Source organism: Miscanthus floridulus, chromosome 14 (assembly GCF_019320115.1).
Source record: "Miscanthus floridulus cultivar M001 chromosome 14, ASM1932011v1, whole genome shotgun sequence".
NCBI classification, from domain to species: Eukaryota; Viridiplantae; Streptophyta; class Magnoliopsida; order Poales; family Poaceae; genus Miscanthus; species Miscanthus floridulus.
Genome location: NC_089593.1, coordinates 82,088,396 through 82,159,423, shown reverse-complemented (window position 1 = coordinate 82,159,423; position 71,028 = coordinate 82,088,396). Strand labels below are relative to the sequence as shown.

Sequence of the window (71,028 nt, the reverse complement as noted above, 5' to 3'; positions counted from 1 at the left end):
GAAGGTGCTTTAAGTGTGGAAGCAAAGATCATCTTGTTGTTCAATGTCCATCCAATAGAGACAATGATGATGACAACAAGAAGAACAAGAAGAAGGACAAGAAGGAAAAGAAAGAAAAGAAGGACAAGATGGCCTTCAAGAAGAAGAAGGGTGGTTCATATGTAGTCACTTGGGATAGCGATGCTTCATCAAGTGATGATGATGATGATAGTGATGATGTCAAGACCGCTAAGAAGAAGGTTCTTGCAAGCATTGCTATCAATGAGAAGCCTTCTCTCTTTGAATCTTCATCATGCTTCATGGCTAAGGCCACTAAGGTACAATCTTGTGATGATGAAAGTGATGAAGAACATTATGATGAAAATGAACATGAAAATGAAAATGATAGTGATAGTGATGATGATGAGCCTACCAAAGATGAACTGTTTGACATGCTAGAAGATGTTAAAGGACATTTTAACATTAAGAGAAGAGAATGCAAGAGCTTGAATAAGGAGGTAAAAGCCCTTAAGCAAGCCCTTGATGAGCTCAAAGCAACTCATGAGAGGCTAGAGGAAGCCCATGAGAAGCTTGGCAAAGCTCACAAAAAGCTTGAAAAGGCTCATTCCTCTTTGCTTGATGAGCAAAATAAAAAGAATCACGTGGAAACTTACAATGTAGGTTTAACTTGTGATATAATTGATGAATCACTATCTATGCCTATCATTGTTCCTCCCACTAACCCTTCTTGTAGCACTTCCATTTCTACCTCATCTAGTAGTGATGGTCTCACTTGTGATGCCTCACTAGTGGTTGAGAATAAGAACCTCAAGAAGGAGGTCAACAAGCTCACTCACACCTTAGCTAAGGCTTATGGTGGTGAGGACCACTTGCTTATGTGCTTGGGTAGCCAAAGTGCTTCTCTCTACAAAGAGGGATTGGGCTACACCCCCAAGAAAGGCAAGGCGGCCTTTGCTCCTCACAAGACTAGTTTTGTGAAGAACAATGGTCGGTTTTGTACTAGTTGCAAGCAAGTTGGTCATGTAGAGCAAAAATGCATGAACAAGAAATCACAAGCTAATGTATCCTTCATAAAGTTTGATTCATGCTATATGCTTACTAATGGTACGAATGGTGTGAAGGCTAAGTTCATTGGTAAACCATGGATGGGCTCAAAGAAGAAAGCCATTTGGGTACCAAAGATCTTAGTGACTAACCTTCAAGGACCCAAGCAAGTTTGGGTACCTAAAAGGAATTGATCTTCTTTTGTAGGTAAATTACAAAGCCAGAGGAAGGCATTGGGTTCTTGATAGTGGGTGCACTCAACACATGACCAGTGATGCAAGGATGTTCAACTCAATCAACACCAATGGCAATGATGGTTATGATAGTATCACATTTGGTGATAATGGCAAAGACAAGGTCAAAGGGCTTGGTAAGATTGCAATATCCAATGACATAAGATATCCAATGTGTTGTTAGTAGAGAGCTTGAACTTCAATTTGCTATCCGTAGCTCAATTGTGTGATCTTGGATTCAAATGCATATTTGGGGTAGATGATGTAGAGATCATAAGTGTAGATGGCTCTAACTTGATCTTCAAAGGCTTTAGATATGAGAATCTATACTTGGTTGATTTCAATGCTAGTGAAGCTAGATTATCAACATGCTTGTTCACTAAGTCTAGCATGGGTTGGTTATGGCATAGAAGGCTTGGTCATATTAGAATGAAACAATTGAATAGATTGGTTAAGCATGACTTAGTTAGAGGCTTGAAAGATGTTGTGTTTGAGAAGGATAAACTTTGTAGCTCTTGTCAAGCCAGCAAACAAGTTGGAAACACCCATCCTAAGAAAAGCATGATGAGCACCCTTGCGGTGAATGTGCTTGTTCTCATCTCGGGGCTATGCCTAGGGACTGGCTGCCTGCTCGGCTAGTCTTTTACTATTCTTCTACTTTGAACCCTGGCACCACATGACTACGTCATCTACTGTCAGGCTCGGGGACTAAGTGGGCACACTTCACCTTGTGGTGAATGTGTTTGCTTTATTCTGAAAGACTCCGCACCTCTTGAAGCTGCAGAAGACTATCTCCCTTTCTCATGGTCGGACTCTAAGTGGGCACACTTGGTCCACTGTGAAGAAATTTTCATTTCTAAACATGAGCTCCTTACACCCTTATGGCAAGCCGTACTTGGTTTATGCCGCTCGGTGACAGTTCACACTACTCGGCGACGCTCATGCTGCTCGACGATGGTTTGTGCTGCTTGGCGACGGTTCACGCTGCTTGGCAACTGCTCACAACTGCTCAGCAACTCATCATGATGGTCAGACCATGACTTTGACTGCTCAGCTTTGTTCGCACCTGCTCGAACAAGCTCAAGATGGCGTTGCACAAAGGATACAAGGCGCTTAGGGTCTAGCTATGGGGGGGGTATGACCCCGGATACCCATGATAGACCACATGGGCTGTGCCCTCAGTAGCGGCCTAGCCCACAAGATGAAGCCTTATGAGGAACGACTCTGCTCGATGCCTCCCGCAAGACACCAAGAAGATATCCTAAAGATGCTACGAGATCTGTTAGGATACGTATGATCCCAAGATTCCTGTAATCTGTTATTACTTTCTGGTTATCTCTCAGATCTAATCTACTTGTAACCCTACCCCCTGGACTATATAAGGCGGGCAGGGACCCCCTCCAAACTCACGCAATATCATACGATAGCCAATACAATCCAAAAGACCACATGAGTAGGGTATTACATCATACTGATGGCCTAAACATGTCTAACTCATGTGTCTCTGTTGCCTTCTTGTTCTTGATTACACGCCTCTCTACTGATCAATCTACCTTCGTGGGATACCCCTCGGAGGACTGCCGATGATATTCTATTGATAGTTTCGGTGATTAATGATGACACACGATTACTATGACTAACATGTGTTTTGTAGAGGCAATTTGAGTTAGGTCATGGTAATGGAAATTGATTGGGCAATCATGGTTGTCATGCCCCTGTTGATGGAAATCGTTTTGGTTTTCAAAGGATGGATGACAAGGTAAATGATGGACTAGTTCTAAGTGTCGTTTGGTGTTGGAGAGACACTTAGAGTAGTTTAGGACTTTATTTTTCCTTGGCCATACTATTAAGGGGGGTATGGACTAATAGCTTGACCTAGGTGAGTCTAGTGGGTTAGGTGTGGTGCACACTTGTCAAACTTAGCACTAGGTAGCTCAAGAACAGCTCTAAGATCAATTGCAGTCAACTTCATTCACATAGGATTTTGAGTTGGAAGTGAATAGAGGGTCAAATGACTGACCAGACGCTGGTCTGGTTGTGACCAGATGCTGGAGGGTGAGTCCGGTCAGTTCATTTGATCAACTACAACCATCTGGTACTGACCGGACGCTGAGTGGAGGAGCACCGGACGCTGGGGTGCCTGCGTCTGGTCCACTCCAGAGAGGTTTTTTTCTTGACCGGACCTGTCCGGTTGGTGCTGACCGGACGCTAGTTAGAGTCCGGTCAGAGCTTAATGGCTCTCTCTGACATAGTGGCGGGTACAACTGACCGAAGCGTCCGGTCAGGTCGCAGAGTGATGACTCAGCCTCCAAACGTTATGTTTTAAATGAGGGGGTATAAATACTTGCTCCACTTATCCATGTGAGGGTCTTGCCCATTTGTTTAGCTAAGAAACATCTTTAGAGTGCAAGGGAGTGCAAGAGCCTAGTGGGGTGATTGAGATTTGATAATACAAGATTAAAGACCTCATTAGTGCATAGGGAGTAGCAAGTGTGCATCCACCTTACTCATTAGGATTGTCTTGGTCTAGTGAGAGTTTGTGCTTGTTACTATTGATGATCGTGATCACCTTGATGGCTCGGTGGTGATTGGGAGCTACACCCTTGTGTGGGTGCTCCAACGAGGACTAGTGGGGAGTGGTGACTCTTCGATACCTCAGGAAAATATCGCCATGTTCCTTTCCCTCTCTTTACTTTGAGCATTTACATTTGTGCAATTCATTTCATGTCTTTACATTCCTAGAATTGCCATGCTAGAGTAGGATTGGAACCTAGGGTGCAAAACTTTTGTACGGGAGAACAATAGGAACACATTTTAGAAACAAGGGGTGAAATGGGCTAAGTGTAGGGCTTAATTATTGCAAAAATTTAGAATTAGCCCAATTCACCCCTCCTCTTGGGCATCTTGATCCTTTCAATTGGTATCAAAGCCTCGTGCTCCCTAAATTAGGCTTAACCACCTAGAGCAAGATATCCCACGGGGATGGACCCCATCCTATGATTGAGGGAGATAATTTTCCTTATTGGAAAATTTGCATGGAGGCATACCTAGAGGCTTTAGATGTTGGAGTTCTTAGAGCCGCCTCACAAGGCTTCACAAAACCTAAGGATCCCGCCAACCTTCAAGGCGATGAGGTTAACTACAAGAAGTGGAATGCAAAGGCTAGAAACACCCTCTTTAGAGGCCTTTGCAAGGATGTTTTTAACCATGTGCGGAACCACAAAGACACCCATGCACTATGGTCGGACATTTGTGTGCTCCATGAGGGAACCAAGAGTGAGCGTGAGGAACGCTACCACCTTGTGATGAAAAAGCTTAATTCATTTGAGATGCTTCCTAGAGAAAGTACCAATGAGATGTATTCACGCTTGAATGTTCTTGTAGAGGAAGTCAATGGGCTTGGACTCACACAAATACAACTCCGATGTTGTGAGAAAGATCTTGAGTGTCCTCCCCATTGAAAAATATAGGCATATTGTGTTGGTGCTTCATCAAGGTGATCTTTCCACTGCTACACCAACTCAAATATTAGGGAAGATCAATGCACATGAGATGTACATGCACATCACTCCACAAGATGGGTCTTCTTCCACCAAGATGAAATATTTGGCATTCAAGGCTAGCCAAGAGAAGAGGGGCAAAGCAAGAGTTGATCATGATAGCTCAAGTGATGATGAGATTGATGATGCAAGTCTTGCTCTTATGGTGAGAAAAACTACCAAGATATTCAAGAAGTTAAACAAGAATGGTGTCAAGTTTGATGGCAAGAAGAAGAAATTCTTCACTAGTACCAGAAGGAAGCCCATCTCCGAAATGGATTGCTATAATTGTGGAGAACTTGGTCATCTAGCTCATCAATGCCTCAAACCTAAGAAAGACAAGTACAAGAAGTACAAGGGCAAGAAAGATGACTCAAGTGATGAAAATGACGATGAGAAGAAGAAGAACAAGTCATACAAGAAGAAAGATGCCAAGAAGAAGGAATTTCACAAGAAGAAGAAGAATGGCAAGGCATACATTGTCGGTGATTGGCTCACGTATATTGAATCATCAAGTGGCTCATCCGATTACGAAAGTGAGAATGAGAACGAGAAGGTGGCCGCTCTTGTGATTGACTCTTCACTATCTTCACCGACACCACCGCCATCATCCTCTACACACCTATGCCTTATGGCCAAGGGTGAACGAAAGGTACAAAATGATGATGATAGTAGTGGTGATGATAATGCTAGCAATGATGAAAGTGGTAGTGATAGTGATGAAGAATTTGAATCACCTTCTTATGATGATCTTGTCAAGTTGTTAAACCAATACACTAAAATCATTAGAAAGACAAGAGCTAAAAATGAAAAGCTAGAACTTGAGAAGGACTCACTCTTAGCAAAGTATGACATAGCCAAAAAAGCTAGTGTTGAGCTTAGAGAAGAAAATAAAATTGTGTCATCTAAACTCAAGGAGCTCAAATCCTCTAAAAAGGAGCTTAGAGAAAAACATGATAAACTTGAGGGGATACATAATGAGCTCACCACTAGTTACAATTTGCTAAAAGAAGAGTACACCAATCTCAAGATTAATCATGGCAATCTTGTTCTTTCTCATGAGTTATTATTCAATGAGCCATATGATGCTACTAACAATGTTGTTAAGATTGATATAGCTACATCATGTGATGACTTGATTGTTGAGAGCATTGAGCAAGGTTCTAGTAGCAAAGGCAAGAAAGTGGTTGAGTCCGACAACTATGATGATTATGTCAAGCTCAAGAATGAGAATGAAAAGCTCAAGAAAGATCTTGAAAAGCTATCAACCACCAATACAATTGTGATAGAGAATCTTGACAATGATTATGATATAGCTCTTGAAAATGAGATGCTTAAAGAAGAGAACAAGAAACTCAAGATGGAGAAAAATCATGATGAACTTAGAGAAGAAAACAAGAAGCTCAAGTTGGAGAAAGAACATCTCAAGACCGGTTTGAGCAAGTTCACAAGAGGCCAATATCTCTAAAGTGAGCTACTCATGAACACCGTGATGAAGATGGATAGAAGTGGCATTGGGTACTTGGCAAATCAAGAGAAGAAAGCTCAAGCTCAACATCAACAACAATACAAGTCAAAGCCTAAGCCAAAGAGATGTTTTGAGTGTGGACAAGAAGGTTACTTTGCCCATGAGTGTCAAACTCCACCACCACAACCCTTACCCAAGCATGCTCACTACATGCTTAGAAAGGATTCTAGTGGAAAAATGAAAGTCATGTTCTTAGGTCCACCCAACAAGAATATGCCTAAGCAAATTTGGGTTGCAAAGTCACTTGTTGAGAAAGTCAAGGGCCCTCATCAAGTTTGGGTCCCTAAACAACAAGCTTGATCTCTTGTGTGTAGATGAACTACAAGACTAGTGGAAGTCATTTGGCTATTGATAGTGGTTGCACTCAACATATGACCGGTGATCCTTGTATGTTCACCTCACTAGATGTAGAAGTACATGGTCAAGAAAGGACTACATTTGGTGATAATTCAAAGGGAAAAGTTCAAGGATTGGGCAAAGTTGCAATATCAAATGAACATTCAATATCAAATATGCTATATGTTGCTTCATTGAGTTTCAACTTGCTATCCGTTGGTCAATTGTGTGATCTTGGCTTTTAATGCTTGTTTACCGAGAAAGAAGTGGTTGTGTCAAACAAAGATGATGATCAAGTTATATTCAAGGGTTTTAGATACAATAACCTATATCTAGTGGATTTCACCTACGAAGATGCCAACTTAAAGACATGCTTATTCACCAAAACATTACTTGGGTGGCTATGGCATGGAAGACTTGCACATGTTGGGATGAGCTCACTCAAGAAGCTAATAAAGAATAAATTGGTGAGAGGTATGAAGGATGTGAAATTTGAGAAGGACAAGCTTTGTAGTGCATGTCAAGCCAGCAAGCAAGTTGCAAACACTCATCCAACAAAAGCTTACATGTCAACAACAAGAGTACTAGAGCTTCTTCACATGGATCTTTTTGGACCAACAACTTCCAAGAGTTTGGGAGGCAATCTCTATTGTCTTGTGGTAGTTGATGACTACTCTAAATATACTTGAGTGTTCTTCCTTCATGACAAGACCGAAGTGGCCGCATGTTTCAAAAAGTTTGCCAAGAGAGCACAAAATGAATTTGAAGTGAAGCTAAAGAAGATAAGAGTGACAATGGAAAAGAATTTGATAACGCAAACATTGAAGCATATTGTGATGAAGTAGGGATCAAGCATGAGGTCTCCGTAACATACACTACTCAACAAAATGGTGTAGTAGAGAGAAAGACCGGACACTTATCACCCTTGCAAGAACAATGCTTGATGAGTACAATACACCTGAAGCTCTATGGGCGGAAGCTATCAACACCGCATGTTATGCATCCAATTGACTATTTCTTCAAAACTTTCTTGGCAAGACCCCTTATGAGTTGTTCAATGGAAAGAAGCCGGATGTATCATTCTTCCAGGTGTTTAGTTGCAAATGCTACATCTACACGAAGCGGCAACACCTAGGGAAGTTCTAAAGACGTTGTGATATTGGTTTTCTTGTTGGTTACTCATCAAAGTCCAAAGCATATCGAGCATTTAATCATGCCACCGGCTTGGTTGAAGAAACATATGATGTGGAATTTGATGAATCTAATGGCTCCCAAGGAGCACATGAGAATCTTGATGATGTAGGTGATGAACCATTGAGGGAGGCCATGAAGACACTAAGCCCAAAGATGATGTACAAGTGATTGATCCACCTTCTTCATCAAATGTACCACAAGATGATGATAAAGATGGAAGAGTAGAAAATGAAGATACTCATGTCTCCCATGATAAAATGGTGGCACAAGCTCAAGATGTTGATTCTCCACAACCTCCCTCTCAAGTGGTTGATAGAAGAAATTCACCCCTACTACAAGCACATCCACAAGATCTCATCATAGGGAGTCCTTCAAAGGGAGTAATGACTTGCTCTTAAAAACTTGCTTCAATTATTGAACATCACTCGTTTGTTTCTTGCATTGAACCTACAAATGTAGAAGAAGCTCTTTAAGATCTAGATTGGATAAATGTCATGCATGAAGAGTTGAACAACTTCACCCGCAATGAAGTTTGGACACTTGAAGAGTGACCACAAGGTGCAAGAGTCATTAGAACAAAGTGGGTGTTCCGCAATGAGCAAGATGATCAAGACATTGTTGTGAGGAACAAGGCAAGACTAGTTGCAAAGGGGTTCTCCCAAGTTGAAGGGTTGGATTTTGGAGAGACCTTTGCACCGGTTGCAAGACTTGAAGCCATTCGTATCCTTCTTGCATATGCATCCCATCATGAAATGAAATTATATCAAATGGATGTTAAAAGTGCATTTTTAAATGGTTTCATAAATAAACTAGTCTATGTTGATCAACCTCCTGGGTTTGAAGACCCTAGATATCCTAATCATTTCTATATGTTGTCCAAGGCACTATATGGGCTTAAGCAAGCCCTAAGAGCTTGGTATGAGCGCCTTTGGGATTTCCTCATTGAGAAGGGCTTCACCATTGGGAAGGTTGATACCACACTATTCACCAAAAAGCTTGATGGAGAGATCTTCATTTGTCAAGTATATGTTGATGATATCATATTTGGCTCATCAAAGGAAGACTATTACAAAGAGTTTGGTGAATTGATGTCAAAGGAGTTCGAGATGTCTATGATTGGAGAGCTTACATTCTTTCTTGGTTTTCAAGTCAAGCAAATAAGAGAGAGGATTTTCATCTTTTAAGAAAAATATACCAAGGACCTTCTCAAGAGGATCAAAATGGATGAATATAAGCCAATCAAGACACCAATGCCATCTAATGGACATCTCGACCTAGATGAGGGAGGTAAATCGGTTAATCAAACTCTACCGTTCTATGATTGGTAGTTTATTATATTTGACTGCATCTAGGCCCAACATCATGTTTAGGGTGTGTATGTGTGTTAGATTTCAAGCTAATCCTAAGGAGGCTCACATGGTTGCCGTTAAAAGAATTCTTAGGTACCTTAAGCACACACCAAGCATTGGTCTTTGGTATCCCAAAGGAGCTAAATTCCAACTAGTTGGCTATTCCGATTCGGATTATGCCGGTTACAAAATTAATAGAAAAAGCACATCCAGAGGGTGCCATTTGCTTGGTAGATCACTAGTGTCTTGGTCCTCCAAGAAGCAAAATAGTGTGGCATTGTCCACCGCCGAGGCGGAGTACATTGTCGTGGGTGCTTGTTGTGCACAAATTCTTTATATGAAGCAAACTTTGCTAGACTATGGTGTAGTTCTAGAAAAGGTACCTCTCTTGTGTGACAATGAGAGCGCGGTAAAGCTCGCTAATAATCCAGTTCAACACTCTCGCACCAAGCACATAGATATCCGCCATCATTTTCTTAGAGATCATGTTGCTAAAAATGATATATCACTAGAAGGTGTAAGGACCGAGGATCAATTGGCGGATATCTTCACTAAACCGCTAGATAAGGCTATATTTTGTCGGTTGAGAAATGAGCTAAATGTGCTTGATTTTAGTAACTTCACTAAAAATGAGCTTGTGTTGTCCCTTGCATTGCATTGTGATATAAACCATGTTTAATTTTTAGTAATGCATTTAGGGCTTGTGTAACATGGTTAAGAGAACCGCCCAAAAGCGTGTGAAGAAGCTTAATCTTGGATCAAACTTGACAAGCAACTAGACTTACTTTCAAGTATTGCATTGCATGTGCATGTGTGTTGCTTTGTCATTTCTTTTCGGTTATCTTTTGAGCACTCATTGTGTTTGTCCACAAATAGGGAGAGCATTTGAAGCTCCTATTGGTCATAAAACCCTCTTGTGTGATCACATGGTGCTCCTCGCCCCTTTTATTGCATATTTTGTTAAAAAGAATTATAGCCTAAGTCAAAATACTTTGAAAATTTTGAGGGCTTGAGAGAGGTCTCTCACATCAGTCCCAATTGGTGTTTATTTGTGTCTTATTGAAGTTGGGACTTGATTGGGAAAAGGTAGCGCGAAGGAACTCTGAAGATTTGCTGAAAAATGGTGACCGGAGGCTAAATAGTGTTCCTCCAGCGTTCGGTGTGAAGATGGCCCTACGTCCGGTCAAACAAAGAAGAAGATGTTAGCATCGACCAGACTCTGTTGTGCGTCCGATCATGAGGCACCAGACACGTCCGGTCATGACTTGAGAGGTTTTGGACCTCTCTGTTGTCAACCGGATTCTGGGTGGCAGCGTTCGGTCGTTGCCACCGGTGCGTCCGGTCAGTTGAATACGAGTGGATCTAAAATTCCTTTTCTTCTCTATCACGTGGGGGCCACCATGAATAATTTTCCTTTGTAAGCCTACATCATGCCGTCGCTCGATCACCATGCCCGCGCCTAAGCCTCCACTGCCGCGCTCGCGCCTACGCCTCCCACGCCCGCGCCCATACCTACCTCGACATGCATGTGCCCGCGCCTGCCATCTGCATCGCGTCGCAGCACCCGCGCCCACGACTGCCACTTGCATCATGCCGCAGTGCCCACTCCCGTGCCTTCCTCGCCGCACCCATGCCCGTGCCTACCTTGACATGCCCATGCCCATGCCTGCATTGCACCACCGTGCCAACTCACGTGTCTCGCCTGCTGCCATGTGCTCGCACTCCACTCTACCACCGTGTGCTCACACCCCACCACGTCGCCGTGTTGCCATCCTCTCGCATCGTTGAGCTTTCTATCTAGGCGCCAGCAACCCTAGCCCTAGGCATAACCTTGCCGATCTCGAGTGGTGCCCCATGATCCTCTCCTTTGCTTGTCAGTCACCGGATCGTCGGATTTTATCAGCTAGCAAGCTATCAATTTCAATTTCTCATCTACTACTTGCTTCTTAGGGTTTCTCACCTCTAGATAAATATAGTGATTATTTATATTTTCTATCTATTCCATCGTGCAGCAAGTCGGTGCTCTTATGGTTGATTTGATAGTTGTCAGTAAACTCGGCGCCAAGCCTCACTAGTTTTAGTTGGCACTTGTTCCTTATTAGTGGCAGTGACTCTTGTCAGCTTCAGAGATGGCTCATTGCAAGAACGCAGGGGGTGGTCCTGATGATGAGGATCCAAGGCCCCTGCCTCGCTTGACTGCTCAGCAAAAAGGAAAGGAGAAAAAGACTACAAAGAAGAAGCGCAAGTTCGATGATGTTGAAGCAGAGAGAGTAGCAGCAGTGGCAGCCACCACAGAGCAAGCCGAGAGAGGTGGATTTGGCAGTGGCATTCGTATAGGCGATTAGTTATCACCAGCTTAGAAAGCCACCGTTGAGAGGATTGAGGCTGATCTTGGTAGTCCACCTAGGACCATCATGCTTGGAGGACGGCGTGTTTCTTTAGACAAGAGTCAGACTCAGGGGGTGACTGAGCAGCAGACATAGACAGCAGAGCAGACAGTGGACGCTCAGCAGGGAGAGCAGGTTGAGGAGACAGAGCAGGCAGCATAGCCACAACTTTGACGCTCTAGCCGCACACGCACTCAGGTGTCACCGAGGCCTCAGACACAGAGGAGGGCCTCTCATCCACCTCCTAGACCCTAGGGTCCACCTTCGGTGGTTTACCTTGACCGAAGGGCAGCCACAGCCAGATAGGTGCAGCAACTATGGTTCATACAGTTTGAGGATTGGTTTTCGCCGAGGCGGGATGAGCATGCCTCAGAGCACTTCTACACTATGTTGTAGGAGGACTTCTATAATGCATATCTCAACAGTGGTGTTGCTTTCAGATCTCAGCGGGTCTACTCCTTAGAGTCTCTAGTTGCAGTTGCAGGCGAGCAGATCCGTCCTCACCTTTCTTATCTGCCAGGCCTGTTAGATCTCCTTGGATGGACTGGTCAGTATGTTCCATCTTGGGTCTGTGAGTTCTACTCCTCCTTATGGATTGACCCAAGACATAGGTTTATTCATTTTGCTTTCCAAGGCTGTGACTACAGGCTCTAGAGCTCGAGGGTCAGAGAGATACTAAGGATTCCAGAGTCACCTTTTCATCTTCACGAGGTATGCTATGGACAAACAGAGCCTCTGAGATGCCCTCATGGTGGACTTGTGCCACCTACAGATCTTGTCAGACCGTGCTTCACAGAGCCATTTGGCGAGGGGTCGAGCAGGACACCACGTGACCTTACACCTATAGCTCAGCTCCTTGATGCTATTACGAGGAGGACTCTACTCCCGAGGATGGGCTACCGTGAGGGCCTAATTCAAATTCAGCTATGGCTAGTGCATTACCTAGTGTCTCAGACTGTCTTTGATAATTGGGATGTGATGCTTTTAGAGATGGAGGACACACTAGCAGAGGGCTTCAGAGGTCACCATCAGCTGCCTTATGCTCATTAGATCACTTTCTTACTCCGAAAGGCGGTTACACGCAAGTCCCCAGAGACAATGGCAGAGTGGACAGGTGCTACTACTGAGTTTCTATAGTATGACTTGAGCCAGATGCTACGTCACAGTCGTGCGAGGACACCTCGCCAGCCTAGTCGTCGCCCAGAGGTACCAGAGACAGCAGCTCAGCAGGATGAGATCATCAGGACATCATAGAGACAGAGGAGGAGGAGCTTGATGCATAGTAGGAGGATAAGGTCGAGAGTGACCTGAGTGATAGCTCAGACGATGACTATCAGCCAATTCTACAGATGGCACCACATCCTCACGATAGAGAGGCTAGTGGCTCTAGCTCAGCTCCACCACAACCACTGCAGACAGACCCAGCACTTCTAGCTATACTTGAGCGGATGAGACAGGATCAGGCACGCCAGACATAGGAGACCGTAGCTGCACTTGCTTAGGTTCAGGCATGACATGATGAGTTTTAGCGGTAGCAGCAGGCCATGCAGCAGCATCAACTTATGATTCAACAGTAGTTACTTGGCTTCATGTAGCATGTATTCACTGCTATAGGGGTTGATCCTCAGCAGTCTACATTGTAGATAGGCCATCCTACCACCACCACTCCAGTGACTCTAGCTGTACAGCCTAGTGAGCTTCCAAGTCAGAGACAGCTAGCTCCTCAGTTTACCTCACCTACAGAGCAGGTGTCTCAGTGGTTTGCTTCAACAGGGATAGCTCAGGGTCCACACTTTACTCCTATTATTACGAGCTTCACTCCGACTCAAACTTCTTCGGCGTTAGTGACGGACACCCCAGTCTATAGGAGTCTCAGCGCTACCTTTAGTGAGCTTACAGGATAGCATATGCCTCCAGTGTTCCAAGTCCCTATCCCTACCTCAGTTGCTCCAGTTATTGGGACCACCAAGATGATTCCGTCGTCTGTTGCATCATCCAAGCCACCTCAGACAATCACTCCTACACTTGAGGCTTCAGCGACAGCGATAGAGGCAGATGTGGCTCCACTTCCTACAGTGACACCTCTAGAGTCATAGGCCACGTCAGTTACTGAGCAGACCCAGACCGCTTCACCTTCACTTCTAACGACAGAGGGTCAGACCCCTCAGAGTTCAGGGTCAGAGGATGATGTAGCTCAGTTTTAGGTCTCTCACCGCACCTCAGCGTCCGACTTGACTGCTCCTGTCCCGCCATCTGACCCTTAGGTTTTGGTGCTGACGCCAAAGGGGGAGAGGGAGCGAGTATGTTAGATCTAGGGGGAGCGTGTGAGATGGTCTCGATTCGTTTATTTTGGTCTTTTGTGTGTGATACTTCGTGCATTCACGTTTACTTTCATGCATTGTATTATATACATGTGGTGGTGAGACTTATGTGACATGTGTGCTCTCTACATTGATATATATATATATATATATATATATATATATATATATATATATATATATATATATATATATATATGTCATGTCACTTGGTTATGCTCATTTGCTTTGCTTCTGTGTTTTGCTCCGATTCAAATGAGCTTTACTTCATGTACTCATGCTTAATTCATATCTTTAGAGTACACCATGTTGGCTTGGGTCATATAAGCATGTCTAACCCCTTTTGTTCTTATTGTCAAAAGCTTATATGAACCAAGCATGTTGAAAACCTCACTCATCTCTTTTACATACTCGAGGTTGTGTTGTCATCAATCACCAAAAAGGAGGAGATTGAAAGCATCTAGGCCCCTAGTTGGGTTTCTATGATTAATGACGACACGAGATTACTATGACTAACATATGTTTTGTAGAAGCAATTTGAGTTAGGTCATGGTAATGGAAATTGATTGGGCAATCATGGTTGTCATGCCCCTGTCGATGGAAATCATTTCAGTTTTCAAAGGATGGACGACAAGGTAAAGGACGGACTAGTTCTAAGTGTCGTTTGGTGTTGGAGAGACACTTAGAGTAGTTTAGGACTTTGTTTTTCCTTTGGCCATACTATTAAATGGGGTATGGACTAGTAGCTTGACCTAGGTGAGTCTAGTGGGTTAGATGTGGTGCACACTTGTCAAACCTAGCACTAGGTAGCTCTGGACCAGTCCTAAGATAAATTGAAGTCAACTTCATTCACATAGGATTTCGAGTTGAAAGTGAATGGAGGGTCAAATGACTGACCGGACGCTGGTCTGATTATGACCGAATGCTGGAGGGTGAGTCCGGTCAGTTCATTTGATCAACTACAGTCATCTGGTACTGACCGGATGCTGAGTGGAGGAGCACCGGACGCTGGGGTGCCTGCGTCCGGTCCACTCCAAAGAGGTTTTTTCTTGACCGGACGCGTCCGGTTGGTGCTGACCGGACGCTGGTCAGAGTCCGGTCAGAGCTTAACGGCTCTCTCTGACACAGTGGCGGGTACAACGGACCGGAGCGTCCGGTCAGCCCATAGAGTGATGACTCAGCCTCCAAACGTTATATTTTAAATGAGGGGGTATAAATACTTACTCCACTCATCCATGGGAGGTCTCTTGCCCATTTGTTCAGCTGAGAAACACCTTTGGAGTGTAAGGGAGAGCAAGAGCCTGGTGGGGTGATTAAGATTTGATAATCCAAGATTAAGGACCTCATTAGTGCATAGGGAGTAGCAAGTGTGCATCCACCTTACTCATTAGGCTTGTCTTGGTCAAGTGAGAGTTTGTGCTTGTTACTCTTGGTGATCGCCATCACCTAGATGGCTCGGTGGTGATTGGGAGCTTGGTGATCATCCGTCGGAATGTGTGGATGACCCAAGTCACTTTGTGAGAGGTTGTGGGTGATTAACCGCGATGGAGTGTCAAAGAATCAGCCTATAGAGAGCACTTGATCCTTGCGCGGATCAAGGGGGAGCTACACCCTTGCGCGGGTGCTCCAACGAGGACTAGTGGGGAGTGGCGACTCTCCGATACCTCGGAAAAACATCGTCGTGTTCCTTTCCCTCTCTTTACTTTGAGCATTTAAATTTGAGCAATTCATTTCATGTCTTTACATTCCTAGAATTGTCATGCTATAGTAGGATTAGAACCTAGGGTGCAGAACTTTTGTACGGGAGAACAATAGGAACACATTTTAGAAACAAGGGGTGAAATGGGCTAAGTGTAGGGCTTAATTATTGCAAAAAATTAGAATTAGCCCAATTCACCCCCTCTTGGGCATCTTGATCCTTTCAGATCCCCTTTCCATGTTGGTGCTATGCATATGTCAAGGAGGAAGTGTGGGAAAATAGAAAGAAGGTACGGTTCCAGGTAAGGAAGTGGACGAGAGAGAGGGTGGAGAGAGAGAGAGAGTTTTGGAAGAGTTAAGGTGATTTAGAATTAGTTTGGGTTCCAATGAAAAAAATAAAGGCCCTCTTTTAAGTAATACTGCTAGAGAATGTAGGCCCTTAAAAAGTAGGGAGCAATGTAAAGAGGCGAGTAGGGGGATGTTTTAAGTAGTACTGTTGGAAATGTTTTTAAGCATCAGCCTTGTTCGCGGTAATCTCGATCATACAAAACAAGGTTTTTCTATAAATAATATTATTCAATAAATAGTTTAAAATTTTCTTAAAAATAAAAATATCTAAATTTAGGCATGTTTGTTTGATGCCTAACTATGCCACAACTAAAGTTAGGCAAACTGTTGTGGCACAAAAAGTGTGGTCAATAAATCATACACCACAATTGTGGAGAAATTTGTCATCAAAATAGGTCTATGACGTGTGGGGTATATGGTTAATAAAGTTTAGAATGCCATAATTATGGCAGGAACTAAATACATGCCTAAAAAACTATGATGTGCCTATTGGCAAGTTGTGGTCATGAACCAAAGAAACCTGTGCCAACCGTCAGCCAATTTTTTGAGCAATATGATCAAATCCTGCTTAGCTAGTACTCCCATCTGTCTCATGTCAGTCATTAAGTTCCCAAAATGGGTTGTGGAGGCTATTAGTTCTCACATGGCGCATTTCATTTGGAATAACCAGGAAAATGGTAAGAAAATAACACCTGGCCAATTGGCCTATAATGGCACACACAAAAAAGAGTATGGGGTCCTTTTTTAATATAAGTGCCGCCGGGGGTTTGATACCCCACGGTTCCTGCTCAAAAAAAAGAGTATGGGGTCTGGGTACCCCGAATTAATTTTTCTTAATATGTGCCTCTTAGCCTCTTGGGTGTGTAGATACCACTTAAGGCTCCTTTTGGAAGCAGGGGGAGCAAAACCCATGGATAGAAAATCCCTCATTAAGAACTAAGATAACAACTAGAATGATATCCCTATGGATTTTCCACCTCTGGAAAAGTCCAGGATCCCGGAGGGATTGGAGTTTCCAAATAAGCCACAAGTGGAAGTGAAATACAATACCGACCCTAACTTGTTTTGCTACATTGAAATAGGGGCATCCCTTTTTTTTTGGAAAGAGGTGATCTGGGAATCTAAATCTGCCAAAATTGGTTTTAATAAATGGAAAATAGGAGACAGAACTAAAATCATATTTTGTGAAGAAAAGTGGTTTGGGAACTCAAGCCTCGTCATTCAGTTTTGGTCTATCTATACCTTATCCAATGATACTAACATTACAAACTTACGGTTGCTGTCAGGGACGAGGAAAACTTTTTTTATCTTGATCACACAAAAGGTTTGCACGTCTTTGTATTAAGAAAGAGAAATTGTTCGATGCAACACGCCTTAACAGCGCCCTACAGAGTCAATAAAGTTTTACATGGACACTTAGGCCCTCCTAGTGTACCTTTAGAAGAACTTGAAATTGACCTTTAGGAGAACCTTTACCCAACAATGATGGATTGTGGTTCGAGAACTTAAAGCATTGCAGAGTCCATCAACTTCTCTAATGATTATGATGTCGTGATTTGAGAATGTAACACCAAAGGCATTTACTCGGTTCAGTCCTTGTACTCTCTGGTTTTCTTTAGAGGGATCCAACCAATATATACCCTGTCTATTTGGAAGTTATGTATCTAGAGTTCAAATTTTCTTATGACTTATAGGAAACAATAAGTTGCTTACGAGAGATAACTTGGTTAAGAGAAGACCTGTAGCTCGAACTGACTCTAGCATAGTTGGTTAAGTTCATTGTGGTAAACTTGTCCACCCGGGTTCAAGTCCTCGACATAGCGATGAGTGCTCGCATTTTCCTACATTTACTTAAAATCTGCTGGCACAGTCTTTCGGAGGTGCTCATAGTGTTGTGTATTTCACTGATAGATACTGCCTCGTTTATAGTGAACATGAGTCTATTCATCACATTTTCTTTGACTGTTACCTCGTTTATGGTAAACATAATCTCGAAGTTGATTTTGAATCAGTAGCCCAATTATAGGTCCACAACATGAGGAAACTGCCTTTACTAAGATGTGATCACTTCAACCATCTTATGGAGTTTATGGAAAATGTGAAATGCTATTTGTTTCTAGGAACGTGTTAGAAGGACGTGCTGTGAGGGGGCTGGAAGAAAAGACAAACGAACCTCCAAGGATCCTCTCCCTTGCCTTGGGAGATGCAGTAGCTTCGGAGTCTTTAGATCCCAAACATATCCTCGACCTTGATACTGCTAGTTGGACGTGTCTAAAATACGTTTTTATAAAGACCTGCACGCTTGTTTGCGCTTTGTTTACACGGAAATAAAGACAGGGAGAACTTTCTTTTAAAAAATAAACTCATCGTAGTGTGGAGCATAATATATATTTTTGGTTGATTGTGTCATGTATAACTGAAGTAGACTAATAATAAGAACATATTTCCTTCGTTCCAAATTATAAGACATTTTGTATTTTATACATGACTTTTATTATGTATGTAACATAGTGTATATCTAAATACATGACAAAAGTTACAAATCTAGAAAGAAAATCAAAACGTCTTATAATTTAGAACTGATAGAATACATATTAATTTTATAATAGAGCGAGCCTAGCCATGCTTATTTGCATATGCAGCCTATGTCCGCTAGTTTTGAAACAAGAAATATACGCGTGCTTTAACTCTGAAATCATGATGTAATGGCTAGTAACTGGTATTTTGTTTGGTTACAATGCAGTCTCAAGATGCTAGTATACACCTCTATGACATGCAAGTTTTTGGGTGTATAGTTTTATTACAAAAAAGAGTATCATAAACATAAGCACGTAGACCCCATATTTGTTTGGAAAGTAATTATGCCACGTCTTCAATTGATATTTTCTTTGTTAAGAATAAGAATGCATTGATTCTTATCTAAAATTTAAAAAATGAGCCTTATAAAAATTAAAAAAAAATGAATGCATTGGTTAATTGATCTAAAAAGAAAGAATGCGTTTATGTAGAAAATAAAATTATGTCCTCATTTGAAGTTTGGCCAGGCTATTCCCTCTCCCGAAGACATTATTTTCTTTCCCCAATCAATGATAGCCAAACCTTTTGGTTCAAGACTCCATATATATGCTCGAGTACGTCTTGCCCACAATTGTAAGACACCAGGTACCAACGACTTTCCTCTCGCTTATCACCATGGCCATGCCAATCGCACCGATGGCTGTGGTAATGGCGATGCTGCTGATGGTCAAATCGTCGGTGGCACACCACAACCATCACGTGCCGCCCCATGCTCCAGGCCCACAACACCACGCTGCTGCACCGAAGCATCATCGCCACCATGGCCATCACGCCCCAGCACCTGCACCGGTGCCTAAGGAGTCAGCAGTGGCAGATCTATGATTGGGACAAAGGAGAGGCTGAACAAAGAAGATTTAGGACTAAAGCTAAAAAGTAAAGGTGAATTCACACTAAGCTACAGTAATTAATGAAGGATTAAGGCAGCTTAGGAGGGCTATAGCCCCGGCGGCACCCCCCCTTAGATCCGCCACTGGGAGTCAGCAAGTTCTCCTAGCAATGGTGGTTCCGCCCATGCACAGGCGCCAGGTCATCACGGCCACCACGGTAGCCATGCATCAGCACCGGCGGCGCCAGGTCATCATGGTCATCACGGCCGGGATGCATCAGCACCGACGCCAGGTCATCATGACCACCACGATCATCACAGTCATCATGCACCGGCGCCATCATCATGGCCATCATGTCGAAGCGCCAGTGACGGGTCATCGTGATCACGGCCATCATGCTCCAGCTCCAAGGCTGCACCACCCTCGGCATCATGCTCCAGCTCCGGTACCTGCTCCTGTTCGTGGCAGGCAAGCCGGTCTGAGCACCTAGTTGCAAATGGCTGTAACATGTGTGGTAAAAAAATGAAAGATAATATATCAGCTGGCCCGTTTTAACAAACCTACTACTCTATTGTTGTAAATCGGTTTTCTCCTGCCAGGTTTGACCCCCTCCTTGCCCGATCCCACTTCCTCCCTGCCCGACCTCGTCTCTTCCATGTCCGATCCCACCGTCGGCGCCTCCTTTTTTTTGCTCGACCTTGTCTCCTACCTGTCCGACGTCTCCTCCTCGTCCGGTTCCTCTACGTCTAGCACCGCCTAGTCCGGTTCCTCTCCGTGACTCTGCTTGATGATGCTGCCTCCTCCTCTCCTAGTCGAGCGTGCCACTGCCACCAGTGCGCTGTTAGACACATCAGGACACTCCACTCCAGGCTCCTTCTGGTCAAGCCGCAACCAACCCCGAGGGCGGGCGGGACTAGCGCAGCACGCCAGTTTCCCGTTGCCTCCGGTGTGGCCGCACTAGGCAAATCGGTCGTTCGCTTCTCCTTGTCGGTGCTAGACATGTTATCTACCCTACCCCATAATACACCAGTTAAAATAAATCTACAGCCACACAACAAATACCTGCTCCACAGTCATGACCTATGCTACATCCACACCTATGAATACACCCAGAAAATATAACACCATTAAAACGGATGTACCAGATTATTTTTTAGCCATTCTCTCTCATCTACCCTACCCTATAATACACCAGTTAGAATAAATCTACAGCCACACAACAAATACCTGCTTCACAGTCATGACCTATGCTACATCCACACCTATGAATACACTCAGAAAATATAACACCATCAAAACGGATGTACCAGATTATTTTTTAGTCATTCTCTCTCGTTACTCATCCAAATTCAACGACTCATGTTTAATGTGTCTGCGCTCCTTCTTTCATCTGCAGTGCCGCATCTCCCACGCCCGCGCCCGGCCCCGAGGCCGGCTCACCGAAGCAGAGTTCGATTCCTCAAATCCACCTGTCTTTGTTTTTTCGTGGAAATAAAAAAAATACCGCCCCTCCCTCTCATTCCCGAGGCGGCGGCGGGGGCAGGGCGACGGCGCCCCGGCGAGAGCAAGCCCCGGCGGCCCTTCCTTCCTCGCCCCCACGCGGGTGCCTCCCCCTCTTCCTTCGGCGCCTGCGCGGCCAGCCGGTGCCCGCGCCCCGGCCCCTCGTGCGCGGGGAACGGTGTCGGGGAAGGCGAAGGAGGCAGCAGCTCCGATGACCTCGACCTTGATCCACTCGAGGAAGGCCCAGATGCGCCGAGGAGGCTGTGGATCACCTAGGCACCTGCCTCCCCCGCGTCCCCGTTGCGCGGGCAAACTCGGCTCCGCGCCTCCGCCCCTGCCGCGGCGGCACGGGAAGGACGGCAGAGGAGGCGAGGAGCAGGTGCCCAGGCGAGGTCGCGGTGCGGGGAAAGGACGGGGAGCCACTAGAGCGGCCCGAGCTGGAGGCCCCAACGCCGCGCTCACCGTGCGGGAGGTGCAGGTTCGTGTGTTCATCTGGTCTCCGATTTTTTTCCTGTGGGCTGTGGAAGTGAAGGAAGTTCCGTGAAGAGGACGAATCCGTGGAGGTGCGGACGGATGTGCCGACGTCCCTGCAGACCCAGCCGCCGCCACGCCCATCTCAACCTGCTCCACTCCAACCGCCCTCTTCGTGCGCCGCACTTGGCTGGCCTCCGCCGTCGCCATCTCCCTCGCAGTTCTGCTCGGTTCGCGTGCTGCTGCTGGGCCTCATCGAGGAGGAGTGCCGCGTCGCGCTCCGCTATCGTCGTGCTCGGCGGTGACGGCGATCTGGATCCGTGCCTGCTCGCTGCTCGATGAATAAGCACTGGCTCCCCTCGCCGGCCAGACTCTCCGCTCTGATATAGGTAAATATTTTTTTAATTATTTTTGCTTGGGTCATTGCTGATTCGATTCGATTGTTTCAGTGCACATTCTGGCATATCGCTGATGGGATCCCATCGGGGGTAACCAAAGATTACGATTCCATCTGTATTTTTCACTCTTTTGCAACAACGTGAGCTGCTCAATCTGCTTCATTAAATGGAGCTCTGGCACTTATGAGTATTGAGTAGCTCTTAAAAAGTGGGAAAATAAAAGATTTGGACAAATTTAGTGATTCAAACAAAAGCAAAAATGGGATACAATGATCAGTGCAAAACAAATTTCGTTGTGAAGGGTTAGTAACAAGGAGGCAAGCAAGCAATTTGTTTTTCTTTTTTTTTTCTTAGCAGGCAAGCAATTTGTTTTTCTTTTTTTCTGAGCAGGAGCAAGCAATGTTTGCGTAGCAAATGCAATGTTTGTTTTCAGGTTCGTCTCGAAATTTTTTGGCCATGTAGATTCTTTTCCAGTGAGCTTTTGTCGGAATAGCAAATTTTGTCAGATCAATATGTCAGTTGTATCTTGCTTGTCGCTATTCAGTGTAGAGTTTCTATTAACAGCGAGCTTTTTACTCGGAATTGGATTACCAAATACTACAGGATTCTAATGCACAGATCCTTGTTTTCCTCTGCCAGGTAGGACGTTTCAACTACATTCGCTTGTCTACAAAGTTTGGTCTTAGATAAATTCAGTTGTATGTTAGTATCTTCCAATTTATAAAATGTTTGACCTGTTGGTTGAAAATTCTTTGGCGTCAAAGCCAAATGTTTCTGAATTGTTTCGCCGTGTGCCTGCAGTTACGGCTGGTACTTCACGTTTGTGCAGGGGTTCGTGAAGCAGATGGTGAGCCTGTGGCGGACCTACGTGCAGCTCTCAGCCGTGCTCATGGGTTCCAATGGCCTCACCAAGGCCTCACTCGCCTTCCTCAATTACTCTGTGCAAATCATGTTTAAGTCAACCAAGGTAAAATTGGCCCCCTTCTTTTTTTTTCCTCTGCCAGGTAGGCTGGCGGCGCTAGCTGATGTGCCACGGAGGTGACGGGGATGGCGACGCGCGCGGCGGAGCTGACCCACAACGCCGATGACACCAGGTAATGCGAACGCCAGCAGCCCCATGGCGAGCGGCGTACAACGACGAGAGACAACGGCCATATGATGCAAGACAACGATGGTGGCAACGATGGCGACAGTGCCGTGATTTTTTTTATCCCCATCGATGTTAGGGTTTGAAATTTAGGGAAAATTTTGAATCTGAGATGAAATTCCTCTATGAGATATAGCCGTAGCGTTAGCACGGGCAATATACTAGTTATGCATAGTACAATAGATGTATCAAAAAAGTTAAAACGGTTTATAATTTAGAACGGAGAGAGTATGTATCTAGATATATTTTATATTTAAATACATAGCAAAAGTTATAAATCTAGAAAAAAACTGAAACGTCTTAAATAGTTTGGAAAGGATGGAGTACATATTAATTTTATAATAGAGGGAGCCTAGCCATGCTTTATTTGCATATGCAACCTTTGTCTGCTAGTTTTGAAACAAAAAAAATATACATGTGCTTTAACTCTGAAATAATGATGTAATGGCTAGTAACTAGTATTTTGTTTGGTTACAATGCAGTCAAGATGGGCGTCTATGTTGTACCGTATAATTTTTTAAAAAAATGCTAGTATACACCTCTATGACATGCAAGTTTTTGGGTGTATATACTAGTTTTATTAAAAAAAGAGTATCATAAACATAAACACGTAGGTCCCATATTTTTTTGGAAAGTAATTATGCCACGTCTTTGGGTTGATATTTTCATTGTAAAGAATGCATTGATTCATTATTCAAAAAGTGAATGCATTGGTTGATGATTGTAATAAAAACAAAGAAGGTATTTTTCTGCGAGACAAAAGAAAGAAGGCATTGATGTAGCAAATAAATCATATCCTCATCTCACGTTTGGCCAGGCTATTCCCTCATCACGGCACCTGCACCGTTGCCTACGGCGTCAGCAAGTTCTCCTGTTAGAAAGTTCTCCTGACAATGGCGGTGCTGACCATGCACAGGCGCAAGGTCATCACGGCCGCCATGCATCAGCACCGGCGGCGCCAGGTCATCATGGTCAGCACGGCTGGGATGCATCAGCACTGGCGCCAGGTCATCATGGCCCCCACGATCATCACAGTCATCATGCACCGGCGCCACGTCATCATGGCCATCATGCCCAAGCGCCAGCGATGGGTCATCACGGCCATCATGCCCCAGCACCGTCGCCGGTCCACGCCGACCAGGAAGCGCAAGCTCCAACGCTGCACCACCCTCGGCATCACACTGCAGCTCCGGTGCCTGCTCCTATTCATGGCAGGCAAGAGCTCCTAGTTGCAAATGGGAAATGACTGTGACATGTGTGGTATAAATAAAAGATAATATTTCAGCTAGTCTTTTTTCCATGTAGCATCTTATGCAGACTATTTAAATAGATCTACTACATTATAGTTGTAAATTGGTTTTCTCTTCATGCCACGCTTGACCCCTCCTTGCCCCATGCCTTCTCTCCACCCGATCCCACCTCCTCCCGCCTGGCCTCGTCTCTTCCTTGTCCGATCCCGCCGTTGACGCCTCCTTTTTGCACGACCTTGTCTACCTGTCCAAACCCTCCCCCTCCTCGTCCGGTTCCTCTACGTCTAGCACCGTCTCCTCCTAACCCGTTTCCTCTCCGTGACTCTGCCTGATGATGCTACCTCCTCTCCTAGTCGAGCGTGCCGCCAGTGCGTCATTGCCTACCGCGTAGTGCGCTATTAGACACATGTGGCTAGTCCACTCCGGTCTCCTTCTGGTCGAGCCGCAACCAGCCCCGAGGGTGCGCGAGCGTAGCACAGCTCGCCAGCTTGTCCATTGCCTCCGACGTTGCCAGCACGGGACAAATCTGTCGTTCCCTTCTCCTTGTCGGTGTTGTGCGTACGTGGAAGAAGTATGTGAAAATAGAAAGAAGACATGCATGGTTCTAGGTGAGAAAGTGCAAAAGAGAGAGAAAGTTTTGGAAGGGCTAAGGCTATTTTGAATTAGTTTGGGTTCCAATAAAAAAGAATATGGACTTTATTTTAGGAAGTACTGGCGGAGACAACAACAAAATGTAGCCCCCTTGGAAGTAGGGAGGTCCCTAAACATGCTAGTAGGGGGGCTACTTTAGGTAGTACTGCTAGAGATGTGGTAAGTCTTAACCTTATTCACGGTAATCTCGGCCATACAAAACAAGATTTTCTACAAATAATCTTTTTAACATATATTTTTAAAATATATTAATATAAAAAATCCAAATTTATGCCTATTTGTTTGATGCCTAACTATGCCACAATTAATTAAAGTTAGGCAAAGTGCGGCAGCCATAAAAAGTATAACCGATAAATCAGGCGCCACATTATTTGTGGCAAACTTTGGTATCAAAATGAGTCTATGACATGTGGGACATATGACTAATAAAGTTTAGCATGTTATAATTGTGGCTTGAACTAAATCATACCTAGAAACTATAGCATGCCTACATGCCTAAATTGCGACATGTCAAGCTGCTTACAAACTAAACAGACCTGTGCCAACCGTCTAGCCATGTATTGGCCCTTGGGATAGCCGATTAGACAATGTGGCAGTGAGGTAAGGTTTTGAGTGGATACGAATTACCATCAGTCGGCAACTTGAAAGCTGTGGACTGTCTGGCACTCAAAATCCAATACCTTGGAGAGTTCATGTAGCGGGCAAATTTGCAAGAGAGCAAACCAAACACGCTCTATATGAATGGCTAGGTTGTAGAGTAGCACTGGACTGCAACTGTTGAGAGCCAAATATGATCAGGAGAGTTTTAGATGTACAAGGAAATCAAGTTTTGACTGAAAGAGTCAAGTTCGGATCAAATAGCATTTAAACTGACTCATTCGGCTTGGCCTGAGCTTGTGCACACCAGCCCAGGTCAGTTTTGGTTGGCCTCCTATGTAGAGCTTGTGCACTCAAGTAGATCCCTATCCCTACAAAGATTTTCTCGGTCCCTCAAAATTTATTCCCTGTCCTTAAAAAAGGAAGAACTGATTTTTCTCAAACCCCTTTCCCCCTCCCCTCTCCCACTGACGTTGTAGACCTACACTACCAAGCGAAGCGGGAGCACAGGCACCATGCACTGCCACCACGTCGCCGCACTGTGCTCCTCGCTGGGCTATCTGTCCTCGCTATGCCCCCATCGCACACGTGTCACGCCGCTGTTATTGCATAAATCGGGTTGATGCCGTGATGCTTGTGGCTCCCCATGCCCAGCGGCCCAGCCCAGCACCGTGCCATGCCACCATTGTCATGTTGCGCCTTGTGTCTCCTTATGCTGAGAGGGCACACATCGCACCGTGCCCCATGGGTCCCTATGCCAGGTGAGCGAGCCCCACACTAGATTGCGCTGCCACTATCGCGTTGACGTCGCCAACAGCTCCTAATCCTGAGCAGGCGAGCTTCTTCATGCACCTCGAAGGATCATCGCCGATGATGAAGCCCTCCCTCATTTCATCCGGGCGAGCTAGAACATCGTCGCCGTGGCGGCCTTACTCCATGGCCTCCTATAGGCCGCGACGCCCGAGGATCGTCAGGCCCACCACGAGATTTGCATGCTGCTCAAGCGTGCGGTGGCGCAACAGGCCGAGAGCTCGTTGTCTCGGCGATGCGAGCTCGACGCCAGCCAGCGCACGCTCTCAGAATGTCCCGGCAGGGACACGTCGGTCCACCAGGCACCACAAAGCAATGGGCAGCGCACCGCGGTCCTGGTGCATCAGCGTCTCGGCCGCAACCGTGATGCACGCAACACCCTCAACGCTCGCAGGCGTACCCATGATGATCCGAGAAAGGGAGCTGGCCACGGCTATCACCCTCGCCATGGTGCATGCTACGACAGTGGCGAGGACAGAAGCCCAAGCCCCGGCCCTCTAGGGCCTCAGGACTTCGGTCGACACATCCTCAACGTTGCCTTCCCGCCAAGGTACAGACCACCAACCAACATTCCAAAGTACTCTGGGGAAATGAACCCTGGACTATGGCTCGAGGATTATCGGCTTGTCTGCCAAGCCGGTGGTGTGGACAATGATGATTTCATTATCCGCAACCTCCCATTATTCTTGGTTGATTCGACATGAACATGGTGGGAAACTTCCAGGGCACATACAAGCGCCCTAGGAACCCATGGGACCTCAAGAACTGCCGACAGAAAGCTAGAGAAACCGTCCATGGGTACATCTGGCGCTTCTCCCGGTAGTGCAACAAGCTGCCTAACATCACTGACACCGACGTTATAGGGGCTTTCCTATCCAGGACCACCTATGAGTCTCTGGTTCACAAGCTATGATGCAAGTGTCTGCAAACCACCAAGGAACTCCTTGACATCGCCACCAGCCATGCCTCGGGTGAAGAAGCGGTCGGAGCGATCTTCAATCGCCTCAATGGCAAGGCGAGGCAGGACAAGGACACTGGCGAAGGCGCCTCCAACTATTCTGCCAAAAAGAAGAACAAGAAGCAACAACGCAAGAGCTCTCTCATGGCCGCTGCTGATCGTAGGGGTAGTCGGAAGCCCACAGAGGGCACTCCAAACCATTTTGAAAAACTACTCAAGGGGACATGCCCAAACCATGCCTTCCTCGTCAAGCATCTGTACAAGGATTGCACCCTTCATGAAGTGGTTCTTTTCCAGAGGCTCCAACAAAGGGGACCATGGGAAGGACCCCAACCCTACCACGGCCGACGCCGAGGGGAAGGACGACAGCTTTCCAACACCAGATGACTGCCTCATGATCTTCGGAGGATCAGAGGCCTACGACTCCAAACGCTGCTAGAAGATCGCACGCCACGAGGTCTATGTGACTGAATCAGCCACACGTGCCTTTCTCTGGTGGTCAGAGTCCGCTATAACCTTCGATCGAACCGACCATCTAGGATGACCCAATCGTCGGCACGAAGCGGCCCACCAAAGTACTAATGGATGGAGGCAGCAGCCTCAACATCATGTACGTCGAGACGCTTGATGCTATGGGCATTAATCGAGCACGCATTTGGCCAACCGGAGCGCCCTTTCATGGCATCGTGCCTGGAAAGCAGGCCATGCCACTTGGGCAGATCAATCTGCCCGTCACCTTCGAGGGTCCATCCAACTACAGGATAGAATCTCCCGCTTTCGAAGTGGTGGGGTTCCACGGAACTTACCATGCCATCCTAGGGCGACCATGCTACATGAAGTTCATGGCCATCACCAACTACACCTATCTCAAGCTGAAGATGTCAGGCCTAGGTGGGGTCATCACCATCGGCACATCCTTTTAGCGTGCCTATGAGTGCGAAGTTGAGTGTTGTGTTCACGCCACAGCAATCGTAGCGTCCAGAGAGCTCGCGGACATCAGAAAAGAGGTCACCGAAGAAGCACCCGACCCCAAAAGGTCGACCGAGTCCTTCAAGCCAGCAGAAGGCTCTAAGGAAGTCCTCATAGACCCTGGGAGCACCGAGTGAAAAATGGTGCGCATTGGTACCACGCTTTCCTCAACGCTAACAGAGACATCTTCACGTGAAAACCCTCGGACATGCTAGGCATTCCGAGGGAAGTCACCGAGCACACCTTGAAGATCCACCTATGCTCCAAGCCAATGAAACAACGCCTACATCGCTTCGACGAGGGGAAACGTAGGACCATCGGCGAGGAAATCGCAAAGCTTTTGGTGGTCGAATTTATCAAGGAAGTGTACCACCCAGAATGGTTAGCCAATCCCATTCTTGTATGAAAGAAGAGTGGGAAATAGAGGATGTGTGTTGACTATATAGGTCTCAACAAAGCGTGCCCAAAGGATCCGTTTTCTTTGCCACGCATAGACCAAATAGTTGACTCTACCTCGGGGTGCGAAACCCTCTGCTTCCTTGATGCGTACTCTAGCTACCATCAAATCGCAATGAAAGAGTCCGACCAGCTCGCGACATCTTTCATCACCCCCTTTGGATCGTTCTACTATGTCATAATGCCGTTCGGTCTGAAGAACGCTGGGGCTACATACCAGCGCTGTATGCTCAAGTGTTTCGGAGACCTCATCGGGTGGACCATTGAGGCCTACATTGATGACATCATAGTCAAGTCTGAACGGGCTAACCACCTCATAGCTAATCATGAGCAGACCTTTGCAAAACTCCGAGCAAACCGCATCAAACTCAATCTCGAGAAGTGCATTTTTGGGATCCCGAGGGGCATGCTGCTTGGTTTTATCGTCTCCGAGCATGGCATCGAGGCCAACCCAGAGAAGATCTCAGCCATCACTAGGATGGGCCCAATTCAGAACATAAAGGGAGTACAGCCAGTCATGGGGTGAATCGCCGCACTCAGTCACTTCATCTCACGCCTCGACGAACGTGGTCTCCCCCTTTATTGACTTCTGAAAAAGGCCGACCACTTTGAATGGACATCCGAGGCCTAGGAGGCGCTTGACATGGTCAAACTACTTCTGACGAAGGCCCTGATCCTGGTTCAACCTACAAATGGAGAACCCCTTCTGCTATACATTGTGGCCACCACGCAAGTGGTCAGCGCCGCCCTAGTAGTGGAGCAGGAAGAAGAGGGGCACCCCCTCAAAGTACAACGCCCTGTGTACTTCATTAGCGAGGTCCTATCTGACTCAAAGACCCACTACCCCCAAATCTAGAATCTTTTATATGCCATTCTCGTCACCAAGAGGAAACTACGCCACTACTTCGAGTCACATCCAGTGATAGTCGTGACATCATTCCCTCTCATGAGGTCATCCAAAACCAGGATGCCACGGGAAGAACCACGAAATGGGCACTCAAGCTAATGGGTCAGGGCATTGCGTATGCCTCCTGGATGGCCATCAAGTCCTAGGTGCTAGTAGATTTTGTCATGGAATGGACCGAGGTCCAAATGCCACCAGCAGTCATCGATCAAGAGTACTAGACGATGTACTTCGACAGATCGCTGATGAAGAAGGGTGCCGGTGCGGGGCTAGTCTTCATATCACCCCTCAGGGCATGCATGAGGTACATGGTCTATCTCCATTTCCCCTCCTCCAACAATGTGGCTGAATATGAGGCGTTCATCAACGGCCTACGCATTGCCATTGAATTGGGCATCCAATGCCTCAACGTTCATGGAGATTCCTAGTTGGTCGTCGACTAAGTCATGAAGGAGTCAAGCTACCACGACAGCAAGATGGCCGCATACTGTCGAGAAGTCCGTCGGTTGGAGGACAAGTTCGACGGCCTCGAGCTCAATCACATCCTGAGGCGCCTCAACGAGACGGCCAAAGAACTTGCGAAAGCAGCATCCGGTCGAGAGCCGGTGCCAACTGGCATCTTCACCAGCGACAGCATAAACCCTTGGTTCGCTACGAGGGATTGGAACAAGCCGGTGACACTTCGCCCATTCTAGGGTCGGGGGCTGACCAAACGGTCGGCTCCATCCGGCCCTGAAGTCATGAAGCTTGAAGAGGACCCAGCGATAGAGCCTGACCCTTTGGTCGATTGGAGGACACCCTACCTCTACTACCTCCTCCATGACACACTACTAATGGACAAGACGGAGGCTCGATGGCTCACACGTCACGCCAAGTCCTTCGTTCTTGTGGAGGGCGAACTCTACAAATGAAGCCACACTAGGATCCTACAGCGTTGCATCCCCATCGAATAGGGAAAGCATTTGCTAGGCAACATCCATGGTGGGGTCTACGGTCACCATGCTGCGCCTAGAACCCTGGTCAAAAACGCATTCCAATAGGGCTTCTACTGGCCTACCATGGTAGTCGACACCGAACAGATCGTACGCACCTGCGAAGGGTGCCAGTACTACACTTGGTAGATTCACCTACTAGCCCAAGCGCTCTAGACGATCCCCATCACTTGGTCGTTCACAGTCTGGGGGCTCGATTTGGTTGGACCTCTCAAAAAAGTGCTCGAGGGATACACCCACTTGCTTGTCACCGTAGATAAGTTCACAAAGTGGATAGAAGCTCGGCCGATCTCTACGATCAAGTCCAAGCAAGCCATGTTATTCTTCCTTGACATCATCCATCACTTTAGAGTCCCAAACTCCATCATCACAGACAATGGCACGCAGTTCACAAGAAAGAAGTTCCTTTGATTATGCAATGAATACCACATCCAGGTCAATTAGGTTGCTGTCGAGCACCCCCGAACGAACGGCAGGTCAAGTGCGCAAACAACATGGTCCTACAAAGCCTCAAACCCAAGATCTTTAACTGGTTGAACAAGTTTGGCGCACGTTGGGTCGCCGAGCTTCCTTCAGTAGTCTAGAGTCTAAGGACAACCCTAGTCGAGCCACCGGCTACACACCCTTCTTTATGGTCTACGGTTCCGAGGCCGTCCTCCCAACCAACCTTGACTTTGGAGTGCCAAGGATCAAGGCGTACGATGAACAGGGAGCCAAGGCATCCCACAAGGATGCCATGGACCAGCTGGACAAAGTGCGCGATGTCGCCCTCCTCTGCTCGGCCAAGTACCAATAGGCGTTGTGATGGTACCACAGCCGATGAGTGCGGGGTCAAGCCTTCAACATTGGGGACCTAGTCCTCTGCCTCGTATAGAGCAATAAGGACCACCACAAGCTCTCCCCGTCATGGGAGGGACCATACGTAGTTATGGAGGTGCTTCATCCAGGCGCCTACAACCTTAAAACCATCGACAGCAAAATCTTCACCAATGCCTAGAACATCGAGCAGCTATGTCGCTTTTACCCTTAATAAACGCACACTTTCTCTTATCAGTTTTGTTATCCAACTCACTTTCTCTGATTAGTTTTGTTATCCAAATCCCTAATTTTTTCAGCGACATTCGACCCCAGCAATGGCAAGGGGTCAGATCTCACTCTAGGGCTGATAGGAGCATTTCTATCCGGCAAACATTTTCTGTACTCTTCCCCCCTTTTTTGATGTTAGGACCTAGGAGCTAGGCTTACGGGAACAAGCTCTGAGTATAACTAGTCGGACTATGGGATACCTACGCTCCAGTGGCTATGGTGCCTTTGCTCACCAGCGTAATCAGAATTGGCTCGCCCACACTCCGAGCTTTTATGACCTTAACAAACGAAAAGGGTCGGAATGCACTAACTCTTTATGCAAAAAGGGAAGAAGAACTAAGAGACAGTTGGTTGCAATACTAAAATTCAAAAGCTCATCTAGTTGCGACAAGTTTTCTCTGCTTGGCATATCTGCCTAACTAAATTCTTACGCAGGATGTCATCGTTCTCTATTTCTATAGGAAAAACTTGTCTCAACAGGTAGCATGAGTCAATCAGATGGCTTGGCCACTAACGAGAAACGGGTAAGGATTAGACTGATCACACTCATATCTGGTGGAGGTTTTCCAAACCCATCACTCTTACCATCGAGGTAATACCGGTGCCCAAGTCGATCGAACGGCTCCAAGCCACCACCGAGAGACAAGCACCCTTACTTACTTTACGTATTAATTTCGATACCAGGCTTCCGACCCCAGCAATGGCAGGGGATCGGACATCGCTCGGGGGCTGGTGGGAGTGTCTATTCGCTAGATATTCTCTTTTCCCGACCCCTCCTTATGTTTGAAAACTAGAGGCAAGGTGTGCGGGCGGAAACTTTGAGTAAACCTGGTCGGACCGCTAGGACCCTACGCCCAAGAGGCTATGGTGTTTTTGCCCACCAGTGCGATCAAAGTCTTTGTCGCCACACTCCAAACCTTAACCTCCACCTTCTCAGGAAGGGTATGGAGGGGCCTACCTACAGAATCTCCATCAAGGAGAGGCGGTCAGGTCACCTAAGTCGATCGAACGGCTCAGGCCACTGTCAAATGATAGATACGAAACAATGGGAGGCTCGTGCAGGTTACATCGGATCTGTCACGAACGTCAGACCCAGACCCCACATGGACATAATCGGTAAGAACTCCCAGAACCCGTCACTCGTGCCATCGAGGTAACATTACCGACCCTCGCTATTTTGTTATATAATCATTCATACATTTATCTCTCACATCCAAGCATCGCATAGGCGATTGCTGCATCACAACGCTTCGTGTCACGGCATGAAGTGGTAGTCATCTCATTCGATATGAGCGGTAACCGACTGAGGTTCGAAAGCCAGCAAGGGCTCGAGGTTGCCACATGTCAAACAGAGCCAGGGGAGAAAAACCGAGATCATCCCCAGCAGCCTTGCCCGACCCCGCTCAGAAGCGGACAAGGACATCTCGACCTTTCTCATTCGATTCTAACCTCGAGCCAAGCCCACAGAATCTTCATTGAGGAGAGGCCAATGGGCCACCCAAGCCTATCGAACGGCTCAGGCATCTACCGGGAGGCGGGTTAAGAAGTAGTGGAATGCCACATGAGGGTTGTGCCGACCCCATCAGCGGATGACGGACCCGAATTCCACTCGAACGTGCCCATTAGTGAGCTCGCTGAGCACGACACTCAAGCCATCGAGGCAAGTGTCGTTAGCTCAGCCCCTCTAGTTGTGGAAACCAAGGACAGGGCGACGCATGAAACACGGCTGACCCTTACCAAACCCATGGGGCTCAGGGGCTCGAGCCGCCTGATCCTAGATCGAGAGACCGAGGTTCGAAGGTCGGCTCGCAAAAGGCCTGAGGCCGCCTCGTGTCGAACAAAAGCCAGGGGGCAAAACATAGATGAGCCCTATGGCCTTTGCACATCCTGCCTAAAAGCAGACAAGGTCATCTCAACCTTCTCGTTCGATCCAAACCTCCAACCGAGCCCATAGAATCCCCATCAAGGGGGAATCTATTAGAAGGCAGGTTAAGGAGCAACGAAATGACATACGAGGGTTTTGCCAACCCCATCACAAGCGATGGAACTAGATTCTATTCAAACATGCCTGTTAGCGAGCTCATCGAGCGCGTCACTCAAGCCATCAAGGCAAGTGACGTTAACTCAACCCCTCCGGTTATGGAAACTGTGGACGGGGAGACATTCACAAAAATGAGCCGACCCTTGACCGAATTCCTACCACACGCGGGGGCTTGAGGAAGGTTGGACTTGCGAGGAGACTAAACACACGGTCGCAGAACAATAGTTAAGATCCTAAGGAGGGGGTACGTGCGAATACAAGAGATACTTTCTCCTACTAAGTTTCGCTATCCTCTCCTTGATTTTCAGTGACATTCGACCCCAGCAATGGCAAAGGGTCAGATCTCACTCGGGGGCTAATAAAGGTATAAGTACACCTTTTCTGAAACAATCACCATGTTAGACCTCTTCCTCATGCTAAGTCCGACGGCAAGGTACAATCGCCATGTCAGACCTCTTCCTCACGCTAAGTCTGGCGGCAAGGTTTGTGGAAACAAACAACTAAGCATCCCTTGTCGGACTACAAAAAGCCTATGCCTTGGCGGCTACGGTGTCTTTGCTCACCAGCATGATCAAGTTCTCCTCTTACACCTCAGGCCCTACTGTCTTAATGAACGGAAGGGTCAGAATACGCGAGCCTTCTCTTTTCGCATACAAAAAGGGAAGGAAACAAATTCAATCAAACAAAACAAAATGATGAAATTGTTTTTATGATACATAAGGATCGACACTTGTTCACAGATTACAATAAGTTTTCATCCGATCTATTGGACTAACTAGCCCCTCGAAGGGGGAGAACTATGTCTTCAACTCTGTCTGACAGGTCTCGCGCAAGAGGAGCCATCGCTGTCTCTACCTCGTCCAGCTCGGAGGCTTCGTAGCCAGGTGCAAAACCAAGGCATATCATCTCCAAGTCGATGTTGTCCGCGTAATGCAAACGAGCAATCGCAAAAGCTTGGGTGATCCCAGCATGAAGAGCTTCCCTTTCAAGCTGATGCACTCGTGCCGCGATACCTACGGCACGGGCCGTAAGCGAGCTGGTCCCTTCCGACCGCGCCACCTCTAGGTCATCGCAGACTAGTCTGAGGGCAGTGCATAGGAGATCATGCTCATTGCTCTCCGCCTGAAGGCTCCTCCACGCCTCGGCGAGCTCTGTGGCCAGCCCGATAGAAACGCTCTCGGCCTCCAGCCTCCGGGTCATCGCGGTTCCAAGCTCGGCCTAGAGGGATCCGACCCTCTATTGTGCCTCATCACGCTCTCAGATGGCCTGATCGTGCTCCTCATGGGCCATGCCACGCTCCCAGTGGAGCCTCCCCGTAGTCTAGAGCAACTTATCTCACTCCTTGCGCAGCCAGGCAACCACCTCGGCATCCTGGCTTGCCCTCCGATCTGGGGCTGCGAGCTTCTCCTCGGCTACTAACTTCAAGTCCCGCTCCTTCTCGGCCTCGGCCAGGAGGTCGAGGATCCGCTGGCAGGCTACATCATCCCTCTAAAGTAGCTCGTCCCGCTCCTTCCTGGCTCTGGCGGTCTCCTCCTCATCTCGCCGTACCCTCGCCGATAGGTCTTGGAATGCCTTCTCTATTTCCTCCTCATGCTGACGGGCCTTGGCCTCCTATAGCCAGAGACTAGCTGCCTCCTCGGCCATGGGAGTCAGCTTGACTACCCTCTGTTGGGTGGCAACAAGCTAGGTGAACACATCCCCGCACATCTAGGCCTCTTCGATGAGGCATTCCCAGCTTTCCTTTTGCTCGTGAAGGAACCGAGATTTTTCCCAGCAGTAAGCGATAAGGGACTGAAAAAAGATGATGGTCAGAATACAAAAATACATAAAGAAAGAAGAGGGCAAAAAGTAAGATTAAGTGAATACCTAGCCAGTGGGAACGACGACGTCATGCAGGGCGCCCCTGGCCTAGTTCAGAGCTTCCAGCACGATCGAGATCCCCTCGTTAAGACTCTCCCGCTCTATGCTCTCAGTAGCATCATCGAGCGAGAAGAGTGTCGACGTCGGGTCTTGCGGATCTATCCACTGGAGCAGAGGCTCGCCCTACTTGGGTGAGTGGCTGCTCCTGATGCTAGGGCCAAGGGCGACCCCCATTGGTCCTTTCCACCACCGCCATGACGCCTGAGGACCCCTCGGCCATGTCCCCTTCGTTCGGCCCATGTCGAGAGCCGTCATTTGGGCCGCCGGAGGTGCGGGTCACGCCGCTGCCTCGAGCACCGCCATGATGGCATCTGGCCATGGCTCACCTATCATGGCTGCCACCACCACCACCTGTCTCGGTGGGGCCTTGTCTAGCTACATCGCACCCACTGGGTCGACGCCACGAGCACGGTCGAAAGCTCTGACCGACCCATTGTCGGTAGCAGCACCATTTCCGTCACCGGTACTTCAGCGACCTCCAAGGGAGTCCTTCGAGCCCCCGCACCCACTTATCCCACCGAGGGCACGGGCGCCACCGTGGGTGGTGCCCAACCGACCAATGAGGCAGTAACGCTGGCGCCACTCATGCCCGAAATGGGTGCGACATCAACCGATGGCCGGCGCCTCGCCTGAATGGCGACGCTCTTCTTGGGTGCCAGCACCAAAGAGTTGCCTCATCTCAGGACGTTGCAAGAAACAAAAGGCGTAAGTCACGCTGAAAATAGAGAAAACAGAGAAAGCAAAAGAGTCAATGACTTACATCGGCGCTGTTGGGCAGAGGATACGTTTGGGGGATGAACCCCTAGGTCCTTGCTCTGCCTCATCGGGACGGGGCCATTTTGATCCCTCCCCCTGCTCCCAGGCAGAGGGGCTTGCTTCTCTTGCATCTGGGGGAGCAGCGGCAGAGCCACCCTCCTCCATTGGCACTTGGGTGTGGCGGTGGATCCGCCTGCCCCCACTGGCTCTTGGGGCACGGCGGCTGATCTGCCCGCCCCTGCTGGAATTGAGGTGCGATGGCAGGGCCACACCCCTCCGCTAGCACCTCGGGCATGGCAGCGGATCCGCCTGCCCCTGCTGGTTCTGATGGTGGTTCGACGGTCTGGCCCATCTCCGCTGGCCTCATGGACGCGCTTTCCCCTCCATGAAAGGGGAAAGGTTCCAACCCCTACAAAAGTGAGCGGGCACCTATCTGTAGGTCCTCGCTCTCTAGGTCACCATGCTCGGTGTCATCAACTACCTCCTCATCATCTTCCTTGTCGTCGTCGTCATTGTCACTGTCCATGTCCTCCCCTTGCTCCCATGCCCACAGCTTCTGCTGTTTCTTCCTCCTCTCGTCCTCCTTCGCCTTCCTCTACTGCTCGACCTCAGCGCGGTTGGCCACCGTCATGGATGGGTCCTTTGGTAGCGGAACCCTATGATCCGTAAGGATGAGTTTCTTCAGCTAGTCCCCCTATCTCAATATCAGCATCAAGAGGTCAGGAGTTCAATTAAAAAGGAGGCACGAGGAAAGAAAACTTACGAAGATGATGTACCCCAGTTCTAGCCACATTGGAGGGTGCCCCGGCACCGGATACACAAACTTGAGGACAGCACCGACATCATCCCACAAAGGGTCCATTGCCTCCTTGATGTGTTGCGCTACTTCGAAGGGGGAGAGCGCTCCCTCGGCGAGCGTCATCCCATCGAGTGACGCCTCGGGCGCCATCATGTGTAGGGGTCGATGATGCCCGATCCCTTTAGGCCCCTCTCCTTTAAGATTCGAAGGGCGGTGAGGTGGTCCTGGATCCTCTTCTTGTCCTTCTCCAGGACTCCCCACTTCCTCCATGAGTCCGGGACCTCTTCGATGAGGCGCCCAGTGAACTCTAGCAGGGGGCGGCCGCGTTGTTCTTGATGTAGAACCAATGCGAATGCCACCCTTTGTTGGAGGTCGATAGATGCATTGTCGGGTATTCACCGACCTGGTTGTTGCAGAGTTGGATGCCGGTGCATCCCATCAGCGTGCTCAGCTCTTGCTTCTTCTCCTACTTCTTTAGGAGGGTGACGACAAAGAAGTACCGCCATAGGTCGATGTGGGGACCGATCCCCAGGAATCCCTCACACATGACGACAAACGCTGCGATGTGCTGGATTCCATTGGGATTGAGGTGCTATAGCTCCACCTTGTAGTAGTGCAGTAGTCCTCGAAGGAATTTATGAGCGGGGGTGGTGAATTCACGCTCATGAAAGTGAGCGAAGGACACGACATAACCGTTGGGTGGCGACGGTGCGTCCTCGTCACCGGAAAGCCACCACTCCTCGGTGGCGGTTCGCGCACAGAGAAGACCGCGGCAGACGAGGCCCTCCAGGCGCTAGAGGGTGATATCAGAGCGGCACCATGGCTCCATTGGAAGATTGGGGTGGGTGGATGCGAATTCAACGATGGCTGAGACACGGATGTAGGGGGCTTAGGCGATTGGCGGCGAAGGTTGCAGATGCTAAGGCAATGAGGCAAAGTACAAAACCCTTGGGGCGAACCCTTTGGTTTTATAGGGGCAACGGATGCAAGGAAACCAACCGTCCGCCTGGATCTCCGCGTCTGCCATGATCTACCGCAACGTCACGCCGTGGGATATGCGCATGCAATCCCTATCCTTTCCTGCGGGAAAATCACCGGACATTTCACCTCCCTAGGTGGACCGGGACTCGTTAAGAGTAAAAGGAATATAGATCAAAATCGCATCTACGGCCCATTTGGGCCTAGGAGTCCGACGATTGGCCCATCAACGGGTCCAACAGCCACTCCAAACAACCCTACAAAGAGTGGAAAGAGATAGGTCCCGCAAATGGCCAGCGCCCAGGAGCACGAGCGCCATGGACATATCGGCCCACGATTGAGTCTCAGTAAAGCTTACCCTGGCCGAATCCCCATGAACGGGATGCTGGGACCCAATCGAACTATCCAGCTAAACAACCATCAAAACTCACGACCACACCCGCGAAGGGTCCGACCTCAGCAAAAGGGGAATCATCATCCCCAAGGCATGCCGTGGGCGACAAGAGAAAGCCAAGGCCCGCAGAGTCCTCCCTTTCAAAAAAAACCTCCGAAGGAGTATTCTACACCTCCGTAGGCTCGGGGGCTACACCACCGGGTGCGCTCGCGCGCACCTGCTGGCAAGTTGAAATATCCCCTAGATAATTCTACTCGAATTGCCCGGGGGCTCAGGGGCTACTGTCGAGGACCAAAAGTAGGGTACCCGAAGAAGAGGAGTTGATACCCATCAACGCTAATTCATCAGAGTGATCAAGAATGCAACTATATTTCCCACTGGGTCCCACCTCGTCCAAACCACCAAGGTTGCGGGCTTCGTTTCGTCCGATGTCCGGGGGCTGGCTCCGCCTCACCTAATGTCTGAGGACAAACTCCGTCTCGCTTGACCCCCGAGGGCTGGCTCCGCCTCGCTCGACATCCGAGGGTAGGCTTCACCTCGCTCGACGTTTGGAGACTGGCTCTGCCTCGCCCGTCGTCTGAGGGCTGGCTCCGCCTCACCCGACGTATGAGGGCTAGCTTCGCCTCGCCCGACGTCTGAGGGCTCTGTCTCGCCCGTCGTCTGAGGGCTGGCTCCGCCACGCCCGACGTCCGAGGGCTGGCTCCGCCTCGCCCGATGTCTGAGGGCAAACTCCATCTCACCCGATGTCAGAGGGCTAGCTCCGCCTCGCCCGACGTCCGAGGGCAGGCTCTGCCTCGCCCGACATCTGAGGACTGGCTCTACCTCGCCTGATGTATGCGCACTGCTCCTTCACAATTACGCGCGCAGATAAGGCAGGGCACTCAAGTCAACCGCAATACCGAGGACCATACCCTGCACGCCTGTAGGAAAGTACCGTTAGGATGTGACAAGATGGGCACTTTAAGCCCTTCTAGGCATGTCAGAGCCCGAACAGTGTTGTAGACGTCGATATTTTGTCTTACAGTGTTATGGGCGCCGCCATTTGCCCTCGGGCGCGGATCCTGACGGAAGCTCACGACAATCACTATGGTCTAAGAGAAAACTCGCATCATCTACAGTAATGGACGTGCGGTCTCTGCACTGTCTGCTCTTTGCATGGCCATGGATCAGCACCCTGGTCCGCCGCGCCGGCCACCGGGGCAAGATGGGGCGTGACAACTTGCTGACCACGCCAGGACATGACAGGATCAGCGGACGTGCTCCCAGCGTGGGGCTATCCCTGGCACTGTCTGCCATGTCAGCGGGGCTCGCACAGAGAAAAAGGAATACCGTATCTTTGAAGGACCTCCTTGGCCTCTGGTTTTTCTTCTTTCCCCCATCTGTAATCCCTGCTCTCCCTTGACCTATAAAAGGGACGACAGGGCACCCCACTAAGGAATGGATTCAAGGCACCACGCATCACATGATACATAGCTGAGCAGCGACCAAGCTTTCAGCACTTATTCGACCTTTTCTATTAGAGATTTGAGACATTTCTCTCTCTCGTCCGTTTGTAACCCCTATTACGAATTTTTTGGTGCTAATAACACGAGCAACAGCCACGAACTGGACGTAGGGACATTCTGTCCGAACCAGTATAAATATTGTATATTTTTAGCACATTATTTAAATTAGACACGTAATAACATAATTTTACTCGTTGGTATTTGCTCGAAACACCGACACCTACCAAGAACTCAACTGCTCTTTATCCACGGTGGATTCTCACCACTGCCCGCAGAGGATCCTACGGAGTACTCGCGTGTGGCGGCATCCGCAGGCCGCAGGGTGTGCACGCGGACAGTGCGCAGTGGCGGTGCACCGATCCACCCGGTCCCCGTGACGAGCCGCGCCCGCTCGCTAGACACACACGCTCGCGAACACGAACAGGGACACGAGACCGCGGCGGCCATGGCGAGAGGCGGCGGCGGCGATCCGAGGCCGGAGGATGACCCCTTCTCCGACGGCGACACCACCGGATCCGATTCCGACGAGTCCCCTCAGCAGGGGATGGGGGCTCGCCGCCCCGGCGCCGCCTCCAACCCGATCCTGACACGCCTCGCGGTGTCGCGGAACCCGAGCCCGCTGGCCGCGGCCACCGCGGCGCCAGGGGTCTGCCTCCTCCGCTTCGCCTGGGAGTCCGCCGTGGGCTCCCTCGTCGGCGCCGTCGTTGGATACGGTAAACCCACGCCTCCCGTCGTCTCTGCTCTCCCTTGCCTCCCCGTTCGAATGGAACCTTAACCTCGCGCTAGGGTTTATGGCTCACCGACGGCGAGGCAACGTGTGGTCGTGACGCCATTTCGAGGCCCTCAGGTGCGGACTCGGGATGATGAGGTTATGTTTCCCCAATTCTAGCCTCCCAACTGGTGTGATAAGTATTGTTTTGCTATGGCCATTGTTCATCCTGGGCGTAGCCAGGTACTTGTGCCCTGGTCCAATTTGTGGTCTTTATTGTACAACTCTGCTCTTAGGAACTGTTTTCATTTGTTTGGTCTATAATTGCACCATTTAGAACTTTGTTTTGTTAGATTACTGTTGTGTTGTCTAAGTTTCTACAGATTGTAGAGAAGATCTGATTCAAGTGGGACTATTTGGTTTCAATAAATGTCTAAATTTGAAATGTGGGGGTGGGGGGGGGGGGGGGGGGTGAAATTTTCTCTGTTTTATTCACTTTATTTTTGTCCTGATGACTCCTGAGGCCTGACCATGTAACCGTACAGAGGTTTAGTATTGGCTGTATTCATGAAACATGTAAGGATTAAAATAATAAAAGAAACTAAAAATGACTAAACCTTGATTCACACAGTCAGATATCACTTGACTTAGGGCTGAGACTCTCAGCCTGGAAAAGCTTCACTTGCATGGGTATTTGTGTTATCTGAAAAAGTTTACAGAAACCCAACTAATAGGTAATCTGTTTTCAAATTGATGTATTGTCCATAGTTGAATAGTTAGTTGGTGAGTTGGATGGTTCTGGAGTATTTTTTCTGTAGCATATCTGTTTTTTAATGAAAGAGAAGGTCTGGAGGTGTGTTTGGAGCATTTCACATCTGCTGCTCTGTTACTCTACCTACCCTGCATGGGTGAGGATTAGTTTAATTTGGGAAATTGGGTCTTCTTACAACCCTATGCAAGTGGGGATCTACATTAGTGATTAAATTGGATAAAGGTGAGCTGCAAAAGTTAAATTAAGATTAGATAAGTGGAATAATGCTGGTTACATTCCGATGGCATAACCTTGTATTTTCAGCATCCATCATGCCAACCAGATGCCATCTTGTGTTCTTAGTTCATTCTGCATCATCACACACAGCTGACCAAACAGAACCCTGACTTGTATCTTCTCTTGTTCAAACCAGTCTGGGCCCCAGCTGTATTATTTGATTCACTGCTTACAAGTAGAAATTGAAAGATAGCTCCTCTTCAGAGAAGACCGGAATAGGAAATCAGAGATGCTTGTACCAAATAGGAAATACTACTGGTATTATCAAAGCTACAATTCACTTGAGTTTTATACATAAATTATCCATAGAGTTATATCCCAAAATCTGGTTTAGCCCTTCAAATGCATATATGGTTCAACGTGAGCAATGCTGGCCTGATCTGAATCCTCACATGTAAAAGAAAAAGTTCATCCAAATAACTTCTACCTTGATTTGTGAAGAAGCAAAAAGAAACCAAAACTGAGATATGAAGAACTTAATCCTTTTAACTGATGTTACAGTCATCACCATATTGAATGAAATTGGCACCATAAAGCCCTTTCTAGAAAATTATTATGCTTTTATTTGTGTTAGCACTGGTAGTGGATCAGTATCCCTCTGGTTAAACCATATATTCTCTGCTGTAGCTTTATTTTTATGCTCTTTCTTAGAGGGTCAACAACTATAGAATCACACAATCGGTAGAGATCCCCTGTATGACTTATTGGATTAGTGAGCACAAGGTCCTATATTTTAATTAACACAGTGTTCTGAAAAGTGCTAGGTGGGTCCTGGAATCCTAGTGGTGTCTAGCTCCAGATTGTGTTTTTGTTATCCTTTTTTGGTCTTCTGCTTTGAAGCCTACATGTATAATCAGATAGCTCCACTTTTCTATTTTCTTTAATTTTTCAGGTAAAGGTTTGGTTATGATGAAGGGATTTAAAGGATCATTTCCTGATGCTGCGTCATCTGCTAAGGTATAAGGATATTCTTTCCACATGTGGATACCACTTTGTGCCTGTTGTTTACCAACATCTCATGGTGTAAATCTTGCCTTCTTGATCTAGATATTTGCTGTTCTTGCTGGTGTTCAAAGTTTGGTAGCCTGCTCTTTGAGAAAACTTCGTGGAAAAGATGATGGTTTGTATTTGTCTGTGTTCTGTTTGTTTCTTTTTTTATTCCTCTGGATTAATAAAATGCTAAAAATGCATGAATGCATTAACATGTCAATTATTTTATTTCCAGGAATCAATGCAGGAGTCGCAGGCTGTTGTACTGGCCTTGCTTTGAGCTTTCCAGGTAAAGTTTCAGGAAATGTGTAATCAATAGCTTTGAACTGTTTTAATTTACAATTGCTGCACAGCCTGTTCCTTAATGGCCTGGTGAGGACAAAGGTTACATAAACAATAGCCACATTGTTTATGCCGAGTTCTGGCTATGAGACAATTGCTCTTTTTTATATATGCTCTTTGCAATTTTGACACTGTTTGTTGAAAAGTGAAAACACAATGTCTGTGTTAAAAATTTTATGATCACTTGCTCATATGTGTGGTTCTTGGGTTGTACCTTTGCTTGCAACCCTTGATCTGGTTGACCTTTGGAGCATAGCATAGAAACCTTCCTATGCAGGGGACTAAGCTGGTTGTAAACTTGTGTTAGTTGATGGCATGCCTGTTTCTTTAGATTGAATGGTCTGAGTGTCTGTCACGAATAGAAAGTTTGATGCTTATTATGCTTAACAATTCTGCATTTTGATATCTCCTTAGGATGCCTCCATAATCAATTGTGGTTTGTCTCTTGTGCACAATGGAGTATCAATGTTTAGATTCCAATTACTCATCTTCTGTTGATGTCCATGGCATACATTGACTATTTGCATTCCATTCAAGTTAATTTGTTATGCTCACTTGTTTTTGATTTCTTAGAATATGATGGCCCGGTGCAGTAATTGTTGAAATCAATATCACATTTTTTTTATTGGGTTTCAGGTGCACCACAAATTCTGATTCAGAGCTGCCTGACCTTTGGGACTCTCTCTTACATCATTGAGAAGCTAAACAAGCAGCAGCCTGCGCTGGCGCTCCCGCCTGCGACAGGTGTGATGGATCTGAAGGCTGGACAAAGTGTTCTTCCTCCCTTCACACTTCCTCTTCCGGATGCGATGGACGAATTTTCTAAGTTTCAAAACTTTTTGTCATCCAAATTTCGGGGAAACTGAGTTATCCTTATGGAGTGACGCCTAGTTACCTACTCTGGAACGTGTCCTTGTAAATGCGTCAATGGTCAATCAGAGTTCTTTTTTTCTTGGCAAATGTATGTTCCCAAGGTAGTGTTTTGCTAGTGTTGATGATTCTACCCTGTTATGTAACAATTTTGCAAATAAGGGGAGCAGATTGTCCTTTGTTCAACTGGTCGGTTCTTCGGAGTTGTACCCACATCGTGCCCCGTAATTACCTAGTCGACATTCACCAGTTAGAGCCAACATGAATTACCACAACCATGGTAAATAGTATTTTTTATATAACTTTAGTTAAAGTTCAAAATTATTTGACTTGCAAAGTGAGAATTGCACCCTTTTATGAAAGGAGAGAGTACTAGGCATTCAATCAACACTGCTTCCATTTCAGATTCCTCTCAACCTCTGATCAATCTTTCTTACCTGGTTTCGCGATCCCTGAAGCTGCATCTCCCTTTTTAAAAGAAGCAGCAACAGCTGCATTTCTATAAGGGCACCGCCAACGGAGGCGGCAGTGCGGCACATGCTGTTGGCCTTGGGCTAAAATGACCGGTACGCGTAGATAGCTGTGCTCTTTGGTTAACACACTCCCATCCAAGGTAGCTTTGCTTTTTTACTGCACCATCACATCATGTCCCCTTCCAATCTCTCCTATTCTTTTCCACTTCTCTACTTTTTCTCCATGACCACACTCCCTACACATCTCCTGTAGTAGCTTCATCTTTTGGTCCGATGAGATCACTGCTTCTTCTGTAGGCCACTCTGCGCATTGCAAGGCTATAATTCTTTTTGACGTGGATGTTTGGCATCATCGTGGAGTCTAGGGCAGTACGCCACGTCCTTGCGTTGGGGAAGCCCTAAGGGCAATAACAACGCAAGCAGTTCACGGTGGTCTCCCGTTTAGATCCAAATTTTTTTGATTTTGACTACTGTAGCACTTTCGTTTGTATTTGGTAATTAGTGTCTAATTATAGACTAATTAGGTTCAAAAGTTTCGTCTCACGATTTCTCACCCAACTGTGCAATTAATTTTTTTTCGTCTACATTTAGTACTCCATGTATATACCGTAAGATTCAATGTGACGGGTACTGTGCAAAATTTTTTGGAATCTAAACAGACCCTAAACATGACCTAAAAGTAAACCATCCATGTAAGTTTGGACGGAGGCAACAAGCTAGTACGAGTACTTTTGTACTCACTACTGTTTGCTAGTCTGCTTGCTTTTTTCAACTAAAAGAGTATTTCTTTGCTCACCCACAACTTTCTTAATCTCTCTTCACGGATCACTCACTTTTCTGTCTACTCTGCAAGCCACCGCTTTCTCCTTTCTCTTCTCCACGTCACGTCCAATCCTACATGTCCAGACAAGGCTACAATCCCTGGTTGGAGCGTTGGGAAAGCTCTAACATGCTCTCTGCTCGTTCGCGTGCCTTTAAACCCGACTTGATCTGCTTCTTTTTTTCATTCAGAACAGTGTTTTTCTCTCACAAATTCCTCCAGCATTCCTTCAAATCATCCAAATTTCTCCAGAATTCCTCCAACCGAACATGCCATGGAGAAGAGGGAGGACGTTCCATTAGCCTCACCACGAGACAAAAGTATACTTTTTAAAAGTTCATATTACATTTTAACATTTAGAAAGGAAGTACAGGGATTTGGGAAGGGATTTTTTTTATCATATTTGGGAAGGGAATTTACCTTGATATTTTGCAAACATGCTTAAATACTTAGATCACGACTTGGGAAGGTTTCCTACTAGAAAAAATCACCCTCTCTATATATATTAGATCATGGCCGATTGAGATTATCCATACACAATCGATCCAAAATCTACCTAGTACTATTTTCCCCACTTTTATCTCTTCCAACCCTTTGTTGTCCAGCACCTTTCTCGACGAGATTCATTGACGTACTAGGTGGCCTTACCGACCTAGCACAACCTCATTGTTCTTCTCCATAACGGGTCTTCTTGGGAGGTGTTCGTGATCTTTTCAGGCGAAGAACGAACGTCTAGCACGACCGACTTGATGGTCGGCCTCGATGTTTCTCGATGCTGCGTGCTAGGATGTGTGTGGCCTCAAGCATACTAGTCCTCGCTGGTACGTGACCCTAATCAGCATCAACAGTACCATGTTGTGTTTACTTTTTAGTGTACGTATTATTTTTAAGTGACCTAACTTACCTTAAGTTGTCTTTTACAGTGGTCATGTAATGGCCGAATAATAATAAAAAGAAGGGCCATGTGATGGGCAATTAAAAATGGCTAGGTGTTGAATATGGCCCCGTGATAGGTCCAGCGTGATGCTTGGCTAATGAAAAGGAGAAGAAAGAAGAGAGAATTCTTTATTTGACACTGGGAAAATGAGTCGTTTCTTTCTTGGCTCTGAAATTTTCTTCGTTCCCTATTTGACACTCACTTCAACTTTCGTTCCTAATTTGACACTGCCGTCAAATCCATTAGCTAACGGTGTTAACTGGCCGTTAAAAAGACGTTTTTGCCCCTAGAAAAAAAAAGCGGCGAAGCAAATTTGAGAGGAAAAAAAAACCTGCGCCTTTTTTTTTTAGCTGGGCGCATGCATCAGAGGCGGGCGCAGGTTTTTTTTCCTCTCAAATTTGCTTCGCCGTTTTTTTTTCTAGGGGCAAAAACGTCTTTTTAATGGCCAGTTAACACTGTTAGCTAACGGATTTGACGGCAATGTCAAATTAGGAACGAAAGTTGAAGTGAGTGTCAAATAGGGAACGAAAAAAATTTCAGAGCCAAGAAAGGAACGACTCATTTTCCCAGCGTCAAATAAGGAATTCTCTCAAGAAAGAAAGGTTCAAAAAAAGGGAGAAGAAAGAAGAGACCATCAGCCTGTTCGTTTGTTAGTTTTAGTTAGGGATTATCAGCTAGTCAACAGTGTTTCCTCTTACAATAAACCAGCACCAGTCAGACTTATCAGCCCAGAAACTAACCAGCGAACAGGCCGCGTGTGTGACCAACACGATGCATGCGTGGTGAGTGGGGGCAATCTTATATTGTGTACATGTGAGTCGTGTGACATGTGAGGCTCACGCGGAGTAGTTTGCATGCATGATCTAATAATCAAAAGAAGCGAGGCTAATCGTGTTCGTGTTGGAAAATGAGGGAAATGCCAGTGCCGACTCTATCCAGGACTCCAGGTGCTGACTCTAGATGATTAGGCTCACGCGTGCTGCATTTGTGCCCCGTCCGAATAGAAAAAAAAAGGGCCCACGTCAGGGGCGTTGCCCGTATAGGAGCTCTTGTTGCCACAGCTCCAGTTTGTCTAGATCTCCACAGGGAAGTTTTTCAGCTGCTCAAGAAAGAAGAGAACTAGCAACTTCAGTTGAGCAGAGAGAAAAGAGAGGAACCTAGTTTTGGGATGTTGTTGAAATCCTTACATGAATATTTTGTATGCACCTTTGAGCACATACAAGCACTGTATTGGTAATCTCATTTCTCTGCTCTCTTATCTTACATATGCTCATTCTTGATTTCAGTGGTGCTTAGAAGGACCTTTCACGAGAGGAGTTAGACACAGTGACCCCCTTTCGCTATTACTTTTTGTTCTTGCAGCAGACTTCCTCCAGTCCCTAATCAACGAAGGAAAAGATACTGGACTATTGAACTCGCCAATCTTGACTTCCCTATCATCCAATATGCTGATGAGACTTTAATCAACATAGAAGGAGAAACTAGGCAACTTTTCTTTTTGGAATCAGTGTTAAACATATTTTTGGAGTCCAGTGGCTTACAGGTAAACTTCATAAAGTCAATGATGGTCCCAATAAACATTTATGAGCAGAAGCTAGAGCTTCTCGCAAGGACTTTTGGCTGTGAAAAGGGTTCTATGCCATTCACTTATTACTTGGGGCTGCCACTTGGAATTACATTTGAATGTGAAAGAATATTGCAAGTGTGTCCACCTTTTTGTCTTAAGCTGGAATATTAGAACTAACAAATGTAGTTTCTTCATCACTCCCAATCTTCTACATGAGTACCTTCAACCTACTGGCATCTGTCATCAAACAAATAGACAAATATATAAAGCACTACCTATGGAGGAGATCGGACATAAATGTAAAAAAAGCTACCAAAGGCAGCTCTATGTCAACGTTTCAAATTTTAGAAATGGAAAAAAGCTACTTTTTCTAGTAAGATAACTGGTGTAAAGTCCTGAAGATTAGTTAGTCATATCTTCATTCTTTTGAAAAAAAAAACAGGCTTATCTCAGTTAGCAAAGCCGTGCCGTCTCTCAAGAACAATTCACCCAATTGTTTCACTTGTCTCTCTCAGAGACTGCCTTCAATCAATTGTAGGCTATCCTTCAAATCTTGGATGAAACACAGCTGGTTGAAGCATCAAGTTTAATGTTGCTTCAACCTTCAATTATTGTATCGGAGTAGCCCACCATAGTTACATCACATCACAGGACTGATGTGATGTAAAATTATTGAAGCAACTGGAAGTGGTGGAGCGCCGGGCGACCGTCGAGGCCTTTCATGTCGTAGTGCGCCAGGAACTCCAGGACCGTCAAGCTCCTGTACAGCGCCTCCCTTCCAGTTCCCGTGCCGTCGTCGTCGTCCGAGGTGATGAGCTCCGCGATGGGTCCATACAGACCTCGCGATGTCCGCGCGTTGCAGAAGCACGCCACTGACACCCTCGCCGTGTCCCTGCTCCGGTTGGCCACCACCCGGTGCTCCACGCTCCTGAACCAGCCGTTGCTGACAAGTTATCAGTTAATTTATAGGGTCTAGACCAGTTATCAGTCAATTGTAAAGTGTAAGACATGAAGTAATACAAAAACTAATATAAGTTTTGATACTTTTTTTTCCTAGAAGTTTGGCTCGTTTAGCTTGCAAGCGGTTCGCGAGCTGGTTCGAGTTGGCTCGTTATAGCTAACGAGCTAAAATCTTGGCTCGGCTCGGCTCGTTATCGTAACGAGCCGAGCCGAGCCACGAGCCGAGCGAGCTAGGTGCCCAGGGCCCAGCCACAGGGCCTCCGACAGCAGCGCCAGCACCCGCGCCGCCATACTCCAGCATCACGTGCCTCACGGCGGCCGGCAGCTCCTCGGCACGCGGCGGCTCCGGCGCCACCACGCAGAAGAGCGTGTCACGCCAGTTGGCCGCCGGCGACTGGAACAGGTCGACGTTGGAGTTGAACCGCAGCTTCCGGCGCGCGTCCCGCGTGTAGTAGGGAAGCTTCGCCTCCGGGGGCGCCTCGTTGAACCGCCTCGCCGACGCCAGCATCTCGGACAGGAGCTCCCCGAGGACGCCGTGGTTCACCAGCTGGAAGAACCCCACTGTCTCGGCCGCGGCCTTCACCTGCGCGACCACCTCCGCCCGCGCGGCGGCGTCCGCCGCCGACGCCGCCGAGAGGTCGATGACCAGGATAACGGTAATAGTGCTGCCGCTGCTGCTAGAGGGCGATACCTGCGGCTAAGGCTGGACGAAAAACTCAGCTCGAGCTTTTAACGAGTCGAGCCGAGCTGACTTTTTGGCTCGTTAGGATAACGAGCCAAGCCGAGCTAGCTCGTTATCTTAACGAGCCAGGCCGAGCCGAGCTGAGCCAGCTCGTTATCCAGCCTTACCTGCGGCCCGTCCTGACGGTGGTGGCGGAAGATGGCGGGGACGGTCGTGACGCTGGCGTCCACGAGGCCCTTGACGCCGGCCTTGGTGTCGTCGAACGCCTTCAGCTCGCTCAAGCGGTCGTAGCCGTAGCGACTAGCGGCTTCTTCCGTGGTGGACATGGCTGCCGGCCGGCCGGGCCGGCGATTGAGGCGAGCTGGATGGATTGAGGCGAGATGTCAGATGTTCGTGGCGTGGTTGATTGGATGCTTCATCAAATTCGTCAGCACGTACGTACGCACGACATGAGTTAAGAGTTAAGACAAACAAATATATAACCCGGGCAGTGCGTGTGGTTGGTGGTACACGTAGCGCACATGCATTTTCTCAGCGAGCACGGAGCACCTGAGCGATAAATATGCTTAGACAAACCTTACGGCCTGGTTTAGTTTCAAAAAGTTTTCCTAAAAAGTGTTATAGTAGTCATCACATCGAATCTTGCGATACGTGCATGGAGCATTAAATGTAGACGAAAAAAAACTAATTGCACAGTTTGGTTGGAAATCACGAGATGAACGTTTTGAGCCTAATTAGTCCATGATTGAATACTAATTGCCAAATAAAAACGAAAGTGCTACAGTAGACAAATTCCTAAATTTCGTCCAACTAAACACAGCCTACGTGTTCTTTTTAACGAGGTGCAGTTAAACCCTACAAAAAACTAATCAACCTTTACACTTTAATTAGTGTCGTGCCACGCGCTTTAATTTGAGCCCTTTGAATTTTTAAAATACATGCATGTCTTATATCTATACCTCTAGTGCCCTATTGGCTCGAGCTTATCAGTCAGAATCAACTATATTTTTTCAGCCATGAAACTGTGTTTTCTCTCACAACAAATCAGTCCTACAAATCAGCCATAGCAGCAATAAGTCCTGTCGAACAGGGCATATATCTATATCTATATCTATACCTAATATGAAAGGGGCAAAATTTTAGCCTATTTTTTTTCTGGATTTTTTTTTGTCCGGCCTCATCTAGCTAATATATTGCCGTGTGTTTCTGGTGGAGACGTTCAGCACATATTCATCCGTACTCTCGCCGTCAAACTCTGAAACCTTGTCAAAGTCGAGCCAAAATCACAGCCATAAACAAACCGAGACCAAAACAAAATAAGAGAGACAAGATGAATCCCAAATCGAACCAGATCAGATACCAATTGGATTGGAATCGAATCGAACGAGCTCCTACAACGAAGGACAGCGCGCAGGCTCGGATCTTTTAACCCTCAGGCCTACTTTGGGAACTCAGGGCGATTAACCTAGGGAGCAAAACCCCTCCGTGGAATTTTTTTTTGACAATTCGAATCCCCGCGCACCCGTGGGGGAGATTTCACTGTACGAGACAATTACCCTGCGGCTGTTTGGAAGCAAATTTTGAGGCCAGGGGAGATAACCACGGACATCCCTACTCGCAAAATCCTTGACCAAAGGACTTAATCAATGAAATTCAACTGGACCATTGACCAACAGACTTAACCATAGAAATTAAACTGGATTGATTGCATGAAGCAGAGACAGCAGCAGCGTAATGCAAAATCCTTCCTTGCTATAATGAACAACATTTTCATGAAAATAATGCATGAAAAATCACAAAAACCAAAATAATACAAATAATTGAGTAACATGAGAAGTCGCATCAAGAATATGGAATGATAAATTTTTTTGACATAGTTCAATACATAGAAAAATTCATGTCAATATGTATGTAACCTTTGATGTCCATATGGTCTTTGTGTTGCGTCCGGCATGGACATTGTCTTTTTTCCCCCCTCTCTTATTATACAGTGAAGCCTCCTGTTAGGCGTATATGGTTCAGTGTTTGGCGAAGGCCATACTTGTTGACGGCAGCATACGCAGTTCTGAAACCATCACCATAGGCCGTTGATGTGTCATTGGCAATCTGGTGCATGAAGAACTCGCCCAGCTTCTTCTCAGTATGAGATATTCTCCCTTTCTTGGACGATGTTGGTGGATAAGACGAAGAGGAGGACGAGGCATAAGATGATGAAGGCTGCGCGTGCCTTGAGGATGACGGAAGAATCTCTGATTCCAGCCACAGGTAAGACATGACCTGGCATATACCTTCTTCAACCTCCGCGTTTAGGTTTCGGTAACCTGAAAAGTACGATTCAGTAGAGCTTTTGAAAATATTTTTTCAATCAATTTCATAAAGAAGAAAAAATGGAGCTATGAATGTTCAGTTGAGTAAATTTGTTCATCCATGTACCTTTGAGGCGCAACCACCCGTGCATCAGCTCATGGGCGAGGATGGAGCCTGTTAGTAGCCTGCAATAGCGTTGTGACACAGATGACGCACTAGCCATAGAATGTGAAAGAACCGCAGTATCTGAATCAGGCGTAAATTGCCTGACCTGGGGAGGCCATACAAGACAAGTATTGCAGTAACTTCACATCTCCTAGTCAGCTTTTGTGGCTGAGTTCTCATGTCTAGTAATCGGTCTCCACCAATTCTGGGCCTCCTAAGTATCTGCAGAAATAATGCACAGTCAAAAGGGCAGAATCTGTCGGTTTCTTCGACTGCCATGCTAATCGAAACGAGCACTCTAAACTTAAGAGCTTCTTTTCAGTTCATCACAACGAGATAACCAGATAAGACTATCTTATTAGGATTATTGTATAGCCACATTGTGGTTAACCATCCTAGCAACCGTCAAAGTTTGAGTCGAACTTACACTGCTCACAGTCTGCTCCTCTGACAGACATAGGCCCCTTGTTTCAGGCATGTGGTGTGGGCCCTGGATAATGCAGATGTGATGAACGTTAGTGTTTCCGAAGGCCGCACATTTTGCAGGAAAAAAGCCAGAAGAAATACTCACTCTACTCTCTCCTTCCATGGCTTCGTTAAGCGCTTGCCGTTCAACCAAGAGCATGGGTATCTGCTGGTCCAGTTTCATGTTCATCCCCTCATAGTAGTCTCTGATAGAATGGTACAGGGGCTGGCATTCACCGGTGTCCATGACTACAGATCCCAGGCATTCCATGCACAGGCTGCGGCCTCCCAATGACATATACTTTGTGTTCCTTGGCTGCAGAATTACAACCGAAAAAATTATGGTGAAAAATGCCTTTGAATATAATCAGGTAATGGATAGCCTAGTTTGAAAACAAGTAATCAGACTGCGACCACTTTTCTCTAGTATTTGTACCTCCATTTTCTCACAGCTGCAGCAACGTGGCGTCCTGTCATGCTCATGCAAAGGGCAATAGTTCTGGCCCCAGAATGGATGGGCTCGGTACTCTATCAAGCCACTCCTGTTCGTTGGGATCTACAAAAACACAAAAAGAATGAGTTTCTTGTACTGACAAACTGTAGAAATACTAATGCACATGCAGTTTATCAGTCTGCAGTGCAGATCATTCAGGTTCCAGATTGAGGAAGCCTTACAAACTGAAGGCAGACGTCACATTTTGGATGATGCAGCTCCTTGTAGCACAACTTGTGGTATGGATCTGTACCCAGCAAGGTGAACTGGAAAACAGGAAGAAATAATAATGGATATCATCTCTGATAACCAGGAAGAAACAATAATGGATATGATCATCCCTGATGACACTGAAACACACTTCCACAATGAAAGAAATGCAAGATACTCCTTCTATTTCAAATTATAAGACGTTTTGGCTTTTCTAGATACATTTTCTAGGTATTAGCTCAGCAACTTTTTTTTGACACAAAATACTGTGTGTGTGGGGGGGGGGGGGGGGGGGGGATCCCCACAGTTATGATTTTATAAATAATTTAAAGGAGTGTTACAATAGTTATTAGCTCAACAACTTTGGGCATATATTTCTGAACTTTTTAAGGCTTGGTATGGATTTTCTGTCTATTGGTTAGCTGTGGCTTAGTAACAATAAATTCTTGTGTGCAACATGTTCTGTGCTGCAGCCCTATGGGGGCTTTGAAAACTGAGAAATAAGCTTTGTTTTCAGGGAATAGCTTGGAAAGACATGACTCATGAGGTCTATTCTCATGAATCTAGCAATTATGTTACAAGAATGGGGTTTACTTTGTCCACAAATGAAGAAGCTGGAATTTTCTGTGAAGTTGGAGGAGCTAAAATGTTTGGCAACAAGACCAGCAAGACTGACTGGCTAGATCAAGTGGAGGATAGGTGGGATAAGCTGATGTTTCAGGAAGCTCTGAATTGGAAGACCAGAGAAATCCCAAAGGAGTTGAAGAACAGACTGTCCAACAAAGTTGGTGACTGATGCCCATGCTAGCAGAAAGCCTTGGTTTAGTTTGGTGGTTGACGGTTCTTCAACTGGTTTGGAGCTTTTAGTTGGTAGTTTTGATGTTTTTTGTGTTCGGCGGGCTGTTCGCTTGATCGTATCAGCCATGATATAGTATTTTTATCTCACAACAAAACGGCATCAGCCGGCTTATAAGCCACAGAAACGATCAAGCGAACAGGGTGCGGGTTGTTGAACTGTTTGGAAAGGTGTGTTCAACCTGAACGCTGTAAAGGATGATGTTTGTCTTGGTTAATGCCTAAGACACGGGCTATGCCCTAGAATTCTAAAACTTAGATTATATTATGTCAATGTATCTAGAAAAGTCAAAACGTCTTGTAATTTGAAATGGAGGGAGTAGCTTACCTCGGTCTCACGGATAGGGTGACCGCAGGAGATGCAGCAGAAGCACTGAGGGTGCCAGTAAATTCCCATGCAGCTCAAGTAATGGCCATGTCCTATCTCATGCTTGCAGCCTCCGCATACCCTGCAGCATCGACATTGACGGCATTGAGCTGTTTTGGTGCAATAGAGACGAGGTGTATGATGAAATGGTGATGTGAGAGTGGCTAACCTGTGCCCTCTAGGTTGGGCCTGAGAGGGAGCATAGGGGTTATAAGGCGTGTAAGGGTTCATGTTGAGACTGTCCTGTATGGCTCTTGCAAGATCTTCGTCGTTGTTGTCTCCCTTATGGTTTTTCTCTGCGCAGGAATTTGCAGCAACGGGGTGCTAGGATGAAACAATTTAGAGAAATTTATACCATGCTGACATAAAATGTATAGATTGATTCATCCATGTACCTTTGGGGGGTTTGGCATCCTCTGCAAGAGACTCTGCAATTGCATGGTCCAATTCTTCATTGTCATTTCTAGGTGGATCATTCTGGAAACAGCAAAGAAAGATAGTCTTTAGCAACTGCTTGTTCGAAGCTAAAAGCTTAAGATGGTACTGCAATAAATGCAAGTTGAATTGGATGTAAAAATGTGAAACGGCACTGTGTGGATAGATCAAAGAGCCGTTTGGAGACAGAGATGAATTGTATAAGAAGGGAGGAACTAAGTTACTAGTACAGTGTAGTACCTTTGGTCTAACTGGTCGTTGGTGCCATAGCGCGTCCTCCTCTTCTCCGGCCGTCACCTGGGGCCGCCGGCGGTTCTGTTCGCCAGGCTTCGGCCCCTTAGGGCTACTTTGGAAGTTAGTGGAACCTATCCCAGGGAGGAAAACCCCCGATGGGGATTTTTTTTACATTTGTTTCCCGTGCGTACTTTCCTCCGGGGGTCTTAGTTCCCTGCTGCTGTTTGGGAACAAGGGGTAGAAATTCCTATGAACAAAAATAGTCTCAAAAACAGAAAAAAGAGAAATGTCTAGAAAAATCAAACAATATGATAAAGCTATTACATATCTAGATGACTCACAAATAATCATGAAAAGACTTGAGGGAAAAAAAGCTTCTTAACACATATATGTCATCAAATAATATGATACAAGCATTCATTCGCCTCTCGATCAGCCTTGCAAGTTGCATCCAAAAGGTAAACTTGAATTCAAGTATTGTTCTGTAAAAATCCAGAAGGTAGAAGGATTGAGCTTCTACACTGCTATTCACCATCTTGCTAGTTTACCTTCAAGGCAAGAATATCCACCTCTGAAGAACTGATCACTAACTACACACCTCACTGCTCATAGCTGCTACATGATCTGTCGTCTCCATCAAGAACCAACAGCTGCCACAAGATGCCAACGGCGCCACTACCACTGATGCCACATACGCATGGCCTGCACTCTGTCAGAGGGGCATACAGATGAACTACGTCAATGCATTACAGCAACAACAACAACAATGCATAAGCATTTTCAGAAAAATGCATGAATTGTATTACCTTTTTGTTTTAAAAAAGACTAGAACTAAACTTCTACCCACTAAACTGCTGGTCGAAAGCAATATGAGGCAAAAAAACAACATATTCGTCCATCACGAGTACTTGATAAAGATTGTCTATTGAGTATTGACAATCAGAAAATAGACATTTCTATCATGACCTGATAATAGATGGCTACCTGACCTAGAATGATAAATTCCTAGAGCTGATTGAATATACATTCAGAACAACAAAAGCAACGGAAGATAGCAAAGGTTGCTACCGAGTACTGACTAGAAGAAAGCAGCATTTCCAAATTGGAAACAGTGTGAGCCATCATAAAGTGAAGAAAAAGATAACAAAGCATCAACACACTTCTTGAGTTAAATTTATATTCAAGTTGGCAGGAAAATAGATATGGTTTTATCAGTTAGAACAAGATCACAACTATCCCTATTTACCTCTTGTGTAATCTAACAGATGCTCAGGTAAACTAACAGGTGCACAGATGCATAGGTAAAATAACAGATGAACAAACGCTCATCTAAACTAGCTAGGACTGCATACAGTTTCATTATAGTTAAACTGTGAGAAATTGAAGTGATTTTTTATTAGAATGAAAATTTTAGTTAAACAACGTATGAATTACCAGGGAATTAGTCGGCATTTTAGAAAATTATAAAAATGGAACCATTATGGTCTATAGATAATGTGCAAACACTTCAGATTCAAGAAGCAACTTGACACTATCACATAACTTCTAGTGGACTATTGAATTATTAAGAAAATGAACATGATTTTTCATTTGATTTGACAGATCAAAATAGCTGCTGCACCAAAGCATCTAGATCACTTGTTCACATTTCTAAAACATAATCTCAAGTCCTAATTCTTTTACTATTGCCATCTTGCACATAGAGAAGAGAAAGGCATAATCTACTGCCAAGTTTCGTTCCTTTACCTACTGACCTCTTCTGCAGCTAGCCACAAGCCGAGTAGGGCTGCAGAAGGGGCGGGCGTCCCGCGGCCGGTTGAGGCGTGGAGCTGTGGACGCGTGGTCGCAGAGACAACCGGTCTCGCCATCGCCGTCTCCTCGGGAATCCTAGGCGGCCTCGGATCTTCTTCCCCAAGATCTACAAGGATCAGTGAGAGGAGCAGAGAGAGAAGAAACCCTAGCGGAGGCAGGGAGGTGCGGCCATGCGGGATTCACCATGTGGAGGCTGAGGTGCTGGCACGCAATGGAGGTGAGGACAGAGGGGGGCATCCATGGTGGCGACGGCGGAAGGGGGGCATCCATGGTGGCGTCGACGTCGCACGCACGAGAGAGACCAAGCGACAGCGAGGTGGAGGGATGTCGCGGCGGCGGATGGATGCCGGGGCGGGGGCGGTAGTGGACGGATGCCGGGACGGGGGCGGTCGGATGCTGTGGTGGCGGCGGCCTTGCGACTGGGCAGCGTCGCGAGAGGAAGAAGAAAGCTCGCAAGTCGCACGGGGAAACCCTCCCGGCCTAACGAGTCGTGGATTTCTTCCGCGCGGAAAACGCAGGGAAGCGGGCTGCGATCCGTTGATGTGGAGCTCAGGTGCTAACTGCGTGTGGCGAGCCCGGGCGGGTGACGCAGAGGCGGAGCTCGAGCGTGGGCTGGACAGGCGTGGACGAGCACTGGCGCGGGCCGAAACAACGAGGTGGAGCTTGAGCGCCACGTTGATGTGGAGCTCAGGTGCTAACTGCGGGCTGCGACGACGACGCAGAGCGTGGAACAAACGACGGCGGCCGGGCGGCGAGGCATAGCTCGACCACGAGCCATAGGCTGTGAGGGCGAGATGAAGCTTGGCCGGCTGGCCGCAGGACAGAGGCCACGAGGACGAGGTGGAGCTTGAGAGCGACCACGACGCGGAGCTAGGCGCCGGACGCGGGCCACGACGGCGACGCAGAACGTCGGCCCACCGACAGCGGCGTGCCGCCACCGCCTGCCCTGCGTGATTCACGGGCACGAACGGAAAAAAGTGCAACTGGCCACGGCAGCTGCATCAGCAACCCCGGTTGCCTCACCAGACTGGGCATCCAGAGAGCATGCAGTGCGGGTTTTAGAAACCGGGGGCATCGGGCACACCGGTGTGCATCGGTTACGGGTTCCAGAGAGAGTTGTGGGCATTGAAGAAGGTCCCAAAGGGCACCGGTCATCACCGGTGTTGCACCGGTTGCAGGTTGCAGAGATGTTGCAAAAAGGTTGGAGAAGGCCTAAAGGGCACCGGTCATCACTGGTGTAGCACCGATCATGTGCACTGGTTATACAATGGCTCTGTTCGCTCGTTGGTTTCTAGGCTGATAAGCTCGGTTGGTGCTGGTTTGTTGTGAGAGAAAAACACCGTTGGTTGGCTGATAAGCCCTGGCTGAAACCAACCAGCGAACAGGCTGAATGACTCCAACGGTTGGTTCTGACAGCGACAACGGCTAGTCGACGTGGCATGCACCGGTCATGTTCGGTAAAAAAAACTAGGATGTGCAGCCCAACGGCTAGTTTTAACTTGGGGGCTATAAATACTTGCTCCAATCGGCCATTTGAATATAGAGAGAGCGGAGGCAAGGTGCTAGGGTGTTGATACACCACATTGGAGCTCTCCATATGCATAGGGCTTAAAGAATTACTTGGTGATTAGCATAGGTGCTTTACGAATTACCGGAATAAATACTTCCGACACTATGCTAAGGGTGCAGTGAAGTGTTTGTGTGTCTCTAGGTTTATTTTAGATGAATTGTTGAGCACTAGAGCATCATCTATAGTGAGAGTTGCAACCCTCTTTATAGTACAACTTTTCTAAACTCAAATTTAGCAAAAGTGTTCATTTCCCTGAGTTTGAAGCCTTTGATTTAAATAAAGATTGGGGGCTCTCATTTCCTTTAATGATTCCAACAAATCTCCATTTGTACTTAACCACTGCGATCTGCTCATAAATCTTGTTAGATCCTAAATTGTTTGTCATTAAAATGCCAAAACCCACTTAGGGGGCCAATTACATTTTCAATCTCCTTCTTTTTGGTGATTTATGACAACCAATTTAGGCTTACATAAAAGATTGAAAAGAATTTAAACTTTTGAAATCCAACTTATATAAGAAGCAACCCCTTAATATGCAATTTATTTGAATTCAATTTGAGACTTTGTAAAGTCAATTTTGCACTTATATTAATTCAAAGAGCTCCACCTATATCTTGGAATTCGTTGGGTGCCTATCAAGTGTGTGAGCAAGCATATACAATACAAAGTGTGATGCAATATGACATATTATACCACAAACAAGAAAAGAAACTTTGGTCATGAATTCAAGAGCCAAATTTCCAAAACACATGACTAAAACAAACAACACTCGTCACACAAAAGTGTCATAAGCCACAACCACAAGCTAGATAGATAAATAAGCATTAAACTTGTCCTACAATCATCCATCACAACCAAGTGTTCCATGTCCATCACACACATACCACCACGAGATGAAGTTTACGATTGCAAGTTCACTAAGATAGATTAAACAAGTCCAAAAGATATATAAATCATGACGAGATAAAAAGAGTAAGCCTAACAAGGTTCTCCCCCTTTTGCAACAAGCACCAAAAAGAGAGAACTAGGCTCCACAGAAGGTCACTCGTTGTCGCCAAGTCATCATCACCATCACCATCACCATCGTCGTCAATCGTCATCACCGTCACCGTCATTGTCACGTCGTCTATGAAGACATCCTAGCCTTCGACCACGGTGTCCTCATCATAAAAATTGGGAGGGACTGCAACCTTGCCATCACGAGATTGCCGTGCCATAGCAGCAGCCAGGGTCTCATCATCATCGGGAGGAGCAGCACGAGGAGGAGAAGGATCAGCTGTAGGGTCAATCAGCTAATTGAAATCCTCAAATAACTCACCAAAGTTTAGAGGAGGAGGCTACGAAGGCATGCGCATATGCTCACGCATCTCATAAAAGCTCTTGATGGATCTGATGGTCCTCGTTGATAAGGTAGCAGTGCCGCAGGCCTTGAAAACCTGAGAGATAGCGGCATTGAGAGCACAGGTGAGGATACAACAACCACCGGAGGAGCGAGAAGGAGACGGGCCTGGTGGGAGAGAAGCTGGTGCTGTGTGCAGAGAGCGAGGAGTAGCATGAGATGTATTAGCTGATGCTTCGGGAGTGCCTTGCTTCTTTGCCAATGTTAGAAATAATCCATGACAAGTAGTGTCCATGGCATGTGCGTGTGTGTCGCGTGATGGTGGTGTGCATGTGTGGCTATTTTTGGGTGACCAATCGAGTCATGAGTGCCTCTTGGATGGCATGCAATGGCCGTGTGTGCCTCTTGGATGTCATGCAATGGCCGAGACCAAGTCTAGTTGGAGTAGTGTTGTGCATGACGCCAATTTGCATGGTAGAAGCCACATTGTCCAGATGAGCAAGTGGCTCATGGTGTTGCTATGCGGGTCCTGCGAATCATGGCATGAAGGCCGGCATGGAAGCGAGCTCCATGGCCTATATATAGCCCCCCGTGCTCCTCTGTATTTAGTTGCCAAGTCCCGTGAACATGTAGCTAGAATACAAGCGAGTTTCTCGCCGCGGCATTCGTCGCTGGAAAATAGTGTATCTATTATGCTTCTTCTATCTCTCTCCAAGAACGTTGGCGTGTGTGTGTTTGAGCGGTTCCTGGGCTTAGCCAACAATTGATACCAGAGCTAGGTTGAAGATGTCGACCATGTCGCTGGAGGAGCTCATCGGCAGGAGCGTTGTGGCGGAGCTGAGGTGGTCATGGATGGTGTCGAGCGTCTGCTGCTCACGGAGGAGCGGTGGGAGGTGCATCGGCGTTGTCAACGCCGCAGCGAGGAGCGCTCGAGCGAAGGTAGCGACAAGCATGGTGGCAGCAAGGAAGGCACCGACGTCGACGACGAGCGGATGCTCATGTAGGTTGGTCGTACGAGCGTGTCATGGATTAGGGGGTGATTGTTAGAAATAATCCATGGCACGTAGTGTCCATGGCATGTCACTACACCATAACCCACTTTTCCCTACACTTAGATGTTGGTAAATCTAGGGTTTGAACAACACATTTTATGTTGGCAATTGTGTCATCTTTTATCGTCATATAAACTGTCGCCAAAAGTACCCTAAGGCTACACCTTATATGTCGGCGTTTCTCCTCCCAACGATAAAAGTGTCGGCAAAAGTTATAGACAAAAAAAATTGTCGTCGTAGCCTAATGCATCCACTCTCAAAGTGTCGTTAAAAGGGTAGGCGCACAACTGAGTAAATGTGAAATACCTGCACGGGAGATCAGGAGCGAAATATTGAGCCCAATAAAACAAACAGTCAGCAGGCCCAATCCTCCCGTCCACCCACATAGTCACGCCGCCGAAGCCACCACTCCAACCCCACGTACGTACGCCGCCCAAGCCGTCGCTCCAGCCGCACGTCGTCGAAGGCCGACGGAGACAGCGCCACCCAGCCATCGCCGCCCCAGCCCGCCGTCGCCCCAGCTTCCCGCCACCTCAGGCCACGGCCCTAGACCCCGCCGCCCAAGGGACGGACACCGCCGCAGCCCTCCATCGCCCCAGCTCCCCGCCGCCCCAGCCCGCCGTTGTCCCAGCATCCCGCCACCCCAGGCTGCGGCCCTAGACCCCGCCGCCCAAGGGACGGACACCGCCGTAGCCCTAGGCCACCGCCGGCGAGCAAGAGGGCTACCACCGTTGCATCCTTGTTCCCCTCCGCATCCAGGTGCTTCACCTCGGCATCCCTTTCCTTCCATCCCATTCCCCTATGTGCTAGGGTTTGGGGAGGCATCCCTTTCCTTCCATCCCATTCCCCTGTGTGCTAGGGTTTGGGGACAACTAATTTTCTTGTACTTTTTTCTTGGTGGCAGAAAGGACGAGACAAATGTGAGAAAGGACTGAAAGATTCAAGGTTTGTGTTGCTTCTCTTGCCAAACTTTCATTCAATCTAGATCTACAAATTTACCATAATCCACATAGGCCCTAGCAGAATATTAATTCATGCTATTGGACAATAGATTAATCAAACAAAATTCCAGATAGATTACATAGATGTACAAGAAATGATAGCTATTTCAGTACGAGTTCAATATCTTTTCAGCTAGCATCTCATGTGACTTTTGCGAATACTAATAATGTCCCCAATGTGGCACTGGGAAGAGGACTAGGGAATTATCTGAACCTACTGAATTTGCCATGTTCTAGCTACAGACCCACAAGATGGTGCCACAGATCAAGAGTTGATTGTTGCCAATGCTCATACCCAATCTGACAACCACAACATGACTCATCAAGGTAAGTTATTCTACCTCTTATCTCCATGATTAATGATGTGCATATTTGTGTTAATGGGTCTATGATTTTCACTAATTATTTTCCAAATGTTATGATAGATCCATGTATGGACAAAAGACGTATGGGCAAAGGCTTGGATAGGATTTCTAGAGGATTAAACAACAAGATCAAAGTGCACATTGCTCAAGGAAACAAGCGGCCAGAGGCACCTATGGAAGCTGCAAAGCTAGCATCAGAGGCTAGTATTTTTATTCGGGACCATATCCGAATCTTCACCCGCTGGAAGGATTATGAAGATGATGCCGTTAAGGAGCTTTTGGATGACTACATGGGAAAAATTGGTGTAAGTGCCCAACCTGTGTTTTCTTCTGTTGAATGGAAACAGAATGTGCATACTTTACATGAATGTAGTGTTTCCCTCTTGAGTAGTGGTATTGCCATGGCATGGGACTGAACTACGAACAACCTGTTTACAGTGACTATTTCAAGTATGGTATTACATGAATGTAGTGTTTCCCTCTTGAGCTGTGGCTGGCTGTAGCTGCTGCTGTTTTGCATTAGTTAGTGTGTGCTCTGCATTAGTGGCCGGCTGATGCTCTGCAGCTGCAGCATGCAGCGGTAGCACAGTCGAGTTCTCTCCTTTTTTTTGCAGCCTGTATAGGTGTGTTGCAGTGACTAATATATTAATTGTAAATATGCTCTGGTTGAGAATGACAACACATCAAGTGTTCCATCACAAACCTGAATAAAGGTCATGCATACCTATCTGTTTTCATTTACAGTTCAAGAATCATATGTCTCGCTGCAAGATGCTGTAGACCAGAGTAGGAAAGGATGGTGCACAAGTAGCACTGTAGCAGATGCTGCTGGAAACAATCCGGTGTCTAGGTGCATGCTAGTGTACAGGTTCATAGCATTTTCTTTAGCTAAAAATTCAGTTAAATTGTCCTAGCCACACCAAAAATCACAAGCCAAATTGAAATGGTTCTATCCCATTGAAAAAAATGAGGCTGACTTGTTAAATAATCTGCTGGTGTTATGTTTTCTCACATAGCATAATTACCTCTTGAATATGCATGTTATGTTACTAATACCATAATTATATGCTTTGAGTGCCTTTTAACCATATGCTCATGCTCATGTGTAGATGCAATTTGACATTGATATGAAAAGTCAGCCAGTGAAAGATGCATGCTCAGATATACTCAAAAAAGGACAGCGGAATATGAGGTACATGTTGAAGAAGAAATACTTCAATGATGTACCAGCCAACCAGGTGAGAACAACTTCACCATTGGCCATTATGAGTGACGAGCAGTGGAAAAAACTCGTGGAGATGTGGTCTAACCCAAAGCACAAGGTATCCTTTCTAAATATCGCTCGCAAATGTTTACTTAAAGTAAATGGGCCACCTGTCCCACCAAATGTACAAATTTTTATTAGGCTATTTTTTGCTGGTTCATTGGCTGTTTGATTTATATATATGGTGTCTGATCGAAGATTCATTATAACCAATTGATGATTCATTACAACTGACTCTCTCTCTCTCTCTCTAGTCCCCTTCTCTCTTTTTTTCCAGGTTCTGTACAGGTGTACAGGCGCTTTTTCCTTTTGTTTTATGTCTCTGTACAGTTTCTTCTCTTTTTATTAAAAATTCTCTACAGTTGGAGCTTCCTCTGCTTTATTTATGGTTCAATAAAATAGTGAAATGGTGAATAATATGACTTGTTGGCTTACTTCAACATCTGCATCTAAATCAAGTAAAACCGCAATATCAGGTGTTTTGTATAAATGCAGTATGTGTTAGAATTCACAGTATGTTTGAAAAATTTGTATTGAATGAGGCTTAATGTTTGAAAAACATAGTGTTCTGAGTGCAAACAGTCAAGGTGGTGAGCTAGAGTCTTTAGGTGCCACTTGGGCACTAATAAACTATATACCAAAATTTTGAATTGCATGGTCCAGTTAGTCTATTTTTGTTATTAGTATTATCTGTCACTTGTTTAATTTGTGGTTTCTTTGGTAATTTCAGAAGCAAACTAAATATAAGGATGCACCCCCAACAGCAATTGATCTATTCAAGGAAACCCACTGCAGCAGCAAGACAGGTTTTAGTGAGGATGCACAGAATGCTATTGTGAGTACTTATCTCTATCTTCTCTTGTATTCTGATGAACATTTATGAAATCTGTCATCTATTTTCCGTGCCTATTGTCTACTCAAGTGGCTGGCTGCTCTAATTTTCATAGTGTGTTCGTTGAATGGTGGAATGGAACCAGATCAATATAGCAGCCTATATGGTAGAATGCTTGAGCCATGAATGGTTATATATGTCATCTATGTGTCGCTTATCTATGTGACTTGCCTGGCATGCTGCTGCTAGCATCCCTTGGCATTTCAGCTGTCTGTGAATGAATTATGCCTAAAATGAATAAATGAACTTCTGTGCTGATATATATCTAGAATAAATGAATAAATGAGGAAATGAAGTCAGAATATATTGATCCTGGCAACACTTAGCCAAGAGTTAATGTACAGAGCACATTGCACTGATATTTCATATTTTTTTCATGTTAGGTACTATGTGGTGTTGCAAGTATTTTGGAGCTGGTGTTCAAGTATTTTGGAGTGGCAGCAACCATATGTGCACGAAGCTGGTGTTCAAGTATTTTGGAGTGGCAACAAGTGTCTGAGAATTGCTGCATGATGACATGAATTGCAGTTTTGTTCTTTTGTTTGCACCTACTATCGTATAGGACAAAGACATGCTGTTGAATGCCACTTTTGTGCCCAAGTCATGATCTATTGATCTCTTAGCTTTAGTCATAACCAATTAATACAAGACTTGTAGTATGTCTGACTAATCTATATCTTGGACCTATATGGCTCTATGTACTATGATCATCACTTGACCTGCTATATATATATATATATATATATATATATATATATATATATATATATATATATATATATATATATATATAAAGTTGGTGTATGTATGGAAGATCTAATATATTATTTATACAAAAATCAAGTGAATTTGTTCAATGTGATGCCTTCTATATGAGCAAAAGTGGATTTGTCAAATTATTTTAATTGTAATTATATCTATGCAGTTTTATCGATAGTTTTTTTTTTTGGCAGGGTATGGTTTGTAAAATACCTTGGAAATGGTTTGGCCAACATATAAACTGTCGGGAAAGGTCTTAACTGTCGGCGTAGGTCTTAACTGTCGGCAAAGGGTTAACTGTCGGCAAAGGTTTCAACTATCGGCGTAGGTAGACCGTTTGCCTACACATAAAGTGTCAGGGATTCTGTTAACTATCGGCAAAAGTTTCGCCGACGGCTTCTAGCGCGACTATTTCTAAACTGCCGGCAAAACTTTTCGCGGGAGGTTATCTGTCGGCAAAGGTGCCCTTTGCCTACAATAGAAAGTGTCGGCAAAAGTATGTTGTGTTATAGTGTGTGCGTGTGTGTCACGTCATGGTGGTGTTCATGTTTGGCTATTTTTGGGTGACCAATCGAGTCGTGTGTGCCTCCTGGATGGCATGCAATGGCTGTGTTCCTCCTGGATAACATGCAATGGCCGAGACCGAGTCTAGTTGGAGTAGTGGTGTGCATGGCGCTGATTTGCATGGTAGAAGCCGCGTTGTCCGGATGAGCAAGTGGCTCATGGTGTTGCTGCACGGGACCTGCGAATCATGTCACGAAGGTCAGCATGGAGGCGAGCTCCATGGCCTATATGTAGTCCCCATGCTTCTCTGTATTCAGTTGCCAAGTCCAGTGAATATGTAGCCAAGATACAGGCGAGTTTGTCGTTGTGGTGTTCTTCACTGGAAAATAGTGTATCTATTGTGCTTCTTCTATCTCTCGTCAAGAGCATTGGCGTGTGTGTGCGTTTGAGTGGTTTCTGGGTGAAGCCAACATAGTCTTCTCCCTGCACACAATAGCATGTTCCTTCTCTCTTGATCCGAAGAGGCATATGCCTCTGATCCTTGGGGAACTTGATCCCTGTGCCACCATTGCTCAAATCTTATTAGACCCTAACCGTCTGTTCGCTTGAACTTATCAGCCGACTTAACAGCTAGAATCTACAATATTTTTCTCTCACAACAAACAGCTTCACCCTGCTTATCAGCCGGCTTTAATACCAGCCGAACATGCCCTAAATTGTTTGTCATTAAAACATCAAAACCCACTTAGGGGGCCAATTGTACTTTCACCTAGGTCAGCTAGCAAGCTTAGGGCACCATTCTTGATCGTCAGATCATGCGATGTAGCAACATGAAGGTTGGAAGGGTAAAAGAGAGGTAGTAGATTGATTTTGATCGTTCGTGTAGTTGCATACCTTAATTGGACGTGATCCTCCAATATACAGAGAGAGGTTGATCTTCTCCTAATAGAAAACCTCTCCAAGACGCAATGTGCAAGTTTCTCGTGAGATCAGAGGAGTTTGGATAGACTTTGAGTTGACTTGGATTCAGATAGGAAAAGTCGAAACTTCTGACCCCCGTGCAAAACAGAACTTCCGACTAGAGGTCACTTTCGACTTACGCATCAAGCGAAGCACATCGCGAGAGTTTTGAACTTCCGATACGGCCCCAATCAATAATTAGATGCAGCGTAGTCCAATAAATTCTCGTCCCAATTCAACCTCCTCCAACCCTTTTTGTCTGTCAATAATACCCCATTGGTATTTGGGAGTTTTCCAGTGCCGAAACAAATGGTACAAACCTTGCAGAAGAAGAGACGAGGGCTAGGAATCGAAGCTTGTTCTTCCTTTTTAGCGAGAGAATCTACAACTTTATTAGGAGTCCTAATTTTGACGATGGAAGTCTGTTGGCCTTGGTTAATAGACGGGGGCTTGGCCTAAAATTCTAAAAAAAAATTTGACGATGGAATGAATCATCTGCGACAATGGCCAGGGGATGGAATTATATCCTGCTTTGCTGCGCACAACGCAGTTCTTCTAGTTCGAGATGAGGAAGAAGAAAAATGTTGACATCTCACAGTATTTCTCTATTTCTCAAACAATGTGAACTATATGGCGTTGTCTGAAGTACTGGACTATTATTGCAGGTCAAATTATATATGTGTTATGTGTATAGGTTAACAGAAAAACGCTAGTAGATGAAGAACATTGAGGTTGAGGCTACATGATGCAACGCAAGGAAACCCATTTGAGGGTTCCTTTTCTTTACCTCATACCATGCATGCACAAGTAATTTGGCGAACTGTACTGTTGCATGCAGGAACTACGGACCATTTGACTGTACAAAGTCCACAACCCTGCGTCATCCGGCGCAACAAATTCGGTACATTTTGAACTCCTGAGAACAAGCAAGTGTTTTTCCTTAATTCTCCTTCACTTGTGAGATTTCAGATCGATTTCTGATGGTGGAAAAACATTTTGTTCTGGTGTTCAGTTAAAATGATGGGCCTGCTCGTCATCAAACACACGAGATGTTCTCTTGTGGTTCACAGCTAGTCTGACTGACAGAGCGCCGCCGCTCTCTTCCGCCGATATTCTTCTCTGGACTGTCATGGGTGGGTCTGCCTGAGAGGACCCGGGCACTGCCTGGTTAATTGATCCACGCCGCATGCCAGTGTCGAGCACTAAATGAGAGGCGGCCGGGGTTGCAGGCAGCGGCGAACTGGTGGTCAGCAAATTGGTTGACGCGGCGATAGAAGCCACCGCGCGTCATCCGTTCGGCGAAATGTGCCGCAGCCCACAGGTGACAGCTGGCAGAATTTCATCGTTTTTTTTCTTTTATAGTTTCTGTAGAATATTTAGGTTTTATTTCTCTTGAATTTTCCTGGCTCTTCTATTAACCAAATTTCCTTCTTCTGCCTTTTAATTTCCCCCTCATTGCATTTGCATGAACTGTTTTAAGTTGCAGATGTTGAATATTAATTAGTACACTCTGGATACGCGTTTCCAGCTGAGCGGCCACTATCTAAACTGCAAGGGGGACTGTTTTCTAAAATTGACGAAGACTCACCCAATGCAGCAAACAAACATATTTGCAGTGAAACACATTACAAGACCTAGAACCTTTAAAAGTTATACTGGCCTTAATACACTGGCTATAGTATGTCAGTGCGAAGCAGGTAATTTGTAACATGAATCTGTTATAATTTTTTTAACATGAATAAGCTTGAACATCTTAATTTGCTTCCTAATCACGAATGGAGTGCACACAAGGGAGGCATTTGTATCAGAAGAAATGTTAGGCGAGGGCACAGATTTAGAAAAGGTCAAAAACACTGAATTGACTTATCTAAAGCAAGGTTTATTTCAAATTGATTGTAACATTAGGGACCAAACTCTAATTACTCCATTCAGAGTAGTGGTCCGTAGTTTATTTTCTATTGAGAAAAGTCTATTTTTGGCCATCGAACTTTTGGTGAAGTCCGGGAACGACCATCGAACTCGAAAACCAGGAATGTTTCACCATTTATTTTCTAAAACCGAACACAAAAGGCCATGGACTACAGTCCACCTACACATTCCTGGTTTTGACAGAACTCCTCCCCTTCTCTCATTCTTCTCCTCCAAACCAGCCCTCTCCTCTTCTCACGTTACTCTCTCCTCCCCTTGCTCTCCCATGGCTGCCACTCCCTAAATCCCCTCTGCAGCACCAAATCTTTGGGGGAAACTTGCAAATCGGATCGAGGACAACAATAGGAGCAAGAAGAGGTGCATCTTGCATGTGGATCGGTCCTTCCCCATCCCTTCCCGTCGCCCTAGGGTTTGTGGCTGACCAAGGTGAGTTGGATTTCCCCCTTCTCTGCACAAGTTTGGTGTTTAGGGTGGATTTTGGCCATGGGAATAGGTGGACTAGTGGGGGAGAAAAGTTGCTTGAATGTTGTTCCTCGGATTTCAGATGAACAGTTTCTGTAGATTTTCTTGGGGAAACGATTAGGGCTACTTAGAGACCGAAATAAGTGTTTTGGTGAACTACAAAGTTGTAGAGGACCTTCGGATCTATTAGCTCATGAAATTTCATGATTTTATCTCAAGCAGTTTCAGAGATATGTATTTTCAAAATTAGGTGTCATGCTGTGACGAAGTTCTGGACAAAACTGGATGTAGGGGCCTTCCGAAACCCTTAAATGTCTTATTAGACTTTCCAAATATGAGAAGCTTGTAGTACTTTCCATTAGCTTTCCAGATTGGTAAAGATTATGCCTTTTGTATTTCGCTGCCATCATATCCTTTATGGATTAAAACGTATAAAGAGGTGAAGCAGCAGTGCTGCATTTGATATGTCGCTTTGTTTGTTGTTTTGCTTGTATGTCGGGTTGGGGAGTAGGAGTGCTTAATCCATTGTTTAATGCAGCCACAAACTTGTTTGTCATACAGGCAAGTGATAAAGTGTCCTGGGGATGGATCCATTTGAGTATCTTCCAGTCCGGTTCCATTTCAATGGAGAATTCATAAGAACAGGAAGACAAGTGCAGTACATCGGTGCTCGGATGGAGGTTTCCTTCATAGATAGGGATAAAGTGTCCCTGCCTAAGATTATTGGCCACCTAAAGGACCACTGCAATGTAAGTGAAAGGGCTCTTTTGCATTGGCTTCTTCCTGGGAAAGAGCTCGACAATGGTCTGAGGCTGCTTCTAGATGACAAAGGCTGCTTAGAGGTAGCAGGTACCATTGGGGATGGAGAGGTAGCTGAAATCTATGTTGAAGAACCTATTGCTTTGGAAGAAAGTGAATGTGACGAAGGCAGTGAATATGAAGAGGAGGAAGGAACAAGTGATGAAGATGACTCACTGAATGAGCAGGAAGTGCAGGAGGAATTGGATGATGAAGGACCTAAGATAGAAGAGGATACTCAGCCTGTGCATGCAGCCAATGAATTTTTAGGTGCAGCCATTGTTCCAAGTGGTAATAGAGCTGGGATCCAACAACCAATACAGCTTGATGAGGGATGGAAAAATTCAAGGAAAGACAAAGGCAAGCAAGTAGTTGTCCATGATCCAAAGTCTGGGGATAGCAGTGACAGTGACTACTTACCTGGTGATGAGTGTTCTTCTGAGGATGATGATGAAGTTGTAGAAATTCTAACCAAGTTCAGGGTGTTTAAAAGGAGGTTAAAGGCTGGACAGGTAGCCAACTTAGATGAAGTCATATTGGACAGTCCCAAAGAGGTGCCAAATTTGTATGAGATAGAGGATGAAGGAAATTTGACCCCATATGATGGCAGCAGTGATGATGAGGATTCAGTAGAAGAGATGAGTGATGGGGATATTCAGAAGTGTACTAGTAAGTGTCCAAGATTTAATAAGAAGGAACCAATTTCTAAGTTTGAGATTGGAATGAAGTTTAGTGGAAAGAAACAATTCAAGAAGGCATGTATCAAACATGGTCTAGTTGAGAGGAAGCTTATCAAATTCTACAAGAATGAGGCATCAAGAATGATTGCAGTATGTGACTGGTCCACATGTAAATGGAGGTGCATGGCTTCTGTCAATTCTAGGAGTAGTAGTTGGCAGATTGCTAGCTACAATGCTGAGCATACATGTCCACCCAGAAGGGACAATAGGTTGGTCACTGCTGGTAGAATTGCTGCCAAGTATGAGAAGATGATCATTGCCAACCCTGCTTGGGGTCTTGACTCAATGAAAACAACTGTGCAAGAGGACATGTTTGCTGATGTGAGTTTTAGCAAGCTTAAGAGGGCCAAGTCCATGGTAATGCAGAAGGCATTAGATGCTACTAAGGGTCAGTATCTACTCTTGTACAATTACCAGCTAGAGTTATTGAGAAGTAATCCTGGAAGCACAGTTATTGTGAGAAGACAAGGTGATACAGACATTTTTCAGAGGATGTACATATGCCTTGATGCTTTGAAGAAAGGGTTTAAGGCAGGATGTAGAAAAGTTGTTGGGCTAGATGGGTGCTTCTTCAAGGGAGCTACAAATGGTGAGCTGCTATGTGCAATTGGCAGAGATGCAAACAGCCAAATGTATCCTATTGCATGGGCTGTGGTGGAGAAAGAGAATAATGATAGTTGGGATTGGTT

At 46.3% G+C, this 71,028-nt stretch overlaps 4 protein-coding genes and 1 pseudogene across 7 annotated transcripts in view; 3 read left to right on the top strand and 2 right to left on the bottom strand.

Moving 5' to 3' along the window:
* Nucleotides 1-40,275: 40,275 nt before the first annotated feature.
* On the top strand, nt 40,276-44,124 carry LOC136504586 (chloroplastic import inner membrane translocase subunit TIM22-2-like). Its single transcript, XM_066499534.1, has 5 exons — nt 40,276-40,676; nt 42,613-42,677; nt 42,768-42,840; nt 42,946-42,999; nt 43,689-44,124. Exons 1-5 carry the CDS (start codon nt 40,409-40,411, stop codon nt 43,916-43,918), a joined length of 690 nt encoding a protein of 229 aa, XP_066355631.1. The 5' UTR covers nt 40,276-40,408; the 3' UTR covers nt 43,919-44,124.
* A 4,264-nt stretch (nt 44,125-48,388) lies between these two features.
* On the bottom strand, nt 48,389-49,687 carry LOC136503872 (DIBOA-glucoside dioxygenase BX6-like; annotated as a pseudogene).
* Nucleotides 49,688-51,344: 1,657 nt separating this feature from the next.
* LOC136504740 (LIM domain-containing protein HDR3) lies at nt 51,345-54,692 on the bottom strand. The gene is made up of 10 exons (XM_066499726.1): nt 54,619-54,692; nt 54,393-54,519; nt 54,185-54,305; nt 52,974-53,057; nt 52,735-52,854; nt 52,405-52,614; nt 52,261-52,323; nt 51,940-52,055; nt 51,795-51,853; nt 51,345-51,682 (listed from the first exon to the last, which is right to left on the bottom strand). Exons 2-10 carry the CDS (start codon nt 54,452-54,454, stop codon nt 51,345-51,347), a joined length of 1,173 nt encoding a protein of 390 aa, XP_066355823.1. The 5' UTR covers nt 54,455-54,519; nt 54,619-54,692.
* Nucleotides 54,693-60,241: 5,549 nt separating this feature from the next.
* On the top strand, nt 60,242-64,870 carry LOC136505952 (uncharacterized). 4 transcript variants are annotated; one of them, XM_066501085.1, is made up of 7 exons: nt 60,242-61,424; nt 61,570-61,610; nt 61,904-61,993; nt 62,092-62,336; nt 63,141-63,353; nt 64,026-64,130; nt 64,571-64,870. In XM_066501085.1, the coding sequence occupies exons 3-7, from the start codon at nt 61,981-61,983 to the stop codon at nt 64,706-64,708; spliced, it is 714 nt and encodes a 237-aa protein (XP_066357182.1). In that variant the 5' UTR covers nt 60,242-61,424; nt 61,570-61,610; nt 61,904-61,980; the 3' UTR covers nt 64,709-64,870. The 4 variants fall into 4 exon arrangements, with proteins under 4 accessions (XP_066357182.1, XP_066357181.1, XP_066357183.1 ...); XM_066501084.1 differs by having other exon boundaries at nt 60,242-61,610; nt 61,910-61,993; XM_066501086.1 differs by having other exon boundaries at nt 60,242-61,610; nt 63,141-63,269.
* A 4,515-nt stretch (nt 64,871-69,385) lies between these two features.
* LOC136503871 (uncharacterized) overlaps nt 69,386-71,028 on the top strand; it is a 1,794-nt gene continuing 151 nt past the window's right edge. The window contains exon 1 of the mRNA XM_066498808.1: nt 69,386-71,028. This exon is cut by the window's right edge and continues 151 nt beyond it. Within this exon, the coding sequence (XP_066354905.1) occupies nt 69,386-71,028 (1,643 nt within the window).

Bases quoted from the DNA above. Each gene is read 5' to 3' on its own strand.
- LOC136504740 (XM_066499726.1), bottom strand. From the start codon at position 54,454: ATGAACCCTTACACGCCTTATAACCCCTATGCTCCCTCTCAGGCCCAA. The intron at 52,855-52,973 runs GTAAGGCTTCCT...GTGTTTTTGTAG, and splicing joins GTGACGTCTGCCTTCAGTTT to ATCCCAACGAACAGGAGTGG. The intron at 51,854-51,939 runs GTCAGGCAATTT...ACGCTATTGCAG, and splicing joins GTCTTGTATGGCCTCCCCAG to GCTACTAACAGGCTCCATCC.
- LOC136505952 (XM_066501085.1), top strand. The intron at 62,337-63,140 runs GTAAGTGCCCAA...GCTCATGTGTAG, and splicing joins ACTACATGGGAAAAATTGGT to ATGCAATTTGACATTGATAT. The intron at 64,131-64,570 runs GTGAGTACTTAT...TTTTCATGTTAG, and splicing joins AGGATGCACAGAATGCTATT to GTACTATGTGGTGTTGCAAG.
- LOC136504586 (XM_066499534.1), top strand. From the start codon at position 40,409: ATGGCGAGAGGCGGCGGCGGCGATCCGAGGCCGGAGGATGACCCCTTC. The intron at 40,677-42,612 runs GTAAACCCACGC...TTAATTTTTCAG, and splicing joins CGGCGCCGTCGTTGGATACG to GTAAAGGTTTGGTTATGATG. The intron at 42,678-42,767 runs GTATAAGGATAT...TTCTTGATCTAG, and splicing joins ATGCTGCGTCATCTGCTAAG to ATATTTGCTGTTCTTGCTGG.